Raw genomic sequence first — 72089 nt, forward strand, 5'->3', positions numbered from 1 at the left:
TTTTTTTGCTCACTCTGGATCCTGCTCTGCCTCCTGTTTGTGTGACCTCCGGCTCTTGGGACTTAAGCTATCAGCTTATCTGCAGATCTTGGAATTCATAGATCTTCACAGCCTGAGAGCGGGAGCCCTGCTCACTGACCTGCCAATCTTGGCTTCTCCAGCCCATGTGGCTACGTGGATTGAGAGAAGCCTCTATCCTGATACACAGTTTTGGGACATTTCAGCCTCTACAATTGTGTGAGCCGTTTCCTTGATATAAATCTCTCTATATATTTATACGCTCCACTGGTTTTGCTTCTCTAGAGAATCCAGCCTAAGACAGTCTTCCTCTTTTTTCACTGAGTCTCTACCAGGCATGGTGTCTTTCTCGAGGGACTGGTCCCTCCTGATAACATGTCCAAAGTATGTAAGAGGAAGTCTTGCCATCTTTGCTTCGAAGGAGCTTTCTGGCTGTACATTTTCCAAGACAGATTTGTTTGTTCTTTTGGCAGTCCATGGTATATTCAATATTCCTCCCCGAGACCATAGTTCAAAGGCATCAAATCTTCTACGGTCTTCCTTATTCATTGTCCAGCTTTCACACACATATGAGGCGACTGAAAACACCATGGGTTGGGTCAGGAGCACCTTAGCCCTTAAAGTGACATCTTTGCTTTTCAATATTTTAAAGAGATCTTTTGCAGCAGATTTGCCCAATGCAATGTGTGGTTTGTTTTCTTGACTGCTACTTTCGTGGGTGTTGATTGTGGATCCAAGTAAAATGAAATCATTGACAACTTCAATATTTTCTCCATTTATCATGATGTTGCTTATTGGTCCAGTTGTGAGGATTTTTGTTTTCTTTATGCTGAGGTATAATCCATACTGAAGACTGTGGTCTTTGATTTTCATCAGTAAGTGCTTCAAGTCCTCTTCACTTTCGGCAAGCAAGGTTGTGTCATCTGAGTAAGGCAGGTTGTTAATGAGTCTTCCTCCAATCCTGATGCCCTGTTCTTCTTCATATAGTCCAGCTTCTCGGATTATTTGCCCAGTATAGAGACTAAATAAGTACGGTGAAAAGATACAACTCTGACGCACACCTCTCCTGACTTTAAACCATGCAGTATCCCCTTGTTCTGTTTGAATGACAGCCTCTTGGTCTATGTACAGGTTCCTCATGAGCACAATTAAGTGTTCTGGAATTCCCATTCTTTGCAACGCTATGCATGATTTGTTATGATCCACACAGTCAAATGCCTTTGCATAGTCAATAAAACACAGGTAAACATCTCTCTGGTGTTCTCTGATTTTAGCCAGGATCCATCTGACATCAGAAATGATAGCCCTTGTTCCACACCCTCTCCTGAATCTGGCTTGAATTTCTGACATTTGTCTATGGATAACTGCTGCAACCACTTTTGAATGGTCTTCAGCAAATGATCTCCTCAGATAGCTCTGTCTTTTCCTCTCCTGGGAGGTGAATCAGGAAGCTGCATTTCGCATGGACCACTGCTCCTTCCTCTGTTCCTTTCAGAATCTTGGGAATAAGGTGGCTGAGCCTCTAAACTTTAAACTTCTCTGCCAGATGTACTATGTATCTGGAGTGAGAGGAAACATGTCTTCTCAAAAAAGAAAAACCCATAATTGGCTCTGAAGATCCTAATGAGGTGCTTCTCCAGGCTACAGCCCACAGCCCCGGTCCCCACTTCAGGGGTGTAGGACAGTCACCCAGCTCACTGTAGAAAAGATTTGTGGCCTGATAACAGGCTGCCTTTCTTGTTCAGGAGATCCAGTGAGTGAGGAAGTTCCAGGTCCCTTGGACCTGGATGCAATCACCAATATCTGCCATGTACATTCCAGAGCACGGATTAATGGTTTACTGAGGTGCGGCACTGGGTTACTGGGTGAGGAGCCTAAAATGGTTGACCCAGGACATGTGTAGTTAAAAGGCACTAAAAAAAAAAAAAAAAAAAAAAAATTTGCCATGGAATCGATTCTGACTCTTGGAGATCCCATGTCTATCAGAATAGAACTGATCTGTAGGGTTCTCAATGACTGTGATCTTTTGAAAGTAGTTTGCCAGGTCTTTCTTGTGAGGAGCCTCTGGATGGATTCAAACCACCAGCCTTTCCAGTACCAGACAAGCGCTTAACCATTTGCTCCACTCAGGAGCTCCTAAGAGGCAGCACGTGGCTGCAAAGGAAAGGGGCAGTGGGTTCCTGAGAGGGCGAGAGAACCTATAGCAAGTGCTGACGAGCTCCAAGGCCGATAAAGTATGGAAACACAAGGCACTGCACCACACCCCTTCCTGCCACTCCCCCTCACTGCCCCAGCCTCCCCTCTCCATCCCCAGGCTCTCTGGAGCCCCAAGCTCCAGCAACTAAGGGGTTAATGCACGGCTGGGATTCGGCTGCGACAGGCATCCTTTCTGGCTGATCCATTGCTGTGCCACACCAGTTAAGCATTTGGAATAGCACCTTTGCCTGCTTCACAACCTTGCCTAGGAGGGAAGGGGTTCTTGATTCAGGTAAGACGTTGTTGCAGAGGAATTGTCTGCAGCCAAAAGGGGATAAAGCTGGAAATAAAGAGATGATATTAGGGACGTGTATGAAGTTGAGAGCTTGGCAGTTGGCTTAACTGAGATGCTATCTCAACAGTTTCCCACAATCCTGCTTAGAGGGCGCTCCTCCGAACGATGACAGCTGAATGGGAAACAGTACCGAGGTACTACAATCATTTTGGCAAAGAAGGATGGCACGGGGAACCGGGATTGATTTATATATCCTTTTTAGAGCAAAGAGCCATCTTCATTTCATTTTTATAGCTGATCCCCCCAGCTCTTACATACCTGTGATACCTGCATTATTACGGCTTCCCTGCTTTCATCCTGAGCTCTTCTGTAATGCGGGAAAGAAAGAGATTAATTGTATGGTAAAACTCTTCGACAATTTGCTGAACCTCTGTATTCCTGACATTAATCTTTCCCCAAGTGCCCTATCATTAACTTGAAAAATCAGCCAGGCAGAGCCTTAGAGGGGGCTCATGCAAATGGAAATACATAAATAGTGTGCAAAGATGGAGTTGTGGGGAGGCTGTCAGGTTGCCTGAGAACCTGTAGAAAGATGATACGAGAAGCTTCTTCTCCTTCAGAATACTTCATCCACAGGACAAGCCATTTATCCACAACCCTGCACTTTCTCGTTAGCATAGTTTGTTTTGGGCTTGGGCCTGGTAAAAGCATGAAAAACATTTCCATTTCCCAGTTATTTTCAAATTATGCAAGTAAAAAAAATCACTTCTCTCCAGATGAAAATCCCGTTTCCCTGTCCATGTGTGGAACTCAGCAACGACTGCCTTTTACTCAGGTTTTCTTTCGTTTGAAAAGAAACTATAAAGGCATTTATTCTGAGTTTTTCCCCACATAATAAATATTCTTATTATATACCAAATTTGATTTGTCTTACGACACAGAAAGTTGGAGAGCGTGTTATATTTCCGTACGAATTTAGAAAGTTTTGAATCTGCTTTTTCTCAAAAGAACCTTCCACGCTCGGATTCATTTTTGTGTGAATAAGAGCTCTTGGTTTCGGCTCACAAAACTGTGATGACAAACAAGATAGAAAAAATATAGGGAGTGTCTACTGAGAAGTAGAGGGCACTTGAGTGGAGGTTGGTGGGTGTGGATTCAGCCCTGGGGCGGATTTGGTGTGGCTGCAGGCAGCGTGGCTTCCAACCACCACCAGCCTTTCTGTTTTCTTTCTGCCCCCGCAAATAGTGATTTAACTTTGCCCTTAAGTGTTGGTACTTTGAAAATGAAAAAATAAGTATGTGCCCGTTTTTTCACCTACTAGTTTTGAACTGGATTTTTTTCATCTACGTTCAGCTGAATCTCCCCTGAATGCAACATTCTTTTTTTTACACGTACATATTCGCCAGTTACCTGAATTAGGTAAAGTGAAAAAAAAAAAAAAGTGAAGATAATTTAAATAAAACAAGGTTAAATTAACAGGTATAATTAGAAATTCTTAAAGAGGAAAATTGAGGGCTGTGCTCAGATCCCTTTCTCAGTATGGTTGAAAGTCAAATACATAAATTATATCAAACCTGTAATATTTGTGATTGAAACCAAATTTAAGATGGAATGTAAAATGAGAAGTGGTTCACTGCTGATTGTATTTTTTCCTTTGTAAATCGTAAGTGATTATATGATTACTAAGTTAAAACTTAGTAAAGCCTGGAATTTAAGGTAAAAAGAAGGTAGTTATTTTTTTTTTTCAATTATTCATTCAATTGGAGTCTTGGTAGCGCAGTGGATAAGAGCTCGGCTGCTCATCAAAAGGCTGGCAGTTTGAATCCACCAGCCACTCTTTGGAAACCCTATAGGGCAGTTCTACGTTATTTTATAGGGTCGTTATGAGTTGGAATCGACTTGATGGCAACAGGTTTTGGTTTTATGCAGTTGATATTTATGAAGAGTCTCTAGGGTATACACCTCAGAACTGAACAAAGCAAACGGTAAAGAAACTTATAATTTGACAGCCGAAGACAAACACTTGGATAATAGATAATGTAATAACACATAAACAGTCACACACAGAATCTCCTGGAGCAAACCCTCTTCTCCTGTCTGCTAATGTCCGTAGCCAGGAAGAACAAAAGAATAATTACAGACTTTGTGACTAGGGTTTGTTTTAACTTTGATCACTAAATTAATCATTTATTTTTATAAGTTCCATTTTCAGCTTACGTTAAAGTCATTTGAGTTTATATGTAAAGATAAATATGTTTGAATTTTCACACTTTTATAAAATTAGGGAACCCGATTTGACTGAAACTTAACATCATTAACCTACAGAGATCGTTTCTTTAAACTAAAATTAATAATGAATACTTGTATAACACTCTTTCTATGTCAAGCACTATTCTAAGAAGACATATATAGATACAAATAGATCTACATAGATAATGGATTATACATGTGAATTACGTAATATATGTAATACATATTATATATAATTCATATGCGTAGTCCATTGTTGTTGTGTGCCTTGAGTTGATCCCTACTCATAGTGACCCTATAGGACAGAGTAGTTCCATAGGGCTTCCTAGGCCGAAATCTTTGCAGAAGCACCTCACCAGGCCTTTCTCCTGCGGAGTCCCTAGCGGGTTTGAACAACTAACTTTTTGGTTAGCAGAAGAGTGCTTACCATTGCACCACCAGGGTTCCTTTATAAAGTTCATGTGTATATATAATTCGTTTATTCTTCTAATCAACCTCATGAAGGGCATATGATCATCTACACAAACGAAGTGATGAGGCCTCACGGTGGAAGTCTAAACAGAATTCTTTCTTGTGCAAGGAACTTCGGAGATAATGGTGATTGATAGTTACACATTTATCAAATACTTACCATATGGTGGGCACAAAGCCCTGATGGCACAGTGGTCAAGCGCTCAGGCTGCTAACCAAAAGACCCACAGTTCGAATTCAGCAGCTGCTCCTTGGAAACTGTATGGGGCAGTTCTATTCTGTCCTATAGGTTTGCTAGGAGTCAGAATCAACTTGATGGCAATAGGTATTTTTTTTTTTTTTTCAGAAATACAAAGATGGTCAAGACCTGACACTTTCTCAGGAAGTTTATTGTCAGTAGAGAGAGATAAACACGCAAACAAATAAGTGCAACACTGAGGTGTAATCCTATGATGGACGTCTGTAAGGGTGGAGTGAAAAAAAAAAAACAACCCGTTGCCGTTGAGTCGGTTTCGATTCATAGCAACCCTGTAGGACAGAGTAGAACTGCCCCACAGGGTTTCCAAGGAGCACCTGGTGAATTTGAACTGCTGATCTTTTGGCTAGCAGACGTAGCTCTTAACCACTACACCACCAGCGTTGTGAGTAGGGCATACAATTGTACCTAGAGTCTTCACAGAGCAGGTAAAACTGTTTTTTTTTTTTTCCCTAGAAGGTGTCCTGGTAAGCTGAAGTAATCTGTAAAGATTCCCCTAATTCTAAGATATACTTGAGTCAATACGGTGGTTCTGATCACTAAACAGAGTGGTGGTTTTGATTACGGTATCCTTATCTACTAAGAAAGTGCGTTGCTAGGTTTCTTACGTTTAATGTAGAGATAGTGGCCAGATCCACAAGGCAGAGAATGACAACAATGTCGTGAAGTTAAAAGCAGAAGAACCTAAGGGTCTCTCGAGATAGACTGAAGCCCTCCTCATCCATCAGCAACAACCCATGACTCAGTATTCAGAAGAGCATGAGAACAAAAGGTAAAAACAAAATAGAATAAATTATATTCAGGACTACATAATCTGGTGATTTTAGACAGATGCTTTATTTAGTAAACAATGTTGTGGACTAAAACACACCGGGGCCCTCTAGGTACTTTATGACACCAAGTGCCTTGGGAGGAAGAGTGTATAGATGGTGCAGTCCAGTAACTTATGTGTGTGTGTTTGACTTGTTGTTAGCTGGAGTAGACTCAGCACCCTACTCATAGCAACCCCATGCGTTACAGATTAGAACTGCTCCTTAGTGATTTCTTGGCTGTAATCGTTAAGGTGTAACTTAACAGTCTCAAATTGCAATGTGTGATGTAAGCACCCTAACATAATTTACTTAGGACTCTTTACCTAATCTCAAAAGGTTAGGCTTAATTCACATACTCATGTCTAAAATCATGCCCTTTGTTTACTTCAACTACCTCCATAATAGGTCAAGCTGAACTCTCTTCTTAAATCAAACTAAACCCACTACTATTGAGTCGATTTCAACTCATAACGATCCTACAGGACAGAGTAAAATTGCCCCATAGAATTTCCAAGGCTGTAATCTTTATGGTGAGTTCAAATAGCTGGCATTTCAGTTAGCGGCCAAGCACTTTAACTACTGTGCCACCTGGTCTCCTTTCTCTCCACAAAGCACATTGTAAATTTGTACATGAGCATTTTGATACAATTTCAAGTATTTCTAGGCCACTAGCAATCTGTTCAAACTTAAAAGGCATGCAAATCGAACATGTTATTCAAACCATGAATTCCTAAAGACTCATTGAGTTGGTTGGGACCGGCTATCATCTTGGAACATGCTATGCATTTTAATTCTGCCTGAGGAATGTGCCTAAGGGAAATACTTGGTCATTAACACTGTAAAAACTTTATCAGATGACTGGGCACAGGCTTCATAAAAGAGGCATGGTAATCATAAGAAAAGTCGAAAGTTCCAATTAGAACACATAAATAACCCCTAAAGAACATACATCCCTTAATTGCTCAAACCTTCCACAATATGCTCTTCATCTGCCTTAGAGAGGTCCGATGAAGATCCCTAAATGGTGCGACCTTCCACACCACAGGGAATTTAAAACTCTGCCCACACTGAGCACGTGCAATGGCTGCAAGAGATTTCTTCCCAGCATCCTGGTACGCAGGGTGGTGCAGAGATTTGAGTAGCTGTCAGGATGAAAAAAAAAAAAGATACCATTTCTCATCTCCCTCAAGTAAGATTTTTATACTGTGCTCTCATATCCTTTGAACTGGATTCTCAGAAATTAAGGTACATTATTTACATGTAAGTACGAAAATATTTTTGGTGAGGATGGCAAAAAATTGGAACACTCATACGTTGTTGGTGGAGTTATAAAATGGTCCAGGCACTCTGGAAAACAGCTTGGCAGTTCCTCTAAATGTTGGATGTTATGGTTGTTGCTGTTAGGTGTCGTCCGCCTTGGTCCTGACTCATAGCGACCCTATGTACAAAAAAACCAAACACCGCCCAGCCCTGCACCATCCTCACAATCGTTCCTATGTCTGAGCCCATCGTTGCAACCACTGTGTCAATCCATCCCTTCTGGAGCCTTCCTCCTTTTCACTGGCCCTCTACTTTACGAAACATGATGTCTTTCGCCAGGGACTGGTCCCTCCTGATAACTTGTCCAAACAAAGTACCTAAGACAAAATCTCGCTATCCTCGCTTCCAAGACAGAATTGTTCTTTTTTCTGGCAGTCCAGGATATATCCAATATTCTTTGCCAACACCATAATTCAAAGGCATCAATTCTTACTCATTCTTCCTTATTCATTGTCCAGCTTTCACACGCATATGAGGCTATTGAAAATATTGTGGCTTGGGTCAGGGGCACCTTAGTCCTCAAAGTGATATGTTTGCTTTTTAACACTTGAAAGAGGTCTTTTGCAGCAAATTGGCCCAATGCAATACGTCATTTGATTTCTTGACTGCTGCTTCCATTGGTGTTGATTGTGGATCCAAGTAAAATGAAATTCTTGACCACTTCAACCTTTTCTCTGTTTATCCTGATGCTGCTTATTGGTTCAGTAGTGAGGATTTTTGTATTCTTTATGTTGAAGTGTAATCCATACTAAAGGCTGTAGCCTTTGATCTTCCTCAATAATTGCTTCAAGTTTTCTGCACTTTCAGCAAGCAAGGTTGTATCATCTGCATATCACAGGCTGTTAACGGGTCTTCCATCAGTCCTGATGCCACATTCTTCTCATATCGTCCATCTTCTTGAATTATTTGCTGTCATTTCTTTCTTGGTGGCATGGGGTCCCCCTCTCTCTCTGCTCACTTCTCTCTTTTATATCTCAAAAGAGATTGGCTTAAGATACAGCCTAATCTTGTAGATTGAGTCCTGCCACATTAACACAACTGTCCCTAATCCCACCTCGTTAACATCATAAAGATAGGATTTACAACACATAAGAAAATTACATCAGATGACAAAAAGGTAAACAATCACATAATACTGGGAATCATGGCCTGGCCAAGTTGATACACATTTTGGGGGGACACAATTCAATCGATAACAATGCCCATCAACTGTAAATGGATCAACAAAATTTAGTATATTCATACCAAAAAAAAAAAAGTTGCTGTTGTGTCGATTCCGACTCATGGCAACCCCGTGTGTTACAGAGTAGAACTGCTCCACAGGATTTTCTTGGCTGTAAGGTTTTTTGGAAGCAGATTGAAAGGTCTTTCTTGAAAAGTGTGAGCCACTTTTCATTTAGTAGACCAGTGCAAACCAGTTGCATCACCCGGGAAATCCAAGGGAATATTATTCACTGATTAAAAAAGGAATGAATACTTGGTATGTGCTGCAACATAGATGAATCTTGAAAACATTACGTTGAGTGAAAGAAGCCAGTAACAACAGGCCACATATTGTATTATTCCACTTATAGAAAATGTCCAGAACAGGTGGAGCCCTGAGGTGGTGCAGTGGCTAGACAGGTGGCTGCTAACTGAAAGGTCGGTGGTTTGAACCCACTAGTCGCTCTGCAGGAAATAGATGTGGCAGTCTGCTTCTGTAAAGACTACAGCCTTGGAAACCCAATGGGGCAGTTCTACTCTGTCTTTTAGGGTTGCTATGAGTCGTGTTTGACTCAACAGCAGCAGGTTTGAGTTTGGGCTCAGAACAGGCAAATTCATAGTACAAGAAGAAAGATTAGTGGTTGCCAAAGCTTAGGGGGTGGGAGGAAACGGAGAGTTACTGCTAATGGGCTTTATCTTGTGGTAATGACAAGACGGTATGATGTTTGCACTACATTGTGAATATACTAAAAACCACTAAGTTGTACTCCTTAAAAAGGTGAATTTTATGATATATGAATTATATGAATAAATTGGTCATAAAGGATCTTTTTAACAGTTTTAAATTATTCATTTCAATGTCCCAAATAATTCCTGTACATGATCAGTGTTTGACTAGTTGTTTTGAATTGTAAGATGAAATAACATATAAATAATACAAACATAAAGAAGATGAAATAGACCATTTTTGAGATAAACAAAGACAACAAGGCAATAAGAAGTTATTTTTTTACATGTGTTGAAATTTTATGTTTTCAAACATCTCAAGGGAATCATACATAAGATGAATCAGAATGATAATAGATGTGTTTTTGCAGTACTTTCACAGATGGCCTTCTTCAAACACATTCTGGGCGATGATAAATACAGAAGCTTATAACCCACCAAACGCACTGCCGTCGAGTCAATTCCAACTCATAGCGACCCTAGAGAACAGAGTAGAACTGCCCCATCGAGTTTCCAAGGAACGCCTGGCGGATTCGAACTGCCGACCTTTTGGTTAGCAGCCGTAGCACTTAACCACTATGCCACCAGGGTTTCCACAGAAGCTTATAGGGTTACATAATATGAGGCTCTGGTTTGGATATAAGACCAGACAAGCAAGTTCTCAGAGGGAACGTTTCTTCTTTGTCTTCGCATTTGCCAGGGCATAGAGCATGTGTTAGTTGAAAGAAGGATTAAGTGGGTTGTGATTTTATACCTGTCCCTTTTTGTGGGGGTATCTTGAACCAGCATAAAATAAGTATGGTTTTATCCTAGAGGCTGTAATGCAGTAGTTCCTTGACAGATGTTTCATGAAAGGGTGTATGAGGCAATAATTACGTGAATGGATAAACATGGAATATATAAAAGTGAATACTGGAGCTAGTTTCTAAAGCTAGCTTTTTCCTCCACCTCCAATACAAGTACTGGAATTTGGAAGCATTTCTAAGAAATTAAATGATCCAAAATGTTTGTGGATTAGTTTTGTATTCAAAGTATATCCCAAAGGGTTTTCTTATTTCCTAGTTCCATAGTCAGTGATGTTAAGAACTTTGAACAATAATGGCACTAAAACATGTTAGTGTCCTCTAAAAAAAAAAAAAAAGAGAGAGAGAATTATGTTTCCTGAAAAGTTATACTAAAAAGTAATTATTTTGGAATGAAATCTAGTTTTCATTTATATCATGTAACTGTAGGATGCTTTTACAGGAATTAAAGGAATATTGAGACAGCATGGGTCTTTTCACCTTAGAAACCAAGTCTTCAATGATTCGTTTTCCCTCACATCCTCAGATAAGCCAATAGTCCCTACGGATATCCACATTCACATATATATGTGTATTTGTATTTATATTTTTGGTATTTTAAAATTTCCCAACTGAAAACTCAATTTTGAAACATATATTGTTTGCAGGGGTGAAGAGAATCAAGGCGAATGATGTTCCTGAATACTTCTTAAATGCTTTGTTGACTGAGATTCCTTTGCTCTTTGGGGTCACTTGTCATTTCAGAAAATATTTATTTTGGGGGAGTATTTTTGCAAAAATGCAAAAATTAACAGTCTTCTGTCATCTTTGTATTGGCATGTTTTATAGTTAGTAAACTCTGATAATTTGCTTCTTTAAAGAACATGAACTTTGGACTTCCTCTGAAATGACCAGCAAACAATGACCTGATTTATATTTACTGCTCTCCTTTATGAGGCCAGAGTTCATAACCTTGAAGGGCAAAAATGGCAGGTCAGATCAATTGATTTTTTAAAGTTTTGAAAATTCCTTATTGATTTATTTACAGCGATTTCCAAACTCTGAGATCAGGTAGGAAGTGAAAACATTGGATTTCTCATACAGAAATTCTTTTGTGTTAAAGAAAATGGAAATGAAAATGTTATAATCTTGGTCAATATCACACTATTTCACAAATGGAAAAATATTATACAGTCCACTAACTCTCTTACTTCAAGAGTTTACACAGATATTCTACTTTTCTTGATAACCCTTCACCCTCCAACCCGTCAGCTCCTTACTGTAACTGGTAATAACATGAGAGCCTTCCATGACCTCTCTTAGTCACATCTCCAGTTCCCCATTCATGTACTCTCCTCTGTAGCCAAATTCTCCAAACCCTTTTTTGCTCCTCTGACTTTACAGCCTCATCTTCCTCTTTCTGGCATTTTCTTCCCATCAAAATCCTACTAGCCATTCATCAGCCTGAATTCCACTTATTCTGTAAAATCCTCTATCAACACGAGATTACCAGTAGATAGCCATACTCTGAACTCTTAGACAATTACCCGTACCAGACCTGTGGCATGTACATTTACTACTCTGTTTTGAAGTTAAATGCATGCATGTTTATGCCTGGTGCTAGATTATAAATTCCTGGAGTTCGTGATTTATCTTTGCTGGGCGCTCTACATAACAGCCTTGCAATTAATGTTTGTTGACTAAATGAACGAATAAGAAGAGATTAAAATCAAAGCAGTTACTTTTCTAAGAAGGAGCCCTGGTGGCTCTGTGGTTAAAGCACTCGCCTGCTAACTGACAGGTTGGTAGTTTGAACCCACCAGCCACTCCACAGGAGAAAATGAGGCAGTCTGCTTCTGTAAAAGATTACAGCCTAGGAAACCCTATGGGGCAGTTCTAATCTGTCCCATAGGGTTGCTATGAGTTGGAATCAACTCGACGGCAATGATTTTTTATTTTTTTAAACTCACCTAAGAGGTGTCTAAACGGTGAATGATTATGCAAGGGACAGTGACACACACGGTTCCTCCTTTTGACCTGGCTGTTGCTTCGGGAGTTCAGATCCTCTGGTCACTAAGTAATCAGATGTAGGGGGTACACTCCCTTGAGGTGTTTGTCCCTGGAGAGGACTTTGATCATCACACACAAAGCAAAGATGGGTACTGATGTGAAGCCAGCTTACTTCTTTTTTTTTCTTTTTTTGCAAAGAGGCATATAATTCAGGGAACTCTCTTTGGTCACAAAATAGCCATCCATTTCTCAAAATAATATTTAAAATTTTGCTTGAGAATGGCTGCAAGTAACCCAGCATGAACTTCTTTTTCTCGGGATGACAGTGAATTTGATTTTGTGACTAAAATTGCTGTCTAGCCACAGAGCCATGAGGTTCCTGTAAGTACCATAAGCACATTCAACCAAGTAGATTGTCGTCAAAAGTTTCCAACACAGACCACTTGGGTACAAAGGGTCAAACGCAGTCCAAACAAATGCTCGACAATACCCGGTACAAAGGGCCCCGTGTCCTTGGTAAATGATTAATCATAAACTATCATAAACAAAGGTGTTCTATACATTTGATAAACAGGTTTGTCAAAGAGCACAGGAAGTACAGAGGAAAATGACATCTTTTGAAATTACATGTCAGTCACAAGACAGCCAGTCAGATTTAGGGGCTTGTGTATTTTTGAGGGGTTTCCGTTTAATACTTTGAATGAAGCTAAGGTAGCAGATATTATGTGCGCATCCCCAAAGCTGATGATATATGTGCGTCCGGAAGTAAACTGCGTGCATTTTGTGCATTTTAAAAATTCTATTCCCTAGTAAGTAGATTATTTTATGTACCTAGTATGGACTTCATGCCCCTTTTATTCCTAGATGCCATTGCAATAGGTCATCGTTTTTCTTCTCTTATATTTGCCCTTCTCTTGGGGATGACAGGGCAATCAGCCATGACAACCACTAGGACAGAAGGGTGTTACAGCCATTTTGGAAAAAATAAAAACAGAAAACACTTTGTTATATCTTCAGAGAGGCCTAAAAGTAAAAACATGACTATGAAACAAAGAGGCTGACTTTTGCTTTTTTTCACAAATATTTTCCAGTAATTTTGCTGCACTTCAGAACACTTCTGAAGTTAAACATAAAAATTTTATTGAGGGTTGCTTTATGAGTCACATGACAAAATTGTTTCCTTCCTTAGCTTAAAAGTCAACCATGGTAATGAGCAGGGCTGACAGCCTTCTTGGTATGAAAGAAAAGAATTAAGCCCATTGTGTGTGCAAAGAAATTATTCCAATAAAGAAACCCATAGGCCGACCAGAAGTCAGGTAGTCTTCTGTGATGTTCCATGGAAATCACTGCATGAATGCAAAATAAATAACCAAGGTAGTAATAGTGCTTGCCAACTGTCACATGTCAATGGAAATGCTTGAGAAATGGTTTCTTAGCCTTGTCATTGGGGGAGGAAAGAAAGGGCCCCCCTCCCTTCTTCCACCATACCCTCCTCATCCCCACTTCCACGGCCCATGAGTTGTACCTCTAGAGACAATAAGAAACAAACAACAAAGCACAGTAATTCCAGAATCTTTTGGTCATCAAAGCTTAAAATATCTGGTTGAAGAATGGAAAGGAAAGGGAATAAAAAGATGGGAAGGCAGAAAATATAGACCATATGTCCCCTAAAGAACATTCTTCCATGTTTCAGTATAACTTCTTTAAAAAAAAAAAAAAAATTATTCTAGAACCTGTATTTTCTTCCTATTATTCCTCCTTTTATTGGTCTGAAGAATCCATAGGTGGGTTTTCCCATTTGAAACACATTTTCTGTATAACATGGCTCCTACCATAAGAAGGAGCCATTGAGTGCACACATATACCCAGGCATGGTCTCCCTAAGGTCTCTTTCCTGCAATGGCCTCCCAGCACAGCTCCAGACTTCTCTTAGCTCCCTTCTGCCTGGCCTAAGCGGGATTAGAAAGGCCAAAGCCCACAGGTTTGAATCTTATACATTATGCAATTCTATTATAATTTTATGCTTGAATTCCCTTTGCGATGCTCCTTCAAGAGGTGCTATAACCTCCTGGGAATCCTCCTGTTGGAGAAAACCCACAACCTCCCAAAGAATTGTAAGAATGAAATGAAGTAATGCTTGTAAACCATCTAGTACAGTGCCTGAGGCATTGCAGGAACTCATCCGATTAATTGTTCTTCCTTCAGGAAGTTTAGGCAGGCATTGAACCGTCTTTACCTTATGGATCTGAAGAGTGCCCACTATAAATTCTACCCATTGACTTAGCTCTACCCCCTGAAACCCTAAAAGCTGGGATAACCTCCTGAAGAGTCTTCTGTGTCCACTTTTCTCCATGTTAAATGACTACATTTTCAGCTTTTCCTCATAAGATATGATTATTCTCCCCTGATCGTGCTCCAGTTTATTTTTCCCTACCAGCCAAATATATATTTTTAAAAATCACCATTTTGATGTATTTACTATTTATTTAATAACATTTTTGTTTTGTTGTGATTTTGGTGAAAGCTCACACAGCAAGCTAGGTCCCCTTTGACAACTTCTACACAAATTGATCAATGATCTTAGTTACATTTTTTACATCATGTCAACATTCTCATTGTGTTTTGGTTGTTCCACTTCCAGTACTCCACTTTACCTGCCTGCTTATTTCTCGTCTTTGTTGTGAATTAAATGTTGACCTTTTGGACTCATACAGGTGTGTGTGTGTGTGTGTGTGTGTGTGTGTGTGTGTGTGTGTTTGTACAGCACTGATCTAATGGGTAATATTCTTTATTTTGTGTGCCATTCTGCTTTTCTGTTAAAAGGTGATCTCAGGGAATAGTTTTGGTTCAAGGTTTAAAGAGCATCTCAGATTGACAGTCTCAGGGAGTCCTCTGGTCTCAGGTGGTCGACTTAGTTTGGCCATTTTTAAGAATTTGAGTTTTATTCTGCATTTTTCTCCCATTCTAACCAGGATCATCTACTGCGCTCCTGGTCAAACTGGTCAGTGGTGGATAACCAGGCACCATCTAGTTCTTCTGGTCTCAGGGTGGTTAAGGTCATGGCTACTGTAGGTTATCAACATTGTATACTTTTTTCTTCTCTGTAGTTTTGGCTACCTTCTTACTCTGGTTCCTGACGAGTAGAGACCCACAGTTGTATCTTAGATGGCTGCTCACAAACTTTTAAGACCCCACATGCTACTCACGTCACCAAGAAGCAGAACGTGATCTTCGTGAGCTATGCTACGCCAGTTGACTGAGTTGTCCCACGAGAATGTGGTCCTAAGCCTTCAAACCCAGAAAACCAGTCTCAGAGGTGTTTGGTTATGGCTGATGAGTATCTGTAGTTGTGGCTTCAATAAATAAATGTATCTGCCTACACATATCTGTATTTACACATACATGTAGATACTTCTGTCAGTTCTCACATTATGTGTACACCTATACCTACCTGTATAGGTGCATGCCTATACCTGTCCTTATGTTATACTAGACTTGTTTCTTGTACTCAGTTTGATTTGTTGCCCTCTTATATGTGTCAAATTATGTGCTGTAGGCTTTGTTTCCTCATGAGCCCTTCTCAGCGGCATCATTCATTTTGGTCATGCTGTGCTCTGTGCACCCTTGATGTATTTATTTTTAAAGAGAGAGAGTGTGTGTGTATCCATCAAATGTTATCCTATTTTGTAGCTTACTTTTCTTAATCACTCTCAAACCATGCTTTTCAATGATTCTAATTAATAACAGTAATAGGAGAGTATATGCAATGAACTCGTTATAGGCTAGGTGCTATATGACTCATATTTCATTTACTTCAACCCTACTTGATAATTACTCTTATCATCACCATTTTATTGACGAAAACCAAAAACCAAAGTGTATGCCTGTTCAAAAAACTTCCCAAGCTCACCTGGAAAGTAAATGACAAAGCCGAGATTCAAACACGGGTAAGGTCAGTTCCAGAGCCCACGCGCTTGTCTCCATTCCGTTTTACCTTTCTGGTTCTCTTTTTTGTTTTGAATAGGGCTAAAAAGCCCTTTTTGTCATTCTTTACCATTTTGTAACTCCAGCTCTTTGGAACTTTAGCCTGTGGCAGTATTTTCAGAGGCCTACCTTCTCCTGTATTTTTCTTTGGTTATACGTTTGTCTTTTAAACTTACGTATATGAACTACAGTAAGTAGTGCCTGGGGTCTTAAAAAGCTTGCTAGAGGCCACTGAAGATATAGCAATTGGTCTCTACTCGCCTGGAGCAACACAGGAAGAAGGAAGCCCAGGAATTTGAGAGGAAATGGACTGCAGGTTTAATTGCGTCCATGAACTACTCACTCCTTTGCCATGAGACCAGAAGAAATGGATGGTGCCTGCTTCCATTGCTGAACATTTTGGTACCGAAGACCCAATAGATGGATCCTGATCCAAAAGAGGAAAAACGTACAATAGAACTTCCAGTTCTCATGGAAACCAGACGTACTGTGTTCATTGAGACTGAGTGAATCCTTGAATCTATTGCCCGGAAAAGATTTTTACATTGTGAACCTAAACTATTTCGTGAAGTCATTTTTAAACTAAAGAACAGTTTGTTTCAATTAAAAAGAATGTTTGCCTTGAGCACAGCACTCTTGTGAAGAGTTTTCTATATCAGGTGAAATCAATCGACAATAGTAATCCTAAAACACAGATGAGAACTTACAGGGGCAGAAAGTCTAAGTTAATGATGCTGAAACGATATGGATAATGATAGCGAGAATGGTGACAAAGTGTGAAGTATGTAACCTTCACCATTGAACTACACGTGGAAAAGCTATTGAACATGTATATGTTTTGTTGAGTACATTTTCACCAAAAAAAAAAAAAATTTAAAAAAGAAGTAGAAACAACACAAAAAGTGAACCCCAACATAAACTATGCACTTCAGTTAATAATAATGTATCAATATTGGCCCATGAATTGTAAAAAAATTTCCATCGGAATGTAAGATGTTAATAATGAGATAGACCCTATGCAGGAGAAGAGGGGAGGGTATTTGGGAACTCTCTCTATTTTCTGCACAATTTCGTGTACAGCTAAAACTACTCCAAAAAATTAAAGTCTAAATTTTTTTAAAAAAAGAAAAAATATGTATTACATGACATATAAAATACCTGAGCTTGTACAGTATCTATCTGACTGACATAAGCCAATCAAACTCATGTTTTTAGGCACTTTCCTCTTCATTTAAATAAAAATTGCATCTTTGAAGGCTGCCTTTCTGAGGTTTGTTTCAAGGAATCTACTTACTTTCCTCTCAGCTTTTAAAACCCTGTCTTGGTGAAGTCCTGGTTAATAAGAGCGACTTTAGAAAGCTTTGCTTTTTAGCCTTTGCCTGTTAGGATACCTGTTCCTTCCTCTTTATCAACTAGCACACAAGCTCAAGGTCTGGGAGATGAAATTATCAGTATGATGAGCCAGTAACTCGTCAGCTGCTCTACTTCTAGGCAAAAAGGTCTGGAGTGGTTTCTGTGTAAGACTTGGAAGTTAACCCAACAACACGTTATTGAATTTTCCTTTTTCCTTTATCAGGTGAGGTGATTTGTGATGTACTCTCTGACATATTCATATGATCTTTATCTTTACCAAGACCCTGCCAGTGTGCCCCTACCTTCAGGCTGGTGGGTTTTTAAAGCATAGCTCAGCCTTCTCTCTTGGTAAGCTTGCTTCTTTTTCAATGCACTGTACCATATTCCAGTCATAAATCCCACCCGGCCAAGGATCAATGTAATTGGGGAGATTTCACTTACCACCCTAAATTATAACCCAACATTCACATTGATTGTGCCCTGTGTATTGGCTAGTAGAGAAATACGGATCCACAAGTTTTGTTTTGTCCTCTCCTACCTCTGCTTGCTTCATACCATACCAGGTGCTGCAGAGTTAATTTCGACTCATGGCAACCTCATGTGTGCGGAAGCAGAACTGAGCTCCATAAGGTTTTCAATCACTGATTTTTCAGAAGTAGATCTTCAGGCCTTTTGTCGGAGGTGCCTCCTGGGTGGACTCAAACAGCCAAGCTTTTGGTTAACAGCCAAACACATTAAACATTTGCACCATTCAGGGATTCCTGAGTATTTCAAGAAGTGTGAGTTCACTATATGTCTTTCTGCTTTACACTGGAGGAACTAGTGTCAATATTTATTGAGCATCTACTATGTAGAAGGCAATGTTTTAGGTGCTGGAACAGTAATGAGGACTAGGACCGATGCCTTGCCTGCTCTCCTAGGGTTTGAGATGTAACAGCAAAGACACACATTGACAAAGTATGAAGGAGAAGGACAGAGAGCTGTGGAAAAGTAGGGAGCATGTGGGGTTTTGGGGCTCAGAACTTGGCCCTGCTCTCTACAAGACCTGTGACCACGGATGAATCAATCATCTAACTTCTCTGTGTCTCAGTGTACTCGTCTTTTGCAAGGTATAATATTAGTAACCATTTCATAGGATTTTGAGAAGGATTGAATAAATAAATACATGTGAAATTCCCAGAGCGATTCCAATTACATAATAAATGGTCTCTCTTGTTGTTATTGTCGGATGCCATCCAGTTGATTTCAACACACAGCCACCCCATGTGACAGAGTAGAAGTGCCCCAAAGGGTTTCCTGGGCTGTAATCTTTACGGGAGCAGATCATTCGATACTAGTTATTACATTAGGAAGATTTAACCTAACCAGAGGGGTCCTGGTGACACAGCAGTTAAAACACTCCACTGCTAACCAAAAGGCCAGTGGCTCAAACCCACCAGCTGCTTCATGGCATGGCAGAAAGATGTGTCAGTCGGCTTCTCTAAAGATTACAGCCTTGGAAACTCTATGGGTCAGAATTGACTTGATGGCAATGGGTTTGGTTTTTTTTTTAACTTAACCTAGGTATAAGGAAGCCCTCTCTTCAGGAGTATAGTTAACCTGAACCCTGTAAGATAAGTGGTACTCAGGGGCAATGATAAATGCTATCATATACACCATCCTGCAATAACAGTAATAAACAATAAATTACGGGTGGATACAGAGGTAGATATGCAAGCTGAACAGGTATGGGATTGCATGTGGGAATATACCTATGAGCATGAATAAGTTTGGCAGAGGGTATTTCTGCATACGTATTTGTATGTGCTGCAAATGTATCTGTGCATACAGTAGACCACACAGTGGGCACAGTTATGAAAACATCTCAGACATAACCAAACACCTCGAGGGGCAGAGTCATTGGGCTTGAGGTAGGTCAATCGGCATAACATAGTCCATAAGGACAATCTTCTGTGTACTACTTTGATGAGTAGCAACTGGGATCTTAAGAGTTTGCAAGTGGCCATCTGAGATACAACTACTGGTCTCTTCCCATCCGAAGCAAAGAAGAGTGAATAAAATAAAAGTCTCAAGGAAACAAATTAGTCCGAAGTACTAAGGATCACAGGAACCACAGCCTCCATGTGAGCCTGAGACCAGAAGAACTAGATGATGCTCAGCCTCTACTACCGACTGTGCTCACCTGAATCACAATAGAAGGTCCTGGACAATGTGGGAGAAAAATGTAGAACAAAATTCAAATTCCTGAAAAAGACCAGACCTTCTCGTCTGAGAGAGTCTGGTGAGTCCCTGAGACTATGGGCCTTAGACATCCTTCAAACTTGAAACTGAACCCACTCCCAGAGATCACCATTCAACCAAGCAATCCGAAAAATCCAAACCCGTTCCCGTCGAGTCAATTCTGACTCATAGCGACCCTAAAGGACAGAGTAGAACTGCCCCACAGAGTTTCCAAGGAGCACCTGGTGGATTCGAACTGCTGACCTTTAAGTTAGCAGCTGTAGCGCTTAGCCACTACTCCACCAGGGTTTCCAACCAAACAATAGACATGCCTATAAAGTGAATAACACCTGTAAGGAGTGTGCTCCTCAGAATAGTCAACCATATGAGACCAAAAGGGCAGTATTTGCCCAAAAACAAAGTTCAGAAGGCAGGAAGGGGCAGGGAAGATGGGCAAATAGAAACGGGGAACTCAGGGAGGAAATGGATAGAGTGCTGTCATATTGACGAGATTACAACTAATTTCACGAAACAGAACGTGTATAAATTGTTGAATGGGAAACTAATTTGCTCTGTAAACTTTCACCCAAACCACAATAATATGTTAAAAAAAAAAAAAATGGAAGGAAACCTACTCAGGTTATCTCGGAGTGTCTTGTTAATTTATATACTAGCTTGCAACTTTCCATTATTTTCCTCACGTGATAGATGACGTACAACCAAATGTTATATCCTTCCTCTGAAAAAATTTCCATTCCTTTGTGTTTGTAGAAGGATGCATTTCCAGTCATCTCCCAAGACAGAGTTAGTAAAGGGCGTTAGGTTTAACCGGGCCTGGCTCATTTGGAGACAATCTTGACATTGACAGTCTGGGCATCTGTCATCTCCAGTACTGGCCAATCAGGAAAGAGTAGTAAAGTTGTGTATCTATTATTGTTGAAAGGCATCCAGCTATTGAATATGAATGGAAATACCTTTTCTTTGATCCCAAGTAGGTCATTGCAGTAATCCCAGCTGAGGTGACTAAAAAAAAAAAAAAAAAAAGTGACTAGTGAGTGCTAAATTGCTGTTTCCAGACGTGATTACCCAGGAAATGACCTCTGAAGGAGTCAAATCCATCCAAAATCAATAAAACCGATGCCAGAAACTGCACACATTTTTATTTATATTTCATGTGTCAATGGTAAAAGTACTATTCAGGTAACAGAGACCTGTAGGTATTATACACTCGGCTTATATATCATTCTTCTTCTGGCGTTGAAAGACAACACCACCAACACGGATTACTTCACGGGAACAGGTGTGTCTTTACAGGTGACAGTCCCACTGGCGGTGCAAGTGCGTAATGAGTGTCCTTTGGGTAGCGGTCACAGCCATTATTTGCAGATCTTGAGTTGTCCCAGTGGCTCTGACTCTGCGTCTTTGGCAGCTAATCAGCTTTTCTTCCCCCTCCGGTTTATTTGGTTATGGAGTGAGCTGTAGCATATTAATAACTGATATTCATGTAGGGAGATTAAATTGAATGTACTAAAATCCAAATCGGCTATTAAGATGCAGATATAAGAACATTAAAAAAAAAAAAAGCCGTAGAGTGTTAAGCCAATGGCTCATCTCCACCAGCCCTTCCTCTTCTTCAATAACCCAGTGTTTGATTTATGATCTGCCAATCACCCCCTCCCCCCAGCATTACCTTCACTTTTGGCTGTCAGGTTGCTCTGTTCTCCATCCCACTGTTTTCGTCTACATGCTTTCCAGTAGGTGACTTACTTCATCTTAAACAAGAACATACTTGTACAAATAGGTATATGTTCATATTGATGACATGCTTTATTCATTCAGATGAACTTGAAAGTCCTTGGGTGCTCATTAGAACCCTGCCATGGCACCCAATCAAGGATGATCAGAAAGCATGCTCAGATCAAACACGCAAATCAAACCCACTGCCATGGAGTTGATTCCAACTCACAGCGACCCACAGGACAGAGTAGAACTGCCCCCCATAAGGTTTCCAAGGCGGTAAGTCTCTACAGAAGCAGACTGCCACATCGTTCTCTCTTGGAGTGGCTGGTGGGTTTGAACTACTAACCTTTCAGTTAGCACCAAGCGCTTTAACCACTGTGCCACCAGGGCTTCTTGATGTTCAGACAAAGAAATGGAAATAGCAATAACCCTCAGGTCTTTGGAGGTACTGATGGTCTATTCTACACACGGATTATAAACTGGGAAAAATCTATTTTAAAATTACTCTGAAACAACAGAAGAAAAACAATTACATATTAGGCTGATGCCCTGGAGGTGTGTGTGTGTGTGTTTATTGATAGGCAGGTAGATAAAAAGATTGAGAGATAGATAGACAGATAGATAGATGAGTGCTGTCGAGTTCATTCTGATTCACAGTGACCCTATGTGACAGAGTACAGCTGCCACATAGGGTTTTCTAGGCTGTAATCTTTATGGGAGCAGATTTCCAGACCTTTCTCCTGGTGAGCAGCTGGGTGGGTTCGAACCACCAGCCTTTGGGTTAGTAGCCAAAGGCTTAAATGTTGCACTACCAGGGCTCCTTGATAGATAAGTAGATATGTGTATATAAGACAAACTTTCTTATATTCTCTTTAATATTCCTTAAGACCCCTGCCTTTTACTATGTTGCTGTTGTGTGCCATCGAGTGGATTCCGACTCACAGTGACCCTATAGGACTGAGTGGAACTGCCCCATAGAATTCCTTAGGCTGTACTCTTTACAGGGAGCAGATCCCCAGGTCTTTTTTTCCCCTGCAAAGCAGCTGGTAGGTTTGAACCTTAGACATTTCAGTTAGCAGCCGAATTCTATAACCATTGCACCACCAGGCCTCCTTTCTAACTATAAAAACCCAGACCTAACTATAGTATCCTGTTATTTCTTTCATCTCTTAATACTGCTTTTGCTTCAGTCGGTGGTAAGGACAACTCTAGGGACTGAAAAAGATGAAAAGTTTGTGGTAATGGATCCAGTGGTGGGGGCGGGGGCGGTAGACTCACCTATTAAGTACATCACAGTGTAGTATCTAGTAAGCAACCATCAAAATAATTCCACAAATCAGCTTTATGTAGTATTTTACAGGTAAGCAAACAGAGACACAGTAACGCTCAATAATTATGCACGCTGCATCTTTTTTGTACCTCCTTACCTTCCAGCCCAAATTCTTAGTTGCTCTTAAAGATATTTTAACAGTTTTGAAAAAGAATAAGGTTAGCATCTTCCTCTCTCTCCTCTCTTGGGTATACCAGCCTAGAGTGTGAACTATGTAGCTATGTCTAAGAATGTGTGTGCAAAATGGGGGTGGGTTAACGATATGTGATTTGTACTATGGTTTAAGGAAATACGTGCTATACCAAGCATGTTGACAACAGGTTTTTACAGTGTTTTGCCTATTAAATAACTTCGAATATATCCAATAGAATTTTCCTTTCCAAATAAACTGACATACATAGACCACCATGCCACCCAAATGCACGATTTCTCTCTCAAACAGCCTTAGGCACATTCTAAAATCTCAGTGAGCCAAGTACTGAAATTATTCTTCGTAGTATTTTCCTTTCTGGGAGTAAATATCAGAATGGAAGACAATTCACACCCTGCTTCAATGCCTACCCAGTTGCACAAGGTAAACCCTCAGTGTTAGAAAAGGGTCGGCTTGATATTGGAAGAGGCGCAAGTTGAAATCTCCTACTAGAGAAGGGCACAGGCCTGCATTCAAGGGAAAGTTTGCCTGGAGAAACACACGCACACCCGCGTATGTGCTCACACGCACACATGTGCACACGCATACATATGCAGAGCAACTAAAAAAACGAGAAGGAAAGGGAAAGATTTGAGTTCAAAAGCTGTGCCTCTGGGACCTCTTCTACTTTTCTTAGGCAATTTTCATGTCAATGGCAAGACAGAAAATGTGAAGAAGGGCTTGTTTTTCAAACCTGACGGGCAGATTCTATCTTTACCCCCAAATTCCAGTGTATTCTTCATAGTTAGGATCCTTGTCAAGTGAGAGCTGTCAATTTAGGTAGGCTTTTTAAGTGAGAGTTTTAGCTCACCTTTCTCCTCTACGGAAGATGGCTTATTGCCACATAATAAAATCTTTCCCACCTTGAATGTTCTCAAAGTCTATGGCTTTACTATCTTAGATGTAGAATGGTTACCAAAAGCTCAAACCTTTTTCTTTAGGTGAAATAACTTATTTTTTTGGTAACCTCACGTTTTGACCGTTTCCTTTTCCATCTTTGTAGCTGATAAGACATACCCCATGGGATCGAATTAATTTAAATTAAAAAATTCTTTTGTACTGAGAGGGTATTGGCTAGATCCTTCCTTTCCATCATTCCAATCATTTCTAAATTTTTGCTTCTCTTAGACCTGTGACTACCAGCCATATTTGAGGCAGTGATACCTTCCCTGATTTCACACTACCTGAACAACTACGTTAAGGGCGTGGATGTTACTTCCTTTCTTTCTTATGCAACGCACACTGATTCGACGTGTATTGGGACGTTCTGGTAGGGGGATGTTGTTTCACTGTTAAAAAAAAAAAAAAAGGATTGCCATGGAGTCAATTCTGACTTATAGTGATCCTACAGGACCGAGTAGAACTGCCCCATAGGTTTTTCAAGGGGCAGCTGGTGGATTTGAACTGCAGACCTTTTGGTTAGTAGCTGAGCTCTTAACCAATGTGCCACCTGGACTCCGCTTCACTGTTACATATTCTAAAACACATCAACACTGTCGTTAAGCAAAATATGTGAGAACTACAGAGGAATGGAGCTGTTGGTCTTATCAAGAGAGTTATTTTGGGAACTATAAAATTATTACCACTAATGCTGCTATCATGAAAACATATCTTTATTTAGAGTCATTTGTTTCCAGTCACTTCCAAAACAAGACCCTTTACTTTATAATCATACTTGTTTTAACACTATAAACAATACTATTTAGCCTCAGAACAGATCACATTTACTGAAACAGCATCAAGATATTTGATTGCTTCCCAAAACCAAGCCCACCCTCAAAGTTTACAGTTTAACTCATTCAGGATATTCAAGAGCACCACACCCTCTGAAGACAGTATTTTAAGATGAGTTCCAAAAATATCTTGAACAAAGGGAGGGAAGTTTAATTAAAAGCATGGTCTACCAGGGGTTGCAGTCCCTGGGTGGTGGAAATGGTTAATACGCTTGGCTGCTTACCAAAAGGTTGGAGGTTTCTGTTCATCCAGAGGTGCCTCAGAAGAATGGCCTGGCAATCCACACCCAGAGAATCAGCCATTGAAAATCCTCTGGAGCACAGTTTTACTCATGGTTACAGCTGTGGTAACCATGGGTTGGAGTTGACTTGATGGCATCTGGTTACTGGTTTCTAGGTGATTATATTGCCACTGAAAACTAGGTCAAATGTATACAACCTCCTATATTTGTATTTTAAAAAGACATTCTACTTTAAACTAGGTGTGTGAGGAGAAAGGGATTGGTAGCCAGCATGTTCAGAGTAACTATGCGTATATCCCCCATTCTTGTTTGGATTTTGAAGAGTCCAGTTATGACTGGAAAGGTGTGTCTTCCACCATTATGAAACAGACAAGACCATTACAGAGAGATTCCAGAAGCAGCTGGTGCCTGGGTCCCTCCTCATTTTCCATAAATGAATTAAAAAAAAAAAAAAGGGGTGTATCAACACCTAGGTCCCTGGGGAAATGTCCCTTAGTCCTCTGGAGTAGCCTACCTCTGGCTTTTATCACAAAAATAAGCACATGCTTTCTTAGCGTATGAGTTAAATCAATTGGGCTTAAGTTGGAATCATGTAGTGAATCTTTAAAATCTTATTTCCTCTTCCTCTTTTGTATTCCTCTTGGCAGGTTTTCATGGGAATCTGTGTTTATTTGTTGAGGGCAGATCTTTGTGTTCCTAGTCCATTGAAAAGGAATAAATAGGAGGGAGAGGAAGGTAAAAGGGGCAGAAAAGTTCTCATGGACAAACTGGGGTGGGTATGAAACACGTTTCGATGGCTTGTTGTATTTTTATTCGTGGACTTAATGACTTTTCAAAACAATTTTTCATCTCATCTCTAAGGACATGCTGATGATAACATAGGAACAATGGCCAGTAATGTTGGAGTAATCACTTTAGAAGCAGGCTGTAGTTTCACGGCTGTATATTTCTTTCTTTGAATTTTAGACTGTTGCAAGGTCAGTACACAATATCTCATTTTAAACTTAGAACAATGTGAAGAGGGAGGTGGAAGATCTCTTTATACTCCTCAACCATGGAATGTAATTGGGAGTCACAAAGGGTAAGGGACTTGCCCACAATCTCAAGGATGATGTGGGACTGCGGGATGAAGCCAGGTCTTTCAACCCCAAAGCTTCGTTGCCTCTGTTCTCTTGAGATAGGCGTTATCTAGCTTGCTTTGTCAAGTGGAATTTTCTGAGTGATTCTGGTCTGCACACAGATGTCCTATGCCAAATCAATGACGTGTCTCACTTTTTAAAACAAAATAACGTCCCTCACAGTTGTCCCTTTGTGCGTAGATGGTGGCAAATGATTGTTTGCCAAGCCTTCTATCTCCTCCCTTTCTGTGTTCCATTGAGATCATGGAAATACAAAGTAAATAACCATGGAGTAAAATGCTTCCGAGAATATTTGTTTAAGAGTATTGTTCCAGGATACGCACAAAGATAAAGACTTTGTGTAATGAATGAGCGATTCTGGAGACCAAACACCAAGGAGTTATATTCTGTACCCAGCAGTGTCTGGGCCTGGGAGAGGTGGACACAGCCCTCCCTCAGGACATGCCCTTAGAAAAGGATCACCTTGCCAAGCTCAAGGTGAGTCCTCCTAAGTCAGAGGCAGGCAGAACCTCAAGAAGAGAAGCATAGGAAAAATTGTGGCCATCATCCGTCTACCAAAGTGGGAACAGGGAAGCAAAACTAAATTCCTTAGAGAGCAGCAGGGAAGGCGGCAGAAGGCTTACTGGAGCCAATGAGTGTGTGTCAAACAGCAGAAAAGGGTCAGGCATGGGGCTTGTAACTGCACCAGATGGTAGGGTGCATCAGGTCAGCTAAGTAGAGTTCTAGAATTGGAAAAGACTGGAAGCACAGAACTTGCTCTTCATTTAGTTTTTTCAAGGGCCTGCAGAAAAAAAAAACATTGTGTTTGTGATGTCATGGTGTCCCCATGGAAGGCTGGGAAAGGACTGTTAGTTGAGAACCGAGTGTAATAGGTTTCAGTATCATGCTGTTCTCTGTAGATGCAACGAACAAACAACACAAACAAACAAGCAAGCAACACAAACAATAATGGCCTAATTTGGAAGCATGTCGAATAAAGTAGAAAGCAGGAGGCCTACAAATGTGTCTGCATATTTAATGATTATTGACTTTCTAAATTGGCTTTAAAATAAAAGGCTTTCTAGATGAACTACTGCATTGAAAGGATTACTAGAAAGGGCTGCTTGAGCACCCCACTTGTTTTACTTCAATTCCTGGTTTTATGTGTTAAGCTCTGCCATTCCCCTAATTTCACGTAAGCATATATCTGCAGTGCAAATTGTTTTACAACCAAAAATACCTTAGATGCAACCTAATGATATAATGAATAGATTTTTCATAAAAAGACATGTTTATTCACCAATTGCACATGAAATAGACTGTAAAGCGTTCATGAAAAACACAATCAGGCAAGATGGTATCTTCTTCAGGGAGATGGGCTTATTGTTTTACATAATAAGAACATAAAGAACCACATTTTATTGATATAGAACACATTTTATTGCTTTCTCTGATTTAACATCTTTACCAAATATAGTGGATTAGATTCTCCATTTCATTAAAGCAAGATTACCGGCCCTGTTTCATTATCACTGTTGGAATTCTTGGGAAAAAAATAATCTTCCATGTCTATTTAGCTTTTTGTTACTTAATTATCACAGCGGATAGATATCATAAAGTTTACTCTCCTTGTGGAAATGCACAAAAAATATGTAGTCTTTATCTACGGGGAGTGGAGAGAGCAAAGATTCTCTCCCTCTCTCTCTCTTTTTTTTTTTAATAATTAACTATATATATATATATATATACACACACACATATGTTTTTAATAAATAGACATAGTGGGAGAAACCTTTACAGCTCATATGTGATTTTAGAGATTTTTAATTAATCATGTACGATATGATTGTTCATATCTGATATACACTGACTCTCAGGTCAAGTGTAAACCAAAAATATGCCCGTTTTATAGAAGGAAAGATAGAAAATGTCAGGGTCAGGAACTCTCCCAGGAGGAGAAAATGTGCTAACCGCAAAGACAAGAGTAGGATCTGAGACTTTCTGACTTCTCGTCAACCCTGCAACCCAACAAGACACTTGACAAAATGTCAAATAAGTATCATTAAAGGTTTTTGCTAACTGACCTCAAATACAATCTGCCCAGTTTTTCCTCTCTCGTCACAGGCCCGAGAAAACCCTTCTTATCATCTTCCTCTGGAATGCTCTGTCCCACCTGGACATGGCCCTGCTCCAGCTGATGACCCTTCACCTGTAGCCTGCAGCCCGCAGACTTGGCAGCCGCCAGCGAACGCTTGGCAGGAAATCTCCCACGGAAGGTACTAGCGGCAGGTCCTCAGAGGCTGCACCGTATGATCAGAGGGCACAGCTGCCTTTAATATACTGTGTCCATTTTTCTGTCCACACTGGGAAAGAACATTTTACCCAGCAACCAGTAAATATGGAGGAAGCTTCTCAAAACACAGAATCTACCTCACGAGGATGGCTGAGGATTAAAACAGGCATCACATGTGAAACGCTAAAACAGTCCCTTCCACAAAGTAAGGACACAATGCACGCCAGCTACTCTTTCATTATTGCTTTCATTAGCTGCTCTCCAGTCGCCCGACTCGTGGCAACCCCATCACAACAAAGGAGATGCTGCCTGGTCCTGCGCCATCCCCGTGATTAGCTGCCTGGTCCTGCGCCATCCCCGTGATTAGCTGTTGATTGCACGGTTCTGATCCACAGTGTTTTCACCGGCTGATTTTCAGAAATAGATCACCAGGGTTTTCTTCCTAGTCCGTCTTAGTCTGGAAACTGCTGAAATCTCCTAGTAACTCACCAGGCTCCACTGTCAGACGGACAGTGGCCGTGCGTGAGGTGCATTGGCCGGGAATTGAACCCAGGTATTCCTCATGGAAGGCAAGAATTCTATCACTGAACCACCAACCAGCTCATATTTATAGTATTAATAATCAGAGCCCTGGTGGTGCAGTGATTAAGTGCTCGGCTGCTAACCGAAAGGTTGGCCCTTTGAACCCACCAGACTGCTTCCATAGGGATTTACAGCCTTGGAAACCCTATGGGGCAGTTCTACTCTGTCCTATAGTGTCGCTATGAGTTGGAATCGACAGATGAGAATGGGTTTGGTTTATTAATAATTATATCATTACCTCTTTTAATTCTTGAATCTGCAGGTTCTCAAACTTGACTGCACATTTAAATCGCCTGGAAAGCTTAATAAAATCATCAATATCTAAGTTCATTCCGAAAGATACTGACTTAATTAGGATGGGATACGACCTGGGTTTGAAACCTCCCCAGGTGATTTTAATCCATAGCAAAGCTTGAGAACCCACTGTTCCTACACTTGAAGTAGTTATTATAGTCCCCTAATTTATGGATACCACTATGGATAAATTATGGACAATTTATGCAAATTATGGATAACATTGCAAAGAATGAATTGCAGAATGCTTAATTGTGCTCATGCAGAACCTGTGCACAGACCAAAAGGCAGTCATTCAAACAGAACAAGGGAATACTGTGTGGTTTAAAATCAGGAAAGTTGTGCTTCAGGGTTGTATGCTTTCACCATACTTGTTCAATCTGAATGCTGAACAAATAATCCGAGAAGCGAGACTATATGAGGAAGATTAGAGAATCAGGATTGCAGGAAGACTCATTAACAATCCGTGTTATGCACTTTATACAGAAGACGCAACCTTGCTTACTGAAAATGAAGAGGACTTGAAGTACTTACTGGTGAAGACCAAAAACTGCAGCCGTCAGTATGGATTACTCCTCAACATAAAGAGTACAAAAATCCTCACAACCGGACCAATAAGCAACATCATGATAAGTGAGGAAAATACTGGAGTTGTCAAGGATTTCATTTTACTTGGATCCACAATCAACGCTCATGGAAGCAGCAGTCAAGAAATCAAATGACATATTACGTTGGGCAAGTCTACAGCATGTTTAAAAGCAAAGACGTCACTTTAAGGACTATGGTGCACCTGACCTAAGCCACGGTATTTTCAGTGGCCTTGTATACAAGCAAAAGCTTGTATACGAATAAGGAAGAATGATGAAGAATTGATGCATTTGATTATGGTATTGGTAAAGAATACTGGATATACCATGGACTGCCAGAAGAATGAACAAGTCTGTTTTGGAAAAAGAACAGCCAGAATGTCCTTGGAAGTGAGGATAGAGAGACTTTGTCTCATATACTTTGGACATGAGACCAGTCCTTGGAGAAGGACAACATGCTTGGTAAAGTAGAAGGTCAGTGAAAAAAAAGGAAGATCCCTGAAGAGATGGACTGACACAGTGGCTGCAACAATGGGCTCAAGCATAACGATGATCACGAGGATGCAGAACAACTGGGCAGTGATTCCTTCTGTTGTGCACAGGGTGCTATGAATCGGAACTGACTCAGTGGCACCTCAAAACATCAAATTTACAGAGAAGAACACAGAGGCCCAGAGCTATGAAGTCATTTGCCTAAAGTCACACAGTCAAGCTGAAGCTATGACTACAACCCTTGCTTTTCTGAGCCCAAAGTCAATATTAAGATAGATTGTCTCGACCGAGTATTAAAATTATCTGGGAAGATTTCTAAACTACTGATGCCTGGACTCCATCCAAGATGAGGCATCAGTATTTTTAAAGTTCCCAGGTGAATCTAGTGTGAAAATCATAAAAAATTGCACTGACCTGAAAATGGACCACTTGCATCGAATTTTTCTGGGTCACATGTTAACAACAAAGAATCCTGGACATCACCACAGTGCTACTAAGACAGAACATATGGAGTAGGGGTCATGGATCTGGGTTTAAAATCTAGATAAAGCTTTCCCTGGTGAGCTTTTTAGGCCAACAGGAGTTTGGGAATCGTGCCCCACTTTACACATCCAAGCAGTTAGGTAGATTTCACTCAGTTTCTCTCTCCTCTCTCTCTCTCTCCATTTTCTCTTCCCCACCATCTCGCCTATCTGTTCTTATTGTAATAATACTAACACAAGTTTTTAAACAATATTTTACTTTATCTTTGTGACCTGCAATTTTTTTTTGTCAATAGCAGTAGGTAGAAAAGATTTCTTCTCTCTCACTCTCTCTACACACACACACACACACACAGAGCCCTCATGACACAGTTGAGGGCTGGGCTGCTCTTTAACTGAAAGGTTGGTGGTTTGAACCCACCCAGTGATGATCTGCTTCTATATAGGTTAAAGCCTGGGAAACCCTATGGGGCAGTTTTGCTTTGTCACATGGGGTCTCTATGAGTAGAATCAACTTGACGGCACCTATATTATGCACATATATACATAAAACGATATCAAACCAGTAGCCGTCAAGTCAATTCCAACTCATGGGGACCCCTTTGTGTCATATAGAGCTTTGCTCCATAGGGTTTTCGGTGGCTGTGGCCTTTCAGACGCAGATTTTCCTGAGCTTTCTTCTGAGACTCCTCTTGATGGATTTGGAATGCCAACTTTTCAGTTAGTAGCCATGTACTTACCACTCAGCGGACCTCCCCTGATCAGAGCTCTAACACTCTAACTTCTTGGGATAATCAATTTTTAGAATGAAGAATTTTAACAAATAATTGTATACGATTCTCATCTCTTAGTGAAGTTATCTAAGTACAGTTTTATCCTTCATTCCCTAGTAAGCAGAATTAGACGTATTTAAACTGTTTTATTTTCTACTTTGTGGCATAGTGGTTAAGAACTACGGCTCTCAACCAAAAGGCCGGAAGTTTGAATCCACCAGGCACTCCTTGGAAACTCTATGGGGTAGTTCTACTCTGTCCTGTAGGGTTGCTATGACTAGGAATTGACTCGACAGCAATGGTTGATTTTTTTTGTTGTTGTTGATTTTCATCCATCCTTCCTTTCTTTGCCAACGAGGATTAAATAGTAAGGTGTTCTTTTTTTTTTTCATTTCCTAAATTTACTTGCACAGAGAACAGAGCAACGTAGAGTGCAATTTAGACAGAAAGGGAAGAAAGGAAGATGAAAGTGAGGACGGTGAGAGGACAAATTGAAGGCACTCACTAGAAGAAAAGATAGTTATACTGTACAAAAACCAAAGCCAAACCCATCGCCGTTGAATCAATTCCTGCTCATAGTGACCCTACAGGACAGAGTAGAACTGTCCCATAGGGTTTCCAAGGAGCAGTTGGTGGATTGAAACTGCTGACCTTTATGGTTAGCAGCCGAACTCTTAACCACTACACCACCTGAGCTAGAGGCAAAAAAGGGGTAAGAGGGAAGAGAAGGGAAAGCTAAACAAGGAAGATACAGAAACAATGCAATAGAAAAGGGGCTAGGAAAACAAGAGTGAATTTTTTTCCCCATAATTTTACCACCTTTTTTTTTTTCTTATTTGCTCCCTAAACAGCCCTTTGAGGAAGACAGAATATTTGCCAATAAGCTCATGTAGCTGATGAAATCTTGAAGGTTCAAAGAGGTTAAGTAACTTGCCTCTGGTTATCTTGCCAAGAAGTGGTGGCAAGAACCCAGAATCCTGGTGTTGCGATTGCTCTTTCAGTTTTGCTTTTTCTTCAGCCAGGCTTATTAAAAGCACTCAACCATGAAGCTTTTTGCACATCACTTCTTCCTGAGAGGTGGAGATATAGTGACAGAGATTGATGACGGGCTGGAAGGTACCAGAGAACCAGGGCCAAAAGCTTCCCCACTGAACTTGGTTGTCTTTACCTGAAAGGGCAGAAGGGAAATCCTAACTCAGACTGTTAGTCAACTGTGTGTTCGTTTGTGTGTGTGTGTTTAGTTTTCCTTCTCTTGCCTAACTCAGGCCAAAGCTCAAGTTCCAATCAGATGTGAAGGTACGGTTTCAAGATGACTGGGATTTCGTGTGTGGGTAGTTAGCTGATCTTAGGAGCCTGGAGCTTGTCGGTGCTCCAGGCAGCTGTCAGTGGAGCTGCGTAGATGGGCAATGTCACAGGGCAATACCATTGCCACCCCCAATGCCAGCCCATACTGAGGCCACACGACAGAACAGGATATGAATGTATTATACTTATAACTGACTGTTCTTTTCCTTTTCTTGCTTGATGGTAAAGATGCTTAAAATTTCCTGCCTCTTATCTCTCCTCTGGTGCTTAGTAATACAGGGAGCCTTTTACCTCCACTTGATTTGCATGGCACTCCAATACTGCCCTGGACTGTTAGCTCAGCTGTTTAAAGTGTGGAGCTAATAACGCCAAGGTTGCAGGTTCGATCCCTGTACAGGCCAACGAAAGGAGTTGCTTTTTGGAAACCCTGGTGGTGTAGCGGTCAAGAGCTAAGGCTGCTAACCAAAAGATTGGCAGTATGAATCCACCAGGTGCTCCTTGGAAATCCTATGGGGCAGTTCTACTCTGTCCTATAGGGTTGCTATGAGTCGGAATCGACTCGATGGCAACGGGTTTGGTTTGGAAACCCTGGTGGCATAGTGCTTAAGTGCTCTGGCTGCTAACCAAAAGCCTGGCAGTTCGAATCCACCAGGCACTCCTTGGAAACTCTATGGGGGGCAGTTCTACTCTGTCCTATAGGGTCGCTATGAATCGGAATTGACTTGACAGCAATGGGTTTGGTTTTTGTTTTGTTTTGTTTTGTTTTTCGTGTACTGCCACCACTCCCCCCACCCGCCCACGTTAGAAATATAGGAAATCATGTCTTCGCAAATTCTTGGCCCATTTTTTGGACTGAGTTATTTGTCTTTTTGTTATTAAGTTGTCAAAGTTTTATATATATTTTCTTTATTAGATTCTTAACACATAGAGGCCTTCTAAAGATTCGGTCTTTTGATGAAGAAAAGCACCTGACTTTTACAGATCTCATTTAGTACCGCGTCTTTGCTGTTCTGTTCATGCTTTAGTTATTATAGAACTCTCTATATGGGATCACATTGACAACAGCAGTTTGCAAGGTTAGATAGGAAGCTTAGCACGCTGTGAGTTTATGTTAATGGGGGAGAAAGGATTTGGAAAAGGAGTGAATTGTCACACTACTTGAAGAATACAATCAAGGTCAATGGATTGTACGCTGCAGAAAGGGTTGAACTGTTGTATGTTGTGCTGTGTATATTTTCAACAACAACAAATAAATTATTAAAAAACAAAAAGAAATGTAGAAAGGCGTTCTCCTGTGGTTGGACTTGACTTACTGTTTAGGAACAAAAGCTGAAGCTGGAGCTGCATGGATCCTGAGAGACAGCAGTGTAGGTGGAAGTCTGGGGAATAGGAAGGACATCAAGTTTAAAGAGAGCAGAAGACAAGGATCCCTAGGGTGGAAGCAGCACAGAACAAGAGATGGAACTGAGTACACTGGAGAGAGTGAGGCTTGGAGCAATGTGGGAGAAAAATAGAGGAAGTATAAAAACAGCCTAGACAAACTTATCAAAATGTTGGTATGTTCCCAGGTCCGTGAATATGAGATCCAGAGGGAAGAGACACCTCCTGATTTCCCTCCTAATTGGATGATTTAAAAAGCCCCATTCATCGTCACTGGGTAATGTTATACACTTGCAGTTTTCCCAGGCAGATGACGGTGTATTATTGGGGGCGGGGGCAGGGAGTCATAAGATTGTCGTGCTTTACTCCACTCATCTTTAATTCATGTTTTATGAACCAATAGATGTATCATCTGAGCAAAACAGGAGGAAAAACAGGGGCACGGAGATCCTGCTGTGTGTGCAAGTCCTAGAAATCTGTTTTCCTGAACAAACAAGTTAGTTGAAAGAACAAAGTCTGAAAGTGAATCATAAACTCCTGTTTTGTTGGAGCAGAAGCTGTTTTTGAAAACATCTCTGTAGGCTACTGGAGTACAGATGGCCAGTTGGGGACCAAAAATTAACTATAAACTTCCAAGAAGGGGTTACTGCCTGACAAGCCTGGGTTCTTTCTTTCTTTTTTCAATTATTAAAAGGCAAAAATAACAAAAGTTATTCAGCACACTGAAAACATCATACACTGCTTAAGTCTTCAAGGAAACAGCCTTTGTTAAAGTTCACATAAATAAATTTAATTAAATGGAAAAAAAATCCTTATTATAAAAGCTCTGTAAGAGGGCCAGAATGAATTTTGAATTTGCCTAAGTGGGAATTAATGTAAGCAAACTGGTGATGGCTAATTTATTTATTTTTTGGGGGGGGTCAGATCCTAAGGTTTTATGCATTATTGCAAATTATGTAGCCAAAATAAATTCTCTAAACTGTCTCTCTTTCTTTGCTGGAAGATGGCTTTGCTCTTTTGACTGGGAAAACAAACTACATTAAATTAAAAAAAAAAAAACTAAATACTTTTACTCTGAAACAATAAAATAAAATACTTTCTTCTCAGGACATTAACATATTTATTGGAAAAACCTTGGCCATCTGAAGGAAGTTTATACGGCAACTTAAAACATAAACGTAATTGTTCATACTACTTAAAAATGACTTAAAATATACCTTAAAAGTTTTGATCTGGGAATTAAACATGTAAGAGGGAAAGTTTCTGTTTATATACACACATTGATTGGGAGATATTTCTCTATATGTAAAACCTGGTTGAACTCTTAAAATGTCCAAAATAACCTGTTCATGAAGAAAGAAAGTATCAACTTTCGGCAAATTATTTTAAAAAACAAATCTGAAAAGCCTTTCTTGGGTTTTAAAATAATTAAACTAATAAACTTACCCATTTTTGCATGATACACAAAAAGCAAAACAACTTTAATGATTTCAGAAATTCCTGAACTAAGCTCCTCTTTTGTTTTCGTTTGCCTACAACAGAGGAAGTGCCCAGTATTTGAGTACACTTGCGTGGATGGGAATATGAGAAAGAAGGGATTATCTTCTGGGACTACTGACTTTTTTTTTTTTTTGGTCTACTTTACAAAATATATGCTCAATAAGGTGCCCCATCTGCCTTTGCAGCCATAATTAAAGATCAGGGATGTAAAACTGCAATCCTGATACTGTACCCACTGAGTTTTCAAACAAAATTATTTCACTGGTTTCTGGTTTCGTTGTGACATTTTACTGTGAACGTGGGCAAATGATGGCTTCTGTGCAATATTATTTAGTACTTGCACTGTTCCAGAGAGCTAGTAGGAACGGCCAGGGACCTAGACAGCACCCTCTGAAGGCAAGTCCTGGTCTAGGGCAGGGAGTCCCTTTGAAGACGTCATTTAGGTATGCCAGAAATGACACTTTGTTTACTGGGCAATGGTCCTCCTGATTACGCTTTGCCAGGAATCTAGGCTCTTTTCCCAGAAATAATGCCTTTCCAAAGGAGGTAGATAAATATTCCCTCCCATTAAATGAGAGTTAATAAGATAAGCCGAGAACTACCCGCACACACCCAAAGGCCGCTTTGAGCCTGCGTGCCTGAAGCATGCCTCTATCACGAGGAAAACTGAGATCATGCAGAACCAGATAGGTGGCCAAACAGAGCAGCACACAAAGCTGGGTGGCAGCCAAGAGTGGGCCTCTGATCAGCAGAAGCAGCAAGAACCAGAAGGCAGGAACTTCAGAGCTGGGAGAGAGTAAGAAAGGCATAAGGACAACTGAGAGAGAGATCTATAACGAATGGCGAAGGAAAGAGAGATCTATAATGAATGGTGAAGGAAAGCCCTCACAAACCCATTTACCCAGTTGACATGTGTTAAGGCATAATGGTAGAGGCTGGGGAAAGGTGAATAAAATAAGGTCTGTTTCCCTGGAACACAGTCCACAGGTGGAGACATATGTGCGGTCAGTTAACACACAAAGCAAAAAATATGGTGCTGTTAATGCAGCTACAAATGCAGGGCTGCAAAAGCATAGAGTGAGCAGTAGACTGCCTTGGGGACTGTAGGAATCCTTTGCTGAGGAAGACGTTTTTAGGATAATAAAGAATTTTCTAGATGTCGATGGAAAAGTCAAATGTATTCTCTGCATGAATCAATAAAAGGAAAAGTCACATCAGAGACATAATGAGGATTTTGGGGGTGACTGGAGCAAAGGTGTGTATGGGACTAGGACAGGGGATGGAGCAGACTGGAATACATGGGGAGACATGACATTCAAAGGGGAGCCTGGGGCACAACTGTAGGGACAAAATGACTTTCTAAGGTATTTAGAATAGCCCTCGTGGTGCAGTGGTTAAGAGTTACAGCTGTTAACCAAAAAGTTGGCAGTTCAAATCCACCAGCCACTCCTTGGGAACCCTATGGGGGAGTTCTATTTTATCCTAAAGTGTCACTCTAAGTTGGCATTGACTCGATGGCAACAGGTTTTTAGTTTTGGTTTGTGGAAAATTGTAACTTCTGTGTGTTTGTGTTGACAGTTATTTCATTAACTGAGGATGAAAAAAAAGATGGAGGAGCAGACTCTGGGGGTAAGAAAACATAATTATTTCCATTTTGGGAAAATTCAGTTTGAAATGCTGTGGGACCTCCGAGCAGACATGACCAGAATTGAGATATAATTAGAAGTATAAGGAAATCATGAATAAAATAAAGCACAATGCCTTCTATGTTGACACACATAGAGAATACACATGTGGAGTAAGGGAGCTGGGCCCCATAACTTCCCCACTTGACCTCTAAAGTCGCCTTTCCTCTAAAAAGAAGCTCAATTACTATTTTTCACCTTATCACAGTGAGCCAAAACTGATATTTGTCATTTTACATACCATTCAAGGACCCCTGGTGGCGTAGTGTTTAAGCACTTGGCTGTTAACTGAAAGGTGGGTAGTTTGAACCCACCAACGGCTCTGAGGGAGAAAAGACTTGGTGATCTGCTCCTATAAAGATTACAGCCTAGGAAACCCTGTGGGGCAGTCCTACCCCGTCCTATAGAGTCACTGTGAGTCAGAATCAACTCGGTGGCACACAACAATGACAACAGCAACTTATTACTCTGTAGCACAGCTAAAAAGAGGTTGGACTGTTTAAATAGACATAACCCTAAGTGCACCATGTATTTGCTGGACTATTCCTGGGAGATTTTAATTGAAAGTAGTTTTCGTGATTGATAAGTTTTACAAACCCTACATATTATTGTGTGTCATTCATTTTAAGACACATTTTTTATCCACATTTTGACATTTCTGAAGTTTATATGCATCTTCCAAATGCTCGTGACCAAATAGCTGTTATGACACAGTTGTCACTGCCTAATCACTTGTGAAAACTTAGCTATTATTTGTAATAGAGCAATGAGACAATTAGGACCTCTCAAGATTTCAGTCAACAAAACACTTAAGGACCACCTAACAAAGAGCTATGTGTCCTGGTTGTTATCTGAAAACCTTCTGTTGTCAGTTTCTGGTAAGACCAAGAAAGCACCCATTCAAACTTGAGAAAGACTATAAGTGGCTTGGAAGAACATCCTGGAGACAATAGTGGAGTGCTGCATCGCCAATGACCTTGATGGTGCAGAGGAAAATATTGGGTAGGAAACAGAAACATTAATGGCGCTGAGCTCAAAAGTGCTTGAGAAGTATCAGACTCTGAATGTGAAGATATTTAAGAAATATTTCAACCATTTTATTTCACTTATAGCTTTCCGTTTCACTTATTCACAAGAATGATACGTGATGATAATTTACATCATCACTCAATAACGAGGATGTCCTTGTCTAAATAAAGTACAGTAACAGGGAACAGACTTACTCTCCTCCCTGAAATGGGCAAAGAGAAGCAAAATATACAAAACAATGGTTTTTAAGACACTTCACCAGACAACCAAGTACAGTTACCCCTGTGAGATAGGAAACAAATGAAGTGAACCTGAGGATTACTCTAGATCACTGCCTTGAAAAATATTCCATACTGTGGTACCAGGAGGGGAAACCAGGTGGATTCCAGCAGACTGTCTGAGTGGAGGAGATGGAGTTGAGAATCTAGGGGGCTCAAGACGGCTAGAGTTTGCATACAGAGTATCAGAGAGGAGGGACACATGCACACAGAGAGAGAACCCTGGACACCTGCAGAGGGTCCCTCTTGAGAATTATTGTTAGTGTATGCATGTGAGAAAACTACCTAAGGCCAGAGAAAAAGCCTCCTGAAAGGATTAGAGGTAACAGTGCTTGGCATTCAGGGATAGTACCTATTTCCATCAGGTAGAGTACTCAGAGGTGTCTTGCCTCAGTTGAGGGGAATAATTAGGCTTAGACTGGGCACTACTCCAGTCTTCCCTAAAGGATTGTAAAAGTAACACCTGAAATGATCAAACTGTTTTTACTTAGCTTAACTTTATTCCAGAACAAAACTCAAAATATTTATTGGAACACAAAAATGTTGAGCACCAAATAAGGCAAAATTAATGATGTCTAGAATCCAATAAAACTTTGCAAGACATGCATTAAAAAACAAAACAAAACCCACTGCCATTGAATTGGTTCCAACTCACAGTGACATGACCCACAATGAAGATACAAATTTATGAATTCTAACTGACCTAGAACTGACACAGATGTTAGATTTTACAGAAAAGACATTTGAACAGTTTCTGTAACTGTATTTCATATGTTTAAAAAGAGAAATATTAAAAAAAAAATTGCCGTTGAGTCTATTCTGACTCATAACTACACTGTAAGACAGAGTAGAACTGCACCATAAGGTTTCCAAGGAGCAGCAGGTAGATTCAAGCTGCCAGCCTGTTGGTTAGCAGCTGAGCTCTTAACCACTGCACCACCCAGGCTTCAGATAGAGACATTAGAGATGCAAAAATACCTAAGCAGAACTTCTAGAAAACTGTAATATGTGAGATGAAGCTATACTGGATATTTTCAACAGCAGATTAGTTACCGTAGAAGAAAAGATGAGAGAATTTGAAGGGATAGAAATTGAAACTACCCAAAATATAACACAGAAAGAAAAAGAAATAAAATGACAACAACAAAAATGAATAGTGCATCAGTGAGATATGGAACAATTTCAAGAAGCTTAAAATGCATATTGCTAGAATCCCTGAGAGAAAAGAGAGAGAGGTAGGGAAAGTAAGAAAAAAAAAAAAATTGAAGAAATAATGGTTGAAAAATTTTCAAATCTGATGAAACCTATAAACCCTCAGATTCAAGAAGCTCAACAAACACTAAGCAGAAGAAACCTGGCGAAAATTACACCAAAGCATATCTTAATTAAGTGGCTGAAAACCAGTGATAATAGCAGCCAGATAAAAACACGGTTTACACAAGAGGAACAAAGAATGGCAGCAGGTTTCTCATCAGAGACAATGCAAGTGAGAAGACAATGGAGTGGCATATTTAAAGTACAGAAAGGAAAAAAAAAAGGTGTCAAACTAGAGTTCTATACCAAATGAAAATATGTTTCAAAAATGAAGATGGAATAAAGAAAATTTTAGACATGCAAGTGCCAAGCCACCACACCCCACCCCCCCAAAAAAACCAAAACACTGTCTTTGAGTTGATTCTGACTCAGCAACCCTATAGCAACAGAGTAGAACTACCCCATTGAGTTTCCAAGGTGACAAATCTTTACAGAAGCAGACTCCCACATCTTTCTCCTACAGAGTGTCTGATGGGTTCAAACCACCAACCTTTTGGTTAGCAGCTGAGTGCTTCAATCTCTGCACCATGAGGGCTCCTTACATACAAGTGCAGAAGGAATAAATCAGCAGCAGACCCACACTACAAAAAGTATTAAAAGAAGACCTTCAGTCAGAAAGAAAATGATAGTGGATAGAAATACAGATCTACACAAAAGAATAGGCAGCACTAGAAATTGTAACTACGTGGGATAATATAAAGAGTTGCTGTGAGTCAGAATGGATTTGACAGCAATGGGTTTGGTTTGGGATGATATATAAGATTTTTTTCCTTATTTAAAAAATCTCTTTAAATGGAAACCGACTTCTTAAACAAAGTAATAACAATGCAGTGTGAAACTGAAACATGTAAAAGTATAATGTATGACAAAAATAGCACAAATTTCAGAAGAAAAGTGAAAGTATACTATTGTAAAGTTCTTGTGCTGTATATGAAGTTACGTAATGTTAGTTGGAGGTGTTCTGTGATAAGTTAAAGATTTATATCATAAACGTCAAAAACTAGACCAACCAAACCTGTTGCCGTCAAGTTGATTCTGATGCATAGTGACCCAACAGGGCAGAGTAGAACTGCGCCACAGGTTTTCCAAGGAGCGTGTGGTGGATTAAAACTGCTGACCTTTTGATTAGTAGCCAAGCTCTTAACCACTGCACCACCAGGGCTCCATAAACCACACAGCAACCACTAAAATGCCAAAGAAAAGATTTATAGCTAAGAAGCCAACAAATAAAATAAAATGGAGTCATATAAAATATCAAATTAATCCCAAAAAAGCTGAACTAGAGGGAAAAAAAAGGAACAAAGAACAGATGGAACAAATAACAAAGTGATAGTGATAGACTTAAGCCTAAATATACCAATAATAATAACAAACATAAATGTACTAATTTTCCCAAGTAAAAGGTAAAGACTGTCAGATTGCATATAAAAAACAAGAACCAAATATGCCCTACTAGCAAGGTTGTTGTTAAGTGCCATTGAGTTGGTTCCGACTCATAGTGGCCCTATGTACAACAGAAAAGTACACAGCCCAGTGCTGCTCCATCCTCACAATTGTAATGCTTGAGCCACTTGTTGTAGCCACTGTGTCATTCCATCTCATTGAGGGTCTTTCTCTTTTTCACTGACCGTCTATGTTTGCAAGGAACATACTTTAAATATAAAGACATAAATGAGTTAAAATAAAAGAATGGGAGGAAAAAAACATAACATTCTAACATTAATTCAAAGAAAGGTGTAAGTGGCTTTATTAATATCAGATAAAATAGATTTCAGAGCAAAGAATGTTGTCAGGAATAAAGAAGGTCATTTCATAATAATCAAGGGGCCAATTCATTAAGAAAACATAAAAATCCTAAACTTGCATATATGAATCAAAAAATCTGATGGAAATGCAAAGAGAAAGGGAAAAATCCACAATTTTAGCTGTAGATTTCAATACCCCTCTCTCAGTAACTGTTGTTGTTCTTGTTAGGTGCTGTCCAGTTGGTTCCAACTCACAGCAACTCTCTGCACAACAGAACGAAACACTGCCCGGCCCTGTGCCATCCTTACAATCGTTGTTATGCTTGAGCTCATTGTTGCAGCCACTGTGTCAATCCACCTCATTGAGAGTCTTCCCCTTTTCCACTGACCCTGTACCCTGCCAAACATGATGTCCCTCTCCAGGGACTGATCCCTCCTGACAACATGTCCAAAGAATTTGAGATACAGTCTCGCCATCCTTGCTTCTAAGGAGCATGCTGGTTGTACTTCTTCCAAGACAGATTTGTTCCTTCTTTTGCCATTCAGTATTCTTTGCCAACACCACAATTCAAAGGTGCCAATTCTTCTTCGGTCTTCTTATTCATTGTCCAGCTTTCACATGCATATGATGCGATTGAACATACCACAGCTTGCGTAAGGCACACCTTAGTCTTCAAGGTGACATCTTTGCTCTTCAACACTTTGAAGAGGTCCTTTGGAGCAGATTTGCCCAATGCAATGCATCTTTTGATTTCCCGACTGCTGCTTCCATGGCTGTTGATTGTGGATCCAAGTAAAAGGAAATCTTTGACAGCTTCAATCTTTTCTCCATTTATCATGATGTTGCTCATTGGCCCAGTCGTGAGGATTTTTGTTTTCTTTATATTAAAAAAAAAAAAAATGATTATTATTATTTTTTTAATGTTGAGGTGCAGTCCATACTGAAGGCTGTAGTCCTTGATCTTCATTAGTAAGTGCTTCAAGTCCTTTTCACTTTCAGCAAGCAAGGTTGTGCCATCTGCATAATATAGATTGTTAATGAGTCTTTCTTCAATCCTGATGCCCCATTCCTCTTCATATAGTCCAGCTTCTAGGATTATTTGCTCAGCATGCAGATTGAATAGGTATGGTGAAAGAATACAACCCTGACACACACCTTTCCTGACTTTAAGCCAATCGGTATCCACCTTGTTCTGGTTGAGCAACTGCCTCTTGATATATGTAAAGTTTCCTCATGAGCACAAGTAAGTGTTCTGGAATTCCCATTCTTCTCAATGTTATCCATAATTTGTTATGATCCACAGAGTTGAATGCCTTTGCATAGTCAATAAAACACAGGTAAACATCCTTCTGGTATTCTCTGCTTTCAGCCAGGATCCATCTAATATCAGCAATGATATCCCTGGTTCCGAGTCCTCTTCTGAAACCAGCCTGAATTTCTGGCAACTCCCTGTCAATATAGTGCTGCAGCCGTTTTTGAACAATCTTCAGCAAGATTTTGCTTGCATGTGATATTAATGATATTGTTCTATAATTTCCACATTCAGTTGGATCACCTTTCTTGGGAATAAGCATAAATATGGATCTCTTCCAGTCAGTTGGCCAGGAAGCTGTCCTCCATATTTCTTGGCATAGACAAATGAGCACCTCCAGTGCTGCATCTGTTTGTTGAAACATCTCAATTGATATTCCATCGATACCTGGAGCCTTGTTTTTCACCAATGCCTTCAGAACAGTTTGGACGTCTTCCTTTAGTACCGTCAGTTCCTGATTATATGCTACCTCTTGAAATGGCTGAACACTGACTAATTCTTTTTGGTATAATGACTCTGTGTATTCCTTCCATCTTCTTTTCATGTTTCCTGTGTCGTTTAGTATTTTCCCTATAGAATCCTTTACTATTTCAACTCAAGGGTTGAATTTTTTCTTCAGTTCTTTCAGCTTGAGAAATGCCGAGTGTGTTCTTCCCTTTTGGTTTTCCATCTCCAGCTCTTTGTACATGTTGTTATAATACTTTACTTTGTCTTCTCGAGAGACGCTTTGAAATCTTCTGTTCAGTTCTTTTACTTCATCAGCTTTTCCTTTTGCTTTAGCTGCTTGACGCTCGCGAGCAAATTTCAGTCTCCTCTGACATCCATCTTGGTCTTTTCTTTCTTTCCTGTCTTTTCAGTGACCTCTTGCTTTCTTCATGGAAGATGTCCTTGATGTCACCCCACAACTCGTCTGGTCTTTGGTCACTAGTGTTCAATGCGTCAAGTCTATTCTTGAGATGGTCTCTAAATTCAGGTGGAATATACTCAAGGTCATATTTTGGCTCTCGTGGACTTACTCTGATTTTCTTCAGTTTCAGCTTGAACTTGCATATGAGCAATTGATGGTCTGTGCCACAGTCGGCCCCTGGCCTTGTACTGACTGATGATATTGAGCTTTTCCATCATCTCTTTCCACAGATGTAGTCAGTTTGATTTCTGTGTGTTCCATCTGGTGAGGTCCATGTATATAGTCGCCATTTATGTTGATGAAAGAAGGTATTTGCAATGAAGAAGTCATTGGTCTTGCAAAATTTTATCATTCGATCTCTGGCACTGTTTCTATCACCAAGGCCATAGTTTCCAACTACTGATCCTTCTTTGTTTCAACTTTTTCATTCCAACCACCAGTAATTATCAATACATCTTGATTGCATGTTTGATCAATCTCAGACTACATCAGCTGATAAAAATCTTCTATTTCTTCATCTTTGGCCCTAGTGATTGGTGCACGAATTTGAATAATAGTTGTATTAACTGGTCTTCCTTTTAAGTGTATGGATATCATCCTATAACTGACAATGTTGTACTTCAGGACAGATCTTGAAACGTTCTTTTTGATGATGGATGAATGCAACACCATTCCTCTTCAAGTTGTCATTCCCAGCATAGTAGAGTATATGATTGTCCAATTTTAAATGGCCAATACCAGTCTACTTCAGCTCACTAATGCCTAGTATATCGATGTTTATGTGTTCCATTTCATTTTTGACAATTTCCAGTTTTCCTAGAGTCATGCTTTATGCATTCCAGGTTCCAATTATTAATGGATGTTTGCAGCTGTTTCTTCTCATTTTGAGTTGTGCCACATCAGCAAACGAAGGTCCCAAAAGCTTTGCTCCATCCACGTCATTAAGGTCGACTCTACTTTGAGGAGGCAGCTCTTCCCCAGTTACCTTTTGAGTGCCTTCCAACCTGGAGGGCTCATCTTCCAGCACTATATCAGACAACGTTCTGCTGCTATTCATAAGGTTTTCACTGGCTAGTGCTTTTCATAAGTAGACTGTCGGGTCCTTCTTCCTAGTCTGTCTTAGTCTCTCTCTTTTTTTTTCTTTCTATTTCTCAATAAGTAATAGAAAACAAACAGAAAATCAGTAAGGATATAGAAGAACATTACTAATGAAACTGACATTTATAGACAACACAATACAGTTTTTGCAAATGCACACAGAACATTTAAGAAGATAAACCCTATTCTTAGCCACCATAAGATAAATACTCATGTCCATACAGACATGTAAAAATGTTCATAGCAGGTAGATTTGTAATATCCCAAACCCGAAAACAACCTAAAAGTCTACCAAAAGGTAAATGGATGAACTGTGGTATATCCACACAGCAGAATACTACTTAGTAATATAAGTAAATGAACTACGGATACACTCTAGAACTTGTATGAATCTCAGAATAACTATGCTGTGTGAAAGAAGTCACGGGGGAAAAAGGAACATTTCTGTGTGATTCCATTTATATAAAATAAATGTACGCACAAGTGAATTTATGAACATATATTCTCAAGAGGCATCCTCAGAAAATGAAAACTATTTCTAAGAAGTTCCGTTTGCCTGGGGGTAAGAGTGGAGGTTGTAGGAAAGGGTGGCAGGGAGGTATTACAAGGGGTATGAGGTAGGATTTAGAGGTTAAAGGTAAGTTCATTGTTTGATAGTGGTGATGGTTGCCCAGATAAATTTTTAAGATACAGAATGTATTGTATTTCAATTATATGTCAATAAAGGTATTTAAAAAACCAGTAAATATAAATTAAAAATTTGAAATTAAAAGGAAGTATTGCATCGTTGTTTAATTGATGGGGTAGTTCTTCCTTTCTTCTCGTTAGTTGCTTTTGAATTGGCCCTGATTCATAGCAAGCCCACAAAGAGCAGAAGTGAAACGCTACCCAGTACTGCACCATTCCTACGATTGCTGGCGCGCTTGAGTCTGTTGTTGCTTTCCAGCCTAGGGGGCTTTTTTCCATCACTGTGTTGGGCAATATTCTGTTGTGATCAACAGGGTTTTCACCGACTAATTTTCAGAAGAAGATCATCTGGAAGCTCTGTCGAAACCTGTCCACCACAGGTGATCCTGCTGATACATGAAATATCGGTGGCATAGCTTCCAGCGTCATAGCAACACACAAGCCAAGACAGTATAACAAACTGACAGATGGGTGGTAGTGTTCCTGTCTTCATGGTACATAAGACAATGGCATGTCTCATAATAAACGGCATATTTGGTTCAATCAACTACAAATAGACACCACCCCTCAGTAACCAGGGTCTAAGAAATTTCCTCAATAAAGAAACTTCTTTCAATTTGTGTGAGAGGGACTTTACAACCATGGAACTCAGTTTTCAAGTGACAGGAAGGAAATGTTGGGTAGGGGATAACCAAAGGAACGGCATTCAGAGAGAGAAGAATCTAGGCGATCTGGAGTATAAAATAGAACTTTACTTTCAAGGCACATGGGTCTTATCTCATCCTAACTTCTGCTTGTTCGTCTTCTTTGTGGACAGCTAACTCTCTGAAGGCAATACTGTGGCATCTATTTAGCCGATACTTATTCAAGAGTTTCTCTCCAGCAGTAGAGACATTTTATGATTCTAATAGGTTCTGGAATGGTAAGAGATTCTGCAGTGGAAGTTTGGATTGGAACGCATCAGCGTGGAGATGGAAGTTAAATCCACAGGAGTGAATAAACCCACCCATTTAGGGAAGTAGAGATTAGAAAAGGGTTAAGGTCAGAACTCTAAAGAGAACAAACACTAAATTTTCATCAAAGGAATCTTCTAGGCCCCTTCATTAGATTAAAGAAACTGATAGATGAGAACGAAGAGAAGACAATTGGTAAAAATTAAAAACAGTATAAGTGCAACAACAGCTTTGTTTTATTAAGCCAGTCTCCAAAGCGGTGAGAAACCTGTGGTCAATACTGTACGTGTATGCAAGTAGCTTAGTAATGATGATTGTTTGAACTGTCAAATATATCATAATAATAATTTATAATGAAGTAGCATTAAACCTTTTTGCAATTTATACAGTAACACTTCAACTTTAAAAAATGCCTCTCTTTCCTCTCTCCAAGAGTAGGTTAAGGCAACTTGCAAACAACACAAAACAAAACAAACAAAAAACCACCCATGATAAATTCGATGAAATAGAAAGAAAACAGGATAAAGTAGCTAAGTGTGTAAATCGAGCCCCAAACTTTCTGCCTTGTGTCAACCCCAGGAAATCAGGAAATATAATACTACACAACCTCCATCACCTGAAAAACAGAGACACAGCAAGTCCTCAGAAGGAGCATGCTTTCGTAGCATACTCCCGGAGTATTCAGATAGCTAAAACGGACAGTCTTACCACAGCAATTCTGCAGCAAATATATAAATAGTATTCATCTGCATATAGCTTGAAGCAACCTTTAATAAAAATCAAACATAATATTGAGGTATAATTCCACTAGAATGTTAATTTTATGTAGCCATTAATTTGGTCCAAAGATGGAACTTGGAATATGTAGATTAAAACATCCTTTAAGTTATCTTCCTCAGATATTATTACTTTAAAATCAGGCTTTTGATAGCAACTGGATGTCAGAAGATAAAAAATATATTCTTTAGCAGGGAACACATATCCCTTTAATTGCTGAGTAGGAGCAGAGATATAGACCTTGGAAGACAGATAAGCAAGGGTAGAGATAATTCTTCCCTTAACAAATTAGGGACCCCCGTATGAAGGCTACCCATGCTAGGCTCTGAGGTGGACTGTCAAAATAAAACCAAACCCATTGCCATTGAGTCAATTCCAACTCATGGAGACCCTATAGGACAGAGTAGAACTGCCCCGTAGGGTTTCCAAGGAACACCTGACGGATTCGAACTGCCATCCTTTTTGTTAGCAGCCAAATTCTTAACTGTTGTGCCACCAGGGCTCCAAGGTGGACTGTAGGGGCAGCTAAACCCAAAGCCATAATTTTTTTTTCCAGGAAGCAGGTTTTGGGTCTGCCTCAGAGTCTCAATCTATATTTTGTTGAGGACTCAGAGTTCTCCATCAGAGAGCAGTGATTCCCATGGTGTTGACTCCAGACCACCAGCATCATTATTACATGGGGTACTTGTGAATAATGTTAATTCCCGGGCTCCACTCCAGACCTTTGAGGGCAGTGGTGGTTCAGTGGTAGGTTCCTTGCCTTCCGTGGGGAGAACTGGGTTCAATTCCCAGTGAGTACATCTCAGGCATAACAATCGCCCATCTGTGAGTGGTGGACTGTCCGTTGCTATCACACTGTGAACAGGTTTCATAAGGGCTTCCAAACTAAGACAGACTGGGAAGAAAGTCCTGGCAATCTACGTCTAAAAATCAGCCAGTGAAAACCTTATAGATCACGATGGCCTGATCCTCAACTTATCATGGGGAAGACGCAGCTGTGCATGGGGTTGCCATGAGCCAGGGGCCCACTTGATAGCAGCTAACAACTACAGACCTTCTGAATGGAATATTGATGGTGGAATGTCTGAAAGGATTCAGAATCTGTTTTTTAACATGTTCCACAGTTATTCTCAGGCACTCTACAATTTGATATCTATTGCTCTAAAATGTTTTAGCCTGAAAAAAATCTCAGAGAAAGCGCTGCCAGTTAGGCGGGAGAGAAAGTACACCTTCCTTCCTTACCTTATGCCTATTCTTTTTCTTTCTTCCCTTTTTTCATTTCTTCCTTTTTCCTATTCTTTCCTAATCTATATTTCAAAAATGACATGGTGTCAGACTGCCTTGTCTAACTTCAGGGGAAGGAGAGAAAATCAAGATCAATATCAGCCCAAAGCTGATTCCTATGGCTTGGAAGTCAGACATACTTCCACTCTCCAATCTTTTTACCAATTCTGACACCAGTCATCCCTCCTAAGACAATCTACATCTCTGCTGAGCTTGATAATTCATTGTAATGGCCACACAGAACTCACAGACTATACATACAGTTGTGGGGTTTATTAGGGAAGTAACAGGTTCAAGGAGGGATCAGGATCAAGAAGCATGTAGGCAAAGTCTGGAAGTCTCCCCTGCAGTGGAGAGCACATCCCTCCCTTCGTCATTGCAGGACAGCTTTCTCAGCACCTCAAGGTAGTACAAGCAAGCAGGCCCTTCTCTCAGCTGGGCACACCCCCTGAAGACAGGCTCCTCTTGGCCCCCTGGGACAACCTCCTCTTACCCCTGGCCTCTGCCAAATGTTACAAAGCTCTTTAGCTCCTCCAGTAACTGCCCAGAGGTACCCCACTCCACCAGGAAGCCTCCTTCCTGAAGGCACTCAGCTGTCTTGTTCCATGCATCTGAACGCTCATTGTAGCAGCCTCACTCCCTGGATTGGAAGCCCACCACACCGTCTTGTGTAGGTCTCCTGGCTCTGGTGGCACTGTTTCTCTGGCGCTGGACTCTGCTGTGCTTGCCGCCACTTCCTGCTGCTACTGTGCAGCCTCTGCGTCTCCTGAGTCTAGGAGGTTCTCAGCAAAGGGACCCTGGGTACAAAGAACGCTCTCCACTCTTGACTCTTCTTCTTGATGGTAGTGAGATCCCCTTTTCAGCTTGTGGGATTGGCTCTCTTTAAGCCCAGTGGAGTGGCAAAACTGACCAATCCCCTATAAGAGTTCCACGAACCTTATTTGCATAGCCCTGCCCTCCCACAAGGTTTCATGCATCTTATTTGCATTATGAGAAGGCTATCCAATTCCCTTGGTGGACCAGAAGCACATTTTTTGCATAGTACCACCCAATCTTTTTCTGGGAGTCACAAGACCACGGCTAGGAGGGCCTTATGACAGTAATTCACTATACCACGGATGTGTTGAACCACTAGTTTGTACCCAGTCCCTGGTAAAGTGCTTCGGCTACAGAGATGAATAAGAGATAGGCTCACCTCCTCTGAGGCCCACGACTTCCACTATGACTGGCAGGAAGAAGTAACTACAAAAGATATCCCATGAAACAGACTGAGATAGCCCAATCTAAGGAATTATTTATGTTTACCATCTAAACATTGGGAAATAATCACCAAGGGTATCTTCGTTTTTACGTGAAGTACGTTCAACTCAACTTTTTCAAAATAAGTGGAAACTAAGGTCATTTATCTCTTGCAACCACTTTTGGTTCAGGATAATAAAACTTTCAACCGTTTCTGTTTTGAGTTCAAGTAGAAATACCCTAACACAGTATAGACTGTGTCAAACAAATCCGGGTGATACCTGCCTAAGCTCTATTATAGAGCCAGTGCCTGGGAGAGATAAACTTCACTAGAAGATGTCTTTGAAACTCTATCAATTTGGCATAAAAGAGGAGAGGTTACATAAGTTGGAGTCCCTGGGTAGGGTTATCGTGAGAGTTTAAAGGTTGAATTTTTATAGCCTGCAATTCAGAGACTGCAGAAATTTGGTCAACGACACACATTTCTTGCACACCCATTGTTTTCCAAGCACAAGATGAACTTCTAGGAATTTAAAGGTAAATAGCGTATAGAGTCCCTTTCTTTACATGGCTCAGGATCAAGCAATGAAAAGAGATATGCACACCTCGTGGGTTTGCATACATTGCTGCTCTGACATCTCTGTGGGTTACCATCACATTCTGGTGTTTATTTTCTAATGTGATGTATCAGTTCTAGTTTATTGAGCTTCTGATTCCTGCCGTTCTTTGCCTCTATCTCTCACACCTCCAAAGTTAGGAGATAAGAGGAGAGGGCCCCGCTAGAGCTGCTTCTGGAGCACAGAGAAAGCTCCAGTCGGGGGTGCTGGACGGGGGCGTGCAGGGAATTTGCTCATGTCAGGGAGCTTTTATTAGTGTGCTGGCTTCCTGTTTTCATCTAGGCTTGGAAATACCAAAACAACAGTCTCATTTTCTCTTGTATTTTGGTATTTCTGTTTTGCGTTGCAAAGGAAGTATTGAGGTTTCAGAAATAAAAGCCTCAAATTATTAACCAAACATTTAAAAGTCAACGATCATCCTAACGGTTACAGTGGAAATGTTGCAATACGGAGTGAGTCTGGGTTTTGTGCTGCTCCAAGTTGTATTGCTCGGTATAAAAGATGCCTGGTCATCATGCCTGTAAAGGAAAGCTTGTCTACTTTAGCAGGCTCTGATGCCTCTCTTCCTTTCTACCTTCATGTGATGTCATAACCACTTCCAATATGCACGCACCCCGAGCTATAACACAATTTTTACACTTTTATCTACTGTCAGGGCAAGTACAGCATCCTTTTTACTCTTTATTTATCCTGCATTCTTTCATTCAACTATTTAGCAAACATTTTGGTAATCTTCTAAGTGCCAGACAAACCTGCTATTTAGCTGACATAATGGCATGGCTCTATCAGTTGTTGAGCCCTGGTGGTGCCATGGTTAAGCACTCAGCTGCTAACCAAAAGGTCGGTAGTTCAAACCAACCAGCCACTCTGCAGGAGAAACATGTGGCAGTCTGCTTCTGTGAAGACTGCAGCCTTGGAAACCCTATGGGGCAGTTCCACCCTGTCCTACAGGATCACTATGAGTCAGAATTGACTCGAAAGCAGTGGGTTTGGGTTTTGGTGGGAACATCATGCTGTTATCCCGTTTCTTAAATAAAGGGACTTGCCAAAATTGTTCTAGAACTTTTGAGGAGTCAATGGAAGTACTGGACAAAGGAATCAGCTTACTAAAACCAGGACTCATGGCATGAAGTACCCAGTATACACACGGTTAAACCAAAACCCAAGCTGGTAATGAGAATCTTGAATGATGCTGGTGTATTCCAAGCCTTTTTTGGAATGTAATTATTCTAGCTATTCTATGTGGTTAGTCACAGATGAAGTATGTTTTCTTTATTCCTTCATTTGTTTATTCAACAAATATTTTCACTGGACATATATTACATGCCAGGTACTGCATTCTGTGTACAGGATTGAGGTATCAAGAGAGTGACTGTCTTTGCTGCTGGGAGAAATCGACTTCTCCCCATCCCCTATTTTCCAGTGTCAAGTTTCTGAGGTTTAATCTGTGAGAACTCCTTGGTTTTGACCATCTGGTTACTTAATAGCACAAGGGACAAAAGAAATGGGACTCGCAGTGTTTTGGTACCGTTTCAGCATGGATTATAATATTCGTAGATTAGGTCTATCCTGGTTTACTTATAGACTCAAACACCTAAACTCTCACCTAACAAATGAATCAAGAAACTACAGTAAAAATTGTAGGAGCCCTACTAGTTATTTGAACAACAAAATTAAATCCTTTACTGAAAAGTTCAACAATATATTCCTTAAATACCCTCCCCAGTAATTCCCTCAGAACAAGCCAAAGAACCTGACACTAACATCAGTGCTGGTGGAAGGCTATGCATTCATTCATTCAGGTTCATGCCTAACATTTGAGGGCTTCAGTTAAAAGATTAAAAGCAGAGGCCCGCATACTATATCTAAATACATAAAATCTACAAGTCAGACCATATACTGCTAAATAAAATGAAGCTTATCCTCTACCTTTACAAATTATTGTTATTAGGTGCTGTCCAGTCAATTTTTGACTCATAGCAACCCTATAGGAGAGAGTAGAACTGCCCCGTGGGGTTTTCTAGGCTGTAACCTTTACAGGAGCAGATCAGCAGATCTTTCTCCTAAGAAGCTGCTGGGTGGGTTCCAACCGCCATTTTTTTTGGTTAGCAGCTGAGCTGCTTAACCGTTGTGCCAAACATACCTTTATAATTACAAAATAAAAAAATACATAAAGTTCTCAGCACTGTTTTTGATAGACTGAAGTATTTGAATGAGTAATAAAATAATAAAAACCCAAAAAAAACCCAGTGCCGTCGAGTCGATTCCGACTCATAGCGACCCTACAGGACAGAGCAGAACTGCCCCATAGAGTTTCCAAGGAGCAGCTGGTGGATTTGAACTGCCGACACTTTGGTTAGCAGCCGTAGCACTTAACCACTACACCACCAGGGTTTCCAAATAATTAATACAATGTTAAAAAATTATTACACATGTCATAGATCTTTTCTTGCCTTTATTTCAGGAAATTAACTAATTATGGTGCTACAATCAAGATTTTTCCTATAATTTATGTTCTACTGAGGGTTATAGCGAATTAGCAACCTTTCTTGGATCACGGTAGTTTTTAGATTTCTGTAAGTAGTTTTTTGTTATTTCAACTTGGAAAAACATCATACCACTTAAGGAAGAGAAACTGGAACTAAAATTCTAAGAGCAATTGTTAGATTTGAAAATAAGTCATGAGTTTTACATATCACATCTATGGATTATAATGTGGTTGTATACGAGAAATGATTGTTGTTGCAGAAAATATGAAACATTTTAATTTTATCATATAAATTGTTATTACTTACATAGCAATTTTCATGTAAGTCAGTCTCCGGATTCTAGTTTTCCTTTAAAATTTTTCAACATGAAAAAATTTTAAAGAAAACTAAAAATAGAAGTATGTTACTCATTACAGAAAAGAATCTCAATACAAGTTCATCTGAGGATTAATTATACATGATTCCTCTTCGTGATATTCATGTGAAATACAGATCATAATTAGTAAATATCAAAATTTAAATCAAAATGATTTGAACAAACTAATATTTTTGGAAAATTTAATTAAAAATGTATTAAATAGTTTTATTAATAATAATTCACAATTTGGGGGTTCAATAGGCATCAAGTTCCCTATGAAGAACTGGTATCATGCTTCAAGCGTGTATCATCTAAACCTACATATATACATATATGAGGGCAATTTGACTTATTTAATACTGAAAATTGTTCCCCGTTTCCCCCTTGTACAGCTGTTGAAAAATCTGCACTAATTCACAAATACCTTTGGAACAAGAATTGGAACATGAAAAAAAGCAAGAAAAAGTATGCTCAGTGTGACTGGAAGGTGATACTTCATTTATGCACCAATCTACCGCATTTGTGCTATCTGAGAAGGATTTGACAAGATAATTAATTTGTCTTTTCTTTTACCTAAGTGTCTCTGCCTCAAATCCCCTTTGCACTCAGAAGCAGGGTCTATCTTCAATGCTGGCAGCACAACCCCAAGCCTTCGGGGCATTTAGACACATTCAGTGTCGAGGATGAAGCATTAGAGATATAGAGAAGGAATTCCTTAGGATCTTCGAGGTATAATTATGTAGCCAGATATTTAGGGTTATGGGTCACACTGGGTCCATGCTAATCTCCAGGATAGCTGAGCACTAGCTGAGCAACAGGCTATTTAACAAAACGAAACCCAAACCCACTGCTGTTGAGTCTGCGACTCATAGCGACCCTATAAAAAAACAGGGTAAAACTGCCCCACAGGGTTTCCAAGGCTGTAAGGAGCTTAACCACTGTGCCACCAGGGCTCCTTGGGTGTTTCCAAATATGTGAAAAATGCTGTAGTAAGAAATAAGTGAATGAACTGATGGAAAATCAGGTGCTGGAAGTCTTGCGTAAGTACCGGCAACCACATTCCAACTGGTTTTATGAGTTCAAAGGATTTCAGAGGATTCTTGCCTTTCATTTCATGTGTGTCTCATTTGCTATGGAATCTTCGCTAGTTCTTTAAAACAAAACTATTGTAACAAGTCTAAAAAAAAAAAAAAAAAACACAAGTCTAAAGCCACTTTGCATATTTACTAGCAATTCTATACCTTAAAAAGTAGATTCAAATTTTTGATCTTGACTAGCTCTTAAATGCAATATATGCTTAATAAGGGCTACTGATACAAAAAATTTTAAAACATTATGTACCTTTGGCATAGGCAGAGCAAGCGCTAATTTTGTACGCAATTGTAAGCTCCCATTCCCCTTCCTTTGCAGGATTAACATATTATGTAAATTATTTTACAAATATGGCACAGCTGTCATTAATAAAACATAAAAGTAGGATGTGTGTCACCAGTTAACATTTTCATTGTGTTTCCAGTCCACTTTCAGCTTACAGTTTAGTCTACCATGTGGAAAACTGTATTGCTATCACGAGCAACCTTCTCCACTGAATAGTTACAGTACGTATGTATCTGTACGGAAGAGCTGGTTGTAGAGGCGTTGATGGAGCTTGGGGGACCTGGCAGAGGGGGGAGGTCTGGTTATACAGCCAATGTCACCAAGGCCTATACCAGTTCCTACACTCCATGACAAAAGCTGTTTATCAATTCTACTTGTTTGTTTTCCCAGTGATGACATTATGAGCTTGTTTATGGACCCTCTCCAAGCAGAAGGCTGGATTTAGATACGGTATGGTTTACTCTTTTCTAATATGCTGAAACATTGTTGGGTTGCTGGACTCAGAATTGATGTTACAGCTTGGTTTGGCCTTCGGCGAGTCTTTTCTTTGGTGTTTGTTTTTGAACAGGAGATGCGAGTTTTCTCAATTTCAGTGGTTAGATTCCTGGTAGGCCATTTTAGGACAAGCATGAGTTTCTGCTACTGGACACATTTAAAACCAAAGACGCTCACTTAAAAGCAACCTACATCTCACAGTCAATTCCCACATACTATTTCAAAGAAAAAGAAGTTTTCAACAGGATTAAGGTAGTAATGTTTATCAACCATAGCAAGGTGTTGCAAAGATACACGAGGTGGTATTGACAAAGAGCGTTGAAAGCTTTGGATGAAAATTACTCTGCAAGTTGTGTCCCAGGCGTGCAATGTAAAATTATTTTCTGAGCAAGGTAGAAGGAATATTGCTAGTAATTAAAAGGTGTGTGTTGTCAGGGGCCTTAAGAGAAGGGGTTTTAAATCTCTTAGCTCATGAGGATCAACTCAGATGAAATCCTGTAGATTATTCAGCAAGAAAGAAACTCTGCTGCTGCTTCAGTTAACCAGATTACTAAGGAAAATGCAATGGTGATTGGGAAAAGGAGGGGGCTGGTGAACGAGCAGAGACAAGTCTTGGCCTGATAATCCAGCCAGGCGATCCATGCTGATCACCGTCAATGGTGGTCAACTGTCTATTACTTCCAGAGCTTCATGGAGCTAGGCTGTAGATAGCACGCATAACTCTTTATGTTTCGGAACTCCCATTTTTGTTTTCAATCCAGAGTGACCATTTGCAACGCTACCGGCAGCTCAGAGATGAGGCTGTATGCACAAAAATCCCAACTGCAAAACTGGCAGGATCCAAGGGAAGAAGATGACTGGCACACACCTGCAGAGAGTGCCAATTCACGGCATCTTACGAAATGCTAACATGAGACAGCAAAATTAGAGCCATCTCATTAATAAACCCTCTCTGAGAGCTTCGAGCCTATATTTAGCTTTCAAATATTTAACTTTCACCTGTTTAATATTTAGTAAGGCTAACAGAATAAAAGATGAATTATTGAGCAGATCAATGTTTTTAAAAACTAAAAAAAGTCACAGCCATGCGGCTTTGTATCAAAAACTCATTTCGCAGGCATTAATTTTTTAACAAAATACTGATTGTACAATAAAGCACAATGTTTGCTAATAAGATCCAATATTCAGTGGGAAGGGTTGTTGTATTTTCTCTTGCTCAATACAATCTGAATTAAATTCCTTCTTACATGAGTTCCAGAAACTGTTGAAAGACAACTGGAAGGGATCGACCCTTAATTTTTCTCCTTATTTGTCAGGCTAGTGAGCATTTGAAACCTCAAGCTGTTGGAAACCTTCCCCCGAAGGAGAGAGGACGTGCCTTTTCAGACCATAACTCAGCAGACAAAGGAATCAGCATTACGAACTGTGTTTTCTAGGTGGGCGGGGCGGGGAAAGGAGAGGGAGGGAGCCAGGGAGGATGAATTAAAGCCGAATCAATAGGTGGGGCTTTGTTAATAGAGAAATCTAGAGCAGGCGGGCGCAAGTGCAGATGGCGGAGCGGGGGAAGGGCAGGCACCGGAGAAAGGGCGCTTGCTTGTATGATGGTTAATTCCACACTCCCGTCATTTTTTTTTTTTTTTTATTGTCATGATGTAATTTGCAAAGTCATCTCGCATATCTCCTCTATACCTGCCTTTGGAAAAAGGGCAATATGCTCTTTCCATCTATGGCTACAACACACAGAAACTTCTTGATTCTGGGTCCCAGGAAGCAGCATTTTCAGTAGTATATGGCACTCAGTTGAATATTGTTTGAAAATCAATACTGTAGATAGAGGAGAAAAAGGAATGTAGGTGAACAAACCTTTCTGTGGAAAACATTGGCAGAATTTAGACTGAAAAACGCGAACTTGGGCATGAATTTTCAGTTATAAAATCATATTGGAAAAAAGGGAGAAAATCTCGAATTTATAAAAATGTTAATTTTTTTGTGGTTGTTGGAAAATGAGAAACCGGAGTCAATCCCAGATGCAAACACTATAGCCTTCACTCTCTGCATTGCGACAGTTTATAGGGATTTATGTGTGCACCACTGCAAGGATGCGATTCTGAAATGCATATTTATAAGTCCTCCTGAGGCCGCTGCAGCAAAGCAGTGTGACATGTGGGAGACCCTGCTCAGGAAGTGACTGAATACTCGGTTTCTGGGCTGAGAGAGGCTCCAGTTGTTACAGATGAGACCCTTCTGTTCTCTGGGAATTGAGCAAAGTCTCTATTGCTCTTAAAGGTCTTTCAAAAGCTCTCAACGCCATCTGTATTGCTCCAAAGGAAGGCACGGGGCACGGGGTGGTGGACATAGCATGGGTATGAGAAAAAAAAGATAGCTCTACAATAAATGGGGAAGAGCTTTTCAAGAGATTCTATTTCAACAGGCTGGATGCATTCCTTTTGTGCTTATTCTTTTCAGAGGATGGAAATAAGGTCCCAAGGCCAAGGGCAGTTGTAGATGTAGACAGAAACACACACTCTAGTGCTTAGGTTTTCATTGGAGAAAATGCAAGAGAGTGAAAACACCTTTCTAAAAACATCAGTACTTTCTATTTATAGAGCTCGTAAAAATGGTTTAGAAAGAGTCAAAGACAATAACAACCAATGCTTTAAAACCCTACACATGTGAAATAAACTTACAAAGAGCTTTAAAACATCGGGCCAAAGGTCTAGGAACATACACTCAAGTCCACCATCTCAGTTCTGCTTTATATGCACGGAGGTAAGTATTTAAATGACACTGCAGAGCAGTTTTTACCGTAACTCATGATCTGATCTAACTTATGTGTTTGCTTGAGAGATTTCTAGAGAGTTGTCTGATTTCTTTCTTTCTTTTTTCTTTTCTTGTAGATTGTGTATTTTGCTTTACCTGAGGCCTGGTGGCACAGTGGTTAAGAGCATGGCTGTTAATCAAAAGGCCAGCAGTTGTAATCTACCAGCCACTCTTGGAAACCCTGTGGAACAGTTCTACTCCTATAGGGTCGCCATGAGTTGGACTCAATCCCATGGCAACAGGTTTTTTGAGATACACCTCATGTATTTTAGAGAAAGAAAAATCTCTCAATACAAGGATTATAGTTGTAAGAATCTTTAACTGCTAACGTTTATGACTGCCCTATGGGACAGTTCTATTCTGTCACGTGGGGTTGCTACGAGTCGGAATCGACTTAACAGCATCTAACAACAACAATAACAGTTTTGTATTTGCATAAAAATTTTAGTCATTTTGCTTAAAGTTTATTAAACCTTTCAATCACGTAAGAAACTTTTTCTTTAGCCTGTGTTTTGGGCAGTGGGAAAGTCGTAGAGGCTTATTAGGCAAATGCCCTTGTTATAGTACATTCATACACGCTTCTTTTTATAAAACAATTAATTTTACAAAATCTTTGGAAAGCCTTAGGGTGCAGGATGGGATTTTTCTTATTGGGACGTGCCCGTTGTAAATGTGTCTCATACACACACAGAAGAGAGAACAGATTCTCATTAGCTGAGCCTTGAGCCTCTTGTTGATTCTCTGATGCAGCTCTCATACACACCACACCAAATGTTCCCACGTTTCTCAGGTTCTCCACCTAAACCCCGAGAACTTTCAACAGATGGCTTGCTCTCCAAATGTATTACAAAAAAGATACCAAGTTACTTGATAATCTCCATTTTCCTTTCATTGATGATCTCCTTTCTTATTTGCATCTTAAAATTCTCCTTTATTCTCTTTCCTTTCTAGCTACACACGTCTGTCTCCAACAAGCTACCACATTGTCCCTAACCTTCCTTTCAAGCTGGCCTCGTGAAAAAGCATGCCTCCATCTTGCTACCACATTCAGTCCTTCACTACATGAAGTTGACTTCTAGCCCCTCCATCAGATTACAAAGCAAAAAATTACTTTTGAAAATCATTATTGGTCCAGTTGCTTTTGAGTTGGCTCCAATTCACAGTGACCCCATGTGTGTCAGAGTAGAACTGTGCTCCACGGGATTTTCAGTAGCTGATTTTTAGGAAGTTTATCACTAGACCTTTCTTTCTAGGTAACTCTAGGTATCATCAAACATCCAACCTTTCCATTAGCAGCCAAACACATTGACCATTTACACCACCCAAGGACTCCATTGAAAATCATTAATATACTTAAAATCTTCCAGTACATCTTTTTCTCTTTCTTCTCTCTCCTCCTTCTGTTCTTCCTCCTGGTCTTCTGTTTCACCTCCCACAACCCATTTCTGGCCAGCTTAAATATCCATCTCTCCACTAAAACTTCTTAAGGACCAGAATCCAACAGGTGCTTATCAACCCAAATGTTGTTGACCTTTGAGTGGGCAAGTGTCACCCAAACGCTCTCTCTGTGCTTAAACCATCTGCTCTCATTATATCAATGATTCCACGTGGATTTTTTTTTCTATTTGTCTGTAAGATAATTCTTCCCAATTTATTTTGCTTTTTATACCTGAGCAGTAAATATGAGTGCTTCTGAGGGTTCTCTCCTTATTTCTCATGCTCCATGTTCCATTCCAGTTAAAAGTACTTACTGAACACCTATAAGGCTCAGACTCCACTGAGGCCTTGGAGTTATTAATGCAGAGCATGCTGTGAAGGGCACATGGATACTAAAATAGCCATTTTGCTGAAATGAAAGGGGTGTCCCAATAAGGAGCACACAGAGCACCATGGGAAAGCATAAGAAGAAGTTGGACAGACAAAATGCTGACAGAAAGAGAAAGGGAGGAAGAATAGTCTGTGCAAAGGAACAAGAAAGAACGCTTTGTCTTCTAGGACCCTGCAGGTAGCTCAGTGTAGCTGGAGCAATAGTAAAAGGTAGAGAGTGGAGCGCTATGAGGCAGGAGGCGTGAATGGGAACAGTATCGTGATGCATTTTATGAATTATTTTAAGGAGCTGGTAGTTTAGCCTGAGCCGCTGAAAGACTTTTAACCAGAGGTGTAAAGTAATCATATGTGCATTTTAGAAAGTAGGCATTGGTAGCTAGGTAGAAAACAGATGACAGAAGGTACAAATAAGCAGGCAGGCAAATCAGCTGAAGGTCTGGGAGACAATGTGAAAACTCTTGCAGAAAAGTAGGCAGGAAATGATGATGGTCTCAATTAGCATTACAGCAGCTGAGATGAAGTGAGGTCAAGATTATTGGCAGGTAAGATGCCCACTGATAATTCTTCACTCACTATTAGCTCAGTAACACTTGCAAAATTGGACAGTCTTTAGTGATAGCTTTGGTATAAAAATCTTAGAATTTGTCCAGATATGGTCAATGTGGTCTGAAATATGGCTAGACCGGAAAGAGGGTTCAGGAGGAGTGGAACAATGTCAGCCACACCTCTGTCATGTGAAAAGCATTTCCCAAAAGAAGAGTTCTTCTGTTACCAGAAGACCCAGAAATCATGCCAGCAAATTTAAAAAAACAAAATATGTCTGACATAGAGATAATATTTTTTCAGCTAAAAGCACTTCTCATTAGTTTTGGGCTGCCTGAGAAAGTAAATACAAATAAAGAAATCTATCCAAAAAATGAGACTACAACTGCTCAATGGGAACCCGAAAGCATGGCTTTCCACAAAATTTTTGACACAAATATGAATAATTCAAGGTAATTTTCAATGACAATGTACAAAACTCTGCCTGTAAATAGAAAAAATCAAATATTTTTATTATTCAGAGTAGAACGTTTCTAACTTCTGAGAGCTTTCCAGAAACAAAGGCAGCCCTGTCCCTGGCACCTCTCTATTTCTAGAAGAGTATGATCACCATCAGCGCTTATCAATTCTATTATGTTTCGTGGTTCACTTAAGAAATTCCCAAATTTGTACATGGGCAGCAGAAAAAGGAAGTAAAAAAGAAAGGACCATTCGTCAGTGACAAAAGTTGCCTGACAGTGTGCAAACTTGTATATCTTGTTGGCAGGAGTGAGAAGTTCAGTTTTACCTCCTTCAAAAATTTGTGGGCCCCCATTTATGCCAGTGCTCTGCTAGGGCTACCAATATGGAAATGAGTCATATCTAGTCTACTATCATGAAATTCAAACCTGGAAGCAGCAGTCAATAAATCAAATGACACGCTGCATTCGACAAATCTGCTGCAAAAGACCTTTGTCTCACATACTTTGGACATGTTGTCAGGAGGGTCCAGTCCCTGGACAAAGACAACATGCATGGCAAAGTAGAGGGTCACGGAAAAAGAGGAAGACCGTCAACAAGGTGGATTGACACATTGGCCTCGACAATGGGTACAAGCATAACGATGATTACAAGGGTGGCTCAGGACGAGGTAGTGTTGCTATGAGTCAGAATTGACTTGACGGCACCTACCAACAATAACAGAAGCAGAGATAAACCTATAAATTTCTCAGTTTTAATACAACAAAGTGCTTTAAAGATGGTCAAGAGGAAAAAACAGTCTATGAAAAATGTTTACAAGTCCCATTTCAGGTATCTGTTTATAATAAGCAGCATTTGTGTTGTGGAAGAAAAGTTACAGAAGTGATAAAAAATAAGTATAACAATATCTTATGTTACATGATATACGTATTATTTTTAAATGAAGCTATCTCATTTGGTTGGTGCCGACAACAAAATGGTGAGCAAGAGCAGCTTTGGTGGCCATCTGTTACAGCTTGGTTAGTGCTTCCTGAAAAGAAATGTTCAAGTTCTAAGCCCCAGCACCAGGGAAATATGGCCTTATTTGGAAAGGCAAACACATTTGCAGATGTAGTTAGTTGAGTTAACATGAGGTCACACTGGAGTAGGGTGGGCCCTAGTCCAATATGACTGGCATCCTTATAAAAAGAGGAGAAGAAACATGGAGAGACAGACACTGGGTGAAGACAGCCAAGTGAAGACAGAGGCAGAGATTGGAGTGATGTTGCTACAAGCCAAGGAGCAACTGAGATGACCAGAAGCTGGAAGAGGAAAGGAAGGATTCCTCTTCTAGAGCCTTCAGAGAGAGCACGACCCTGCTGACATCTTGATTTTGGACTACTAGCCTACAGAAGTGTGAGAGATTAAATAAGAGATTAAATAAGCTACCCACTTTGAGGTACTTTGCTCCAACATTTCTAGAAAACTAATATGCCGTCATTGGTTCATTCACTTACTTTCTATATTTTCAACAGATGCTAGGGACGTGGAAATGCATCACCATGATTCCTACCATCAGAGAGTCCACAGTCTAGTGAGAGAAAAGGAGAAGATGTGGGAAAGGAGGAGAGAGAGAGAGAGAGACAAGACCCTCTCACTAAAATGCAATATGACATGCGTTAGAGACATCATAACACAACGTGATATGCATGATAATACAAGAATACAAAGATTTTGGGGTACATAAAAGGGAGAGGCAAGTTCTTAAATTCATAGAAAGGATAGTTTTAGAGGAATTGGAACTTCAAGAATGAGCACGTGTTTTTCTGTCAAGTATGCTATCCTCTCCCTGTACAGAGTTTCTGGAAAGCAGACCTAACAGCAGAAAACGAGTCAGAATCTACCTTTTAGGGAAAATTCAGTGGGTGAGAATTCTTCAGAGATGAATGCCTCCAAAAACATTAGTTGAGAATGTGTTATTTTCTGATATCATTGTAATTTTAGAATACATCTTAGTGATTGGTCAATATTAACAGTATTTATTAAGTATAAGATTCTAACAGTTTTGGAAATGAGAATTTTCCCTTGCTCCTCCTTCACTTGGAGGATCCCAGCAGGGGCTGTTATACACACAGATGTCTGTAGCCGAAAGTGAAACAAAACACTGTTTTACAAAGAGCTGGGTGTTATACATTGAAATGTAACCCCCCAAAATACATATTGAAATATTAACACCTATATGTGCAGAATGGGGCCCTGGTACCACAGTGGTTAAATGTTTGGCTGCTACCAAAAGGTCGCCCAAAGCTTGGCAGTTCAAATCCATCAGCAGCTCTTTGGAAACCCTTCTACTCTGTCCCATAGGGTCACTACAGGTCGGAATGGACTCAACGTCAGGGAGTTTTTCCATGCATGTGGAAATAATCCCACCCAGGAATAGGGTCTTCTTTGTGGGGTTAACTAGGTCATATCCGTGTATGGTGTGTCTTAACCCAACCACTTTTGATATATAAAAGAACAGTTTAGACACAGCAGCAGGCAAGCACAGATTGGGGAAGACAGGTACTATGACACGTGAAGATCGCCAAGCAACCTAGGAACAGAAGCTGAAAAGATTTAAGGACCTCTCCCCAGAGCAGACAGAGGGAGAAAGCCATCTCCTAGAGCCGATGCCCTGAATTTGAACTTCCACTCTTCTAAACCGTGAAATGACTTAGACTCAACTCTGAGGTCACACAACAACAACCGTGAAAAAAATAAATTTCTTTCTTTAAAGCCACTCACTTGTGGTATTCCTATTACAGCAGCGTTAAGAAACTGATACTGGGCAAGTCCATGATTCTCCCTGATGCCTGGTAAAAAGCTAAATTCAACAATTTGTGTTGATGAGTAAGCAAAATTAAGAGACTTAAGCAAGGCTTTTTGGTTTTTTACTCTTTCTTTCCTGAAACTAGACTCCACGGAGCCATCAAACCACACAAAACATCCTAGCTAATTTGCGATGAGAGGCCAAACTCCATTTGTTTGCTGCCGATCTTCTTCTCACTGGACGCCAAGCGATCAGGCTGCCTTCCAAAACAAGTTCCCGGCAAAGAGGAAGTAGTAGCGTGACTAGAGATATGGCTGTATGTATTAAGGTGCGGTCCTACTCGCCGGTAAAGACTGACCCAGAAGTCTAACCCATTTGATTAGGCATGAAATTTGGTGGCTCAGAAGAGTAGATAATGGATGAATGGATGGGTGGATGGGTGGATGGGCGGATGGGTGGATGAAAAGACACAGAGAGAACTTTGAGCCCAAGTCTTCTCCTGTGGACAGAAGTAGAGGAAGAACAGAAGTGACCCCCTGCCTCAAAGCATAATATAAGCAAGTTTGAAGGGAATGAAGAGGAGAAAGATAGGGACTAAATTTCTCTAAGTATGTTATTTTTAGAATTTAGACAGGAGCAGCATTTATTAAACAAAAGTGATAACAATACAAATTAGCATTATGGTTAAGTAGATTACATGAGCTCAAGAGAAATAGAACGCTTCGAGTTGGTATGCTCAGGGAACATTTCATATTGAAAGTAGGATTTTAATTAAAATTTGAATAGTGAATTCATTTTCAAAAGGCAGAGAGAGAATGATATTTTCGATGAGTGAACTTAAGCAATATTAAATGTTCAATTGCGTATCTGGTTAATTAATAAATGCTCTTGTTTGGAGGTTTTAAAGTTGTGAAATTGAGCATGTAGACTAACAAGTGAACACAAAGCGCTTCTACTTGTTTTACAAACAAAAACATAGTTTTTACAGAAGCAATCAAGAAACAAGCTTTTGCTAAATGCCTTCCCTTCTCCATTTAAAGCCTCTATAGTTTAGAATCCATGCCAATAATGCTAGAGATTGCATAAATAACGGATAGTTAAAAAAAGAAAGAAAGAAAAAAATTTTTTTTTCTTGTCTTTAACAGCATAAGTTTCTGAAGGTAAGTTAGAATTTGAAATGTTAAAATAAAAAAAAAATTTAGCGTTAGAGGAATCATAATTGCAGTGGGGGATGCTTGCGAGTTGAAGTTGTATCTCCTTGTCCTATTTCAGAGAAGGTTTGCTGTCGGATCTGAGGGCAGTAGTGGTTCAGTGGTAGAGGTCTCATCTTCCACGCAGGAAACCCGGGTTCAGTTCCCATCCAACGCCCTTCGTGTGCAGCCACCACCTGTCTGTCAGTGGAGGCTTGAGAGTTGCTATGATACTGAACAGGTTTCAGTGGAACTTCCAGACTAAGATGGACTAGGAAGAAATGCCCGGTGACCTAAAAAAAAAAAACCTACTTCTGAAAAATCAGCAAATGAAAACCCTATGGATCACAACCGTCTGGTCCTCTTGTGTATGGGGTCACCGTGAGTCGGGGCCAACCCTCGGTGGCTAACAACAGCCATAACACCAGCCACAGCAATTGTTAAACAAATATTTGCTAACTCGAATGTCCTAAGTTACTTAGGCAGCAAAAGTACTTCCTGAGGTATTTTTCTCCAGCTCACTACGACTCAAAAGGCACTTTGAGCTGCATGAAGAGTGGAATGTTAACTTTGTCCCATCAAACTAGGTATGTTTTAAAATGAGAGGCAAATACTTCACCCAAAATGGTCTATATGTATATTTGAGCAATGACAAATAATTCAACGTCTAACATTTCCTTCCTTTTGAAGTATTTCAGATTTGTTTTTTCTAGTTCCCCTAGGGTTTTTCAGGATATTACAATGATGCTGGTGAATGTTTCATGAGGCCCTGGCTGTCATTTCACAGAAGGAAAAACAAATAGAAAGGCCTCAGGGTAATTGTCTATATGTTCTGGACGGGGATCAGTAGCCATTCTGTAAACTAACGTTCCTTGTCTAGCAGACATCAAACCCAGTACAGTAGTGAATGTTTTATTTCATTGCTTCTAATGTGAACAATGGCCATCCTCTCTGTTCAGTTTGCAATAGACCTGTTTTTGTTACTTGTGCTACTTTAATTTATTGCTTTTAGCACTGGAGCATGATAACTTGATAGCTCATTCAACCAAACATTCCATAAAAATGGAAAAACTCAGATTCACATCATATTATATATGTTTCTCAAGGCATTTCTTAATGAATATATCCTTTGGTAAGTTTATTATTACAACAGTTAGACAAAAATATGAATTTGATGTAATATTAGCTAAGCGATTGTTCAGCTAAGTCTGTGCTCTTTTATCTCGAGTTAAAATACTGAGGGGTTTGTCTTGTTTCATTTAATCCATCGTCCTCATGTAATAAATATTATCGTAAGAATAACATTGACTATTATCATTTGGTAAAGGGGAGTTTTGGGGGGAGGAGTGCAGAATGGAAGGACAGAAGAAATAGGAAATGTTTATAGTATTAGTAATTGGGTTGATACTTGGAGCTTTTTTTTTTTTACAGAAGCATGGGGGAAATTATCATTCACTAGATAAATACAAGTTGAATGGCAATGGCGATTAGTTGAATGGCAATCCTTTGACCCATCACCGTTGAGATGATTATGACTCATAGCGATCCTATAGGATAGAGTAGAATTGCCCCATAGGGTTTCCAAAGCTGTAATCTTTACGGAAGCAGACAGCCCCGTCTTTCTCCTGCAGAGCAGCTGGTGGATTCAAACCACTGACCTCTTGGTTAGCAGCCCAGGGTTTAACCACTGCACCATCAGGACTCCTTCCTCTGTCACAGTTGACTCCAATTTTCTACTTGTTTCAAAAAAGAATAACCCCAAAACAACTAAAATTCACAAACTATTTTCTATGTAACATTGTAGACATAATTTACATTGTGGTATTTTAAAATCACAGTTAGCTGAATATGATCTTAAATCTACTTAATGATTTTAAGGTTTTCTCCACTTTCAATCTCAGCTAAAATAAGACTTTAAGTGACAACAACATGCAAATAAAAGGCTTGACGCACCTGTGGTTTTATGGCATGCCTTTATGACCAAAACTAAACCCAACGCTGTAGACTCTATAAAATTGACTGGAACTGCCCCATAGGGTTTCCAAAAAATCTTTGCAGACGTTGACTGCCACATCTTTCTCCCGCAAAACAGCTCGTGGGTTCAAATCACAGACCTTTCGGGTTAGCAGCTGAGTGAATTAACCACTAGCTACCAGGAGCCTTTCCCAATGTGGATATAGCAGTGAACAAAACCAAGTTGCCTCCTTACAGAACATACATGTCTGCGTGTGGACACAGGAACTGTTCACAATTGTCAGGCTCTGCAGCCTAGAGTGAGTGCCAGTAGGAAAGAGCTATGAGTGTCCTCCCCCGTGATGTTACCCCCTGTGGTATGGTATACCAAAAGCAGGTCACAGGCCAAATTCCACACACTTCCAGACTTTTATTATTAAGTAGGCACTGAAGTAGTGATACAGCTTTTTCTGTAGGTTTGGCGGAGTTCCCACGTGCTCTTTTAGGTAGTTCAGCAAGTATTTTGTGTGAGAGGAAAAATGCAACACTATGCTGACAGCAGTATCAGCTAACCTCCTAGTGATCTTCAAACGTTTATGCTCGCATGGTCCTTTGAAAAAATTTGGAAAAGCTATGTACTTCCTCACACATTCAAGCTGAAAATGAAAATTTCATCACAAGTTTAATAGTTGCACAGATGTACTTTCCAGTATAGTACGCATTGTGGTATATTTGCCTCTATTTTTTTTTTTTTTGTTGTTACAACCATGGAGTTGAAGATTTTGCCCAAAAATTCACGTAAAATGATTATCACATCATTTAACAGATTAAGCCAATCCTCAGTGCCAAAACAATCTGCTAAAGCAGACTTACTTTCTGTCAGGAAAAAAAAAAAAAAATCTGACTTGATTTTTTAAAAAATTGTTATCTCAAATAAACATACCCCTCTGACAACCATCTCTCTTCTGAATTCCATTCTAAGGTAAAAACCGAAACCCAAACCTGTTGCTATAGTGTTGATTCTGACTCACAGCGACCCTATAGGACAGAGTAGGACTGCCTCATAGGGTTTCCAAGTGCCACCAATCGCCAATCTGACACAAAGTGTCCTTGTCTTTTCCCGAGCAAGAATACACGTGAAAGACAAACTTTATCTTCAGCAAGCTTTATTTTGCTTGAGTCAAGCAAAAGGAGTCAGCAGGGATCTAAGCCTCCCCAAAAGACTGACTCAAAAAGGGAAGCAAGGCTAGGGCTCATATGGGTTCGGTGGAGACAACAGAGTAATGAATATTTAGGGGGCTTCTTTCAAGGGGCGGTACGCCTCAGAATGGCGGTGTATGCTGATTAGGTTGCCGACGCATCTGTAATCTAAGCTGGAACCCACTGATATTCAAGACGGAGTCCTCTCCGCAGCCCTTGGCATCACTTATTATGGGATATAAGCAAGTGCACTTATTCTTCGGCACTACATCACCATCTCTGGAGGGCTAAGGAAGGTTAAACAGCGGTCATACTTTGTTCTTCTGCGCATGCGGAGCCTGTAAAGGAGGAGGGGACTAGAAAAACACTAAGAAGGAGATAGTAATTCATGGGTTGTTTCAATCTTATCTCATGTAGACAGGGTGGGTTCCTGTTTACCCAGCTTCTAGATGGTAATCTTTTAACACCTCTTTTATTCAGCTGACAGCACAGTTAACCCTCTCTGTCTCACAAGGAAAGCTGGTGGATTCAAATTGCCAACTTTTTGGTTAGCAGCTGAGCTCTTAATCACTGAGCCACCCAAATCCATTGCCATCGAGTTGATTTCAACTCGTAGCGAAGACCCTAGAGGACAGAGTAGAGCTGCCTCATAGGGTTTCCAGGAAGCAGCTGGTGGATTTGACCTGCCAACCTTTTCTTTAGCAGCCAAATGTTTAACCACTGCCACAAGGCCTGCCTAAAGTAAGTAGATAGGTACGTATATAAGCATTGGAATCTTGTCATAAGTGTTCACCTACAGGAAATAAAGTACTGCCCCCTTGAATTGCCCCCTTGAATATATCATTCTTGAACTTTTCTTTTTTTTTTTTGCTTTGTTGTCAAAGGACTCTGCTTTAGAAGATACTCATTATCCAAAGAAGTTTCCCTCCCTTCTTCTTCCTTTGCCCATTTTGGAGCAATGCATCATAGTTAGGGTCAGGATGGGTATGTATGACTTTCTTCGGTAAAGTGATAGATGGGCAATTATGAAAGGGGGATTAGGAAAGGTGGGGGAGGGGTGACTGGGGCAGCCATTTCAAGCTAAAGGAAATAGGATTCATGCAAGGTAAGGATTTGAAATATGATCCCACTGTAGTCATTCCTCCCCTACATACTCCCCAAAACATCTTGTAGACCCAGGGATACATGCCCTTCCAGTCTGAAGACCCCTTGTCACTGATGTCTCTTGCAGATAATAGCAGGTACCTTATATATGGCAAGATATGGGGAATGCATTGAAGAGGGGGAAAGAGGTAGAGAAACAATAGGAGATGAGTTTGGTTTTTGATGTTATTGTTATACATAACTTTTGACATTGAAACAGGGACACCCTGTAAGTGCCTGGACTTTAGCGCTGGCATCTGCACCCACGTGATCTACCTTCCTGCTTTGCTCCAAAAGAAACCACCCACAACCTACTGACCCAATCCTTCCACTCGTTCATTAGATCTCATCCTCCATTTTTCTTAAGGACATCTCTCCAGTAGTTTTCTATTCTCTTCATTCTCAGTGTTCCTCTCAAATCTGCATTATATCTCATTACCATATCAACGTGCTGTTATTTCTCTTATTGTAAAACAAACAAGCAAACCAGCTCTCTCTTGGATCCCTTTTCCCCTCCAGCTATTATCCTATTTATATGCTTCTCTTTGCAGCAGAGCTCTTCAAAAACGTTTTGTCTATTCACTGTTTCCAAATTCTTCCCACCCAGCCTCCCTTAAACTTACACAAATCATACTTCCCCTCTCATTTCTACAATTATATTGCTCTTGTCAACATCTCCAATAGCTTCCCCTTTGCTAAATCTGATGGCCAATTCTCAGTCCTCATATCACCTGACCTATCAACAGTATTTAACATATTTGATCCTTCCTTCCTCCTTGATATATTTTCTTCTCTTAGACTCCAGGTCATCATACTTTCTTGTTCTTACTACATCCTGATTGTTCCTTTTAAGGCTCCTTTGGTGGTTATTTCTTTTCTCCCAGACTTCTTATTTTTTGAATCCTTTCACACCTATGAAAACTGGACAATTAATAAGGAAGATGGAAGAAGAATTGACGCCTTTGAATTATGGTGTTGTTGAAGAATACTGAATATGCCATGAACTGCCAGAAGAACAAACCAATCTGTCTTGGAAGAAGTACAGCCAGAATGCTCCTTAGAAGCAAGGATGGTGAGACATTGTCTCAGGTACTTGGGATATGTTATCAGAGGGACCAGTACCTGGAGAAAGACGTCATACTTGGTAAAGTAGAGGGTCAGTGAAAAAGAGGAAGACCCTCGACGAGATGGACTGACACAGTGGCTGAAATAATGGGCTCAAACATAGAGAGGATTGTGAGGATGGTGCAGGACCGGGCAGTGTTTCTTTGTTGTACATATGGTCACTATGAATCAGAACCAACTGAACAGCACCTAACAACTTCTTAGAGTTTGAATGGCCAAGGACAGAGCTCTTTGTCCTCTTCCAGATCTCCACAAATTCTCTTGATAATTTTCATCCAGCCTCAAGGTTTTAAATACCATCTACTCACTTTTTACTAGACGGCACTGGGTATAGGCTCAAAAATTCCCAGATGTATAGCCCTAGTCCAGACCTCTTTCTCAAGCTCCAAACTTGTTTAACCAGCTGTCTTTTCAACATCTCCCCTTCCCCTTGACTATCTAATAGACAACTGAAACCTAACACATCTAAATCTGACTTCTGACCTTTGCCTAGAACCCTGCTCCATCTTTAGCCTTCCCCATCTTAATTGATGGAGAATCGAACATTTTTCCCTATTGTTAAGGACACAAAGCAGTCTGTCTGAAAATTCTTTCTGTTCTGCCTTGAAAACACCCACAAGCAAAAAAAAAATGACTTGCCTCTTCCACTATCCCCTTTTTCCAAGCCCTCGTCATCACTGGCCTGGATTACTACAAAGGCCCCCTATTGGTTTGGCTTCTTTTACTCTTGATTTCTTGCATTCCATTTTGGAAACCCTGGTGGTGTAGTGGTTAAGAGCTTGGCTGCTAACCAAAAGGTAGGCGGTTTGAATCCACCAGGCGCTCCTTGGAAACCCTAAGAGGCAGTTCTACTCTATCCTATAGGGCTGCTATGAGTTGGAATAGACTTGATGGCAATGGGTTTTTTTTTTTTTAATTCTGAACACGGTAGCTAGAATGATCTCTTTAAAACACAAAAAAGATTATGTCCTTCAACCGCTTAAAACCACGTAGAGGCTTACCATTATGATCAGAATAAAAGCCAGAGTTCTTACAACGGCACGAGATCCTGCCTAACCTAACCTCATCCATGACAACTCCCTACCTTTTGCTCGCTCTGCCTCAACTGCATTGGCTTCCTCCCTGTTCTTTCCCTTGCCTCAGGGCCTTTGCATGGGCTGGCCCCTCTGCCTAGAATACTTTTTCCCCAGTTATCCTTCAAGCCTTTGCTCAAATCTTACCTTCTCAATGAGGCCTACCTGGATCACCCTATTTAAATCAGGATCAGCCACCATCATTTTTGATCCCCTCTACCTTTTCTTTATTTTGTATTACTTAGCACTTCCTAACATGTTCTATGGAAACCCTGGTGGTGAAGTGGGTACGAGGTTAAGAGCTACAGCTGCTAACCAAAAGATTGGTGGTTCAAATCCACCAGGTGCTCCTTGGAAACTCTATGGGGCAGTTCTACTCTGTCCTA

General features: G+C 40.2%; 1 long non-coding RNA gene across 1 annotated transcript; it reads left to right on the forward strand.

Annotated features, from left to right (window-relative positions):
* The first annotated feature begins 2464 nt into the window (after positions 1-2464).
* On the forward strand, positions 2465-57370 carry LOC135228587 (uncharacterized). The gene is made up of 4 exons (XR_010319176.1): positions 2465-2506; positions 37516-37566; positions 55478-55537; positions 56899-57370. It is a non-coding gene; the product is annotated as an uncharacterized LOC135228587 (long non-coding RNA).
* The last annotated feature ends 14719 nt before the right edge of the window (positions 57371-72089 follow it).

Source organism: Loxodonta africana, chromosome 23 (assembly GCF_030014295.1).
Source record: "Loxodonta africana isolate mLoxAfr1 chromosome 23, mLoxAfr1.hap2, whole genome shotgun sequence".
NCBI lineage: Eukaryota > Metazoa > Chordata > Mammalia > Proboscidea > Elephantidae > Loxodonta > Loxodonta africana.